The sequence below is a fragment of the Helianthus annuus genome, chromosome 13 (assembly GCF_002127325.2).
Source record: "Helianthus annuus cultivar XRQ/B chromosome 13, HanXRQr2.0-SUNRISE, whole genome shotgun sequence".
NCBI lineage: Eukaryota > Viridiplantae > Streptophyta > Magnoliopsida > Asterales > Asteraceae > Helianthus > Helianthus annuus.
Genome location: NC_035445.2, coordinates 107469225 through 107541313, shown reverse-complemented (window position 1 = coordinate 107541313; position 72089 = coordinate 107469225). Strand labels below are relative to the sequence as shown.

At 37.1% G+C, this 72089-nt stretch overlaps 2 protein-coding genes, 2 long non-coding RNA genes and 1 other non-coding gene across 35 annotated transcripts; 2 read left to right on the top strand and 3 right to left on the bottom strand.

The window, feature by feature from the left end:
- The first annotated feature begins 25605 nt into the window (after positions 1-25605).
- Positions 25606-25677, top strand: TRNAM-CAU. Its single transcript has one exon. It is a non-coding gene; the product is annotated as a tRNA-Met (tRNA).
- A 4989-nt stretch (positions 25678-30666) lies between these two features.
- Positions 30667-32012, bottom strand: LOC118485701. Its single transcript, XR_004877586.1, has 3 exons — positions 31724-32012; positions 31248-31492; positions 30667-31154 (listed from the first exon to the last, which is right to left on the bottom strand). It is a non-coding gene; the product is annotated as an uncharacterized LOC118485701 (long non-coding RNA).
- A 1207-nt stretch (positions 32013-33219) lies between these two features.
- Positions 33220-39965, bottom strand: LOC110898933. 29 transcript variants are annotated; one of them, XR_002569799.2, is made up of 16 exons: positions 39589-39943; positions 39424-39508; positions 39272-39355; positions 38840-39011; positions 38466-38663; positions 37912-38006; positions 37718-37804; positions 37424-37492; positions 37214-37359; positions 36171-36247; positions 35526-36072; positions 35351-35403; positions 35086-35140; positions 34825-34942; positions 33879-34079; positions 33220-33520 (listed from the first exon to the last, which is right to left on the bottom strand). It is a non-coding gene; the product is annotated as an uncharacterized LOC110898933 (long non-coding RNA). The 29 variants fall into 29 exon arrangements; XR_004877575.1 differs by having other exon boundaries at positions 37472-37492; positions 39589-39942; XR_002569801.2 differs by lacking the exon at positions 38840-39011 and having other exon boundaries at positions 39589-39965.
- A 3285-nt stretch (positions 39966-43250) lies between these two features.
- LOC110898931 (protein disulfide-isomerase 5-3) lies at positions 43251-51081 on the top strand. 3 transcript variants are annotated; one of them, XM_022145779.2, is made up of 15 exons: positions 43356-43574; positions 43668-43728; positions 44067-44157; positions 44275-44369; positions 44461-44518; positions 45297-45484; positions 45564-45621; positions 46281-46396; positions 46486-46551; positions 47633-47699; positions 47782-47910; positions 48402-48623; positions 49132-49281; positions 50101-50178; positions 50786-51081. In XM_022145779.2, exons 2-15 carry the CDS (start codon positions 43688-43690, stop codon positions 50861-50863), a joined length of 1437 nt encoding a protein of 478 aa, XP_022001471.1. In that variant the 5' UTR covers positions 43356-43574; positions 43668-43687; the 3' UTR covers positions 50864-51081. The 3 variants fall into 3 exon arrangements, with proteins under 3 accessions (XP_022001472.1, XP_022001471.1, XP_022001473.1); XM_022145780.2 differs by lacking the exons at positions 43356-43574; positions 43668-43728 and adding an exon at positions 43251-43344; XM_022145781.2 differs by lacking the exon at positions 47782-47910 and having other exon boundaries at positions 43356-43728.
- Positions 51082-51104: 23 nt separating this feature from the next.
- On the bottom strand, positions 51105-52503 carry LOC110898932 (early nodulin-like protein 1). The gene is made up of 2 exons (XM_022145782.2): positions 52278-52503; positions 51105-51752 (listed from the first exon to the last, which is right to left on the bottom strand). Exons 1-2 carry the CDS (start codon positions 52438-52440, stop codon positions 51271-51273), a joined length of 645 nt encoding a protein of 214 aa, XP_022001474.1. The 5' UTR covers positions 52441-52503; the 3' UTR covers positions 51105-51270.
- Positions 52504-72089: the final 19586 nt, after the last annotated feature.

Sequence of the window (72089 nt, the reverse complement as noted above, 5' to 3'; positions counted from 1 at the left end):
TACTCAGGAAACCACTTTTCAGCACTTAAAGGATAGACTTTGCAGTGCACCTATCCTCTCATTGCCAGAGGGCACGGACGATTTTGTGGTCTATTGTGACACATCGATACATGGGCTTGGTTGTGTATTGATGCAAGGGATAAAGTTATTGCTTACGCCTCGCGCCAACTCAAGGTTCACGAACGGAACTACACGACGCACGATTTAGAGCTGGGAGCCGTTGTTTTCGCGCTCAAGATATGGCGACACTACCTGTACGGTACCAAGTGCACTATCTACACCGATCACAGGAGTCTCGAGCATATCTTCAAGCAGAAGGAATTGAACATGCATCAACGTCGATGGGTTGAACTACTTAACGATTACGAATGCCCCATCAAGTACCATCCAGGCAAAGCCAACGTTGTGGCTGACGCTCTCAGTCGAAAAAACACTCTACCTAGACGCGTGCGAGCACTACAGCTTACTATTCAGTCTGGTCTTCCTGCACAGATACGAGATGCTCAGGTAGAAGCATTGAAACCAGAAAACGTAAGGGCTGAAGCCTTACGTGGCTCAAGGCAACGATTAGAACAGAAGGAAGACGGTGCCTATTATGTAATGGGGCGTATTTGGGTCCCACTATATGGCCGTTTACGAGAACTTATGATGGATGAAGCACATAAGTCTCGCTACTCGGTACATCCAGGTTCGGATAAAATGTGCCACGATCTCAGAACTACGTATTGGTGGCCTAGCATGAAAGCCCACATAGCAACTGTCACACCCCCAACATCCACATGCGGAGTACAACCGCTTGGAGGCGTGATTGACCAGGATCTTAACCACCAATCACATTGAACATCATAAGTATACTTAAATAAACTTTCATTTATTAACAATAGTGTACAATATTTCCCAGTTTACAGCGGAAGCATATTCAACTTATTAAGTGTATATAAAATCACATGTAAGCTCTTAGTCTTGTGTTGCGTTTCTTTGTGTCCCGACCCATGACCACTCCAGCTTCCCAGACAGCAAGTTCCTTTGACATGCACCTAAAGGCCTGCAAGGCATGTAACAATGAGTCAACAACAATGTTGAGCGAGTTCACAGAAAGTAAGTTCGTAATAGTAAGTTCGTTTGTAACGTGTGGCTCTACTGGGCCGATAGTATGTTCTGTTAGTGGGGGCTTCCCATGTTTGCATATACACTAGACTATTCGTAACCATAAGTGTTCTTCATAACCCGAGAACAGTAGTACGTACAAGCTTTACGTAGGTTTTACGTAAGTATCCTTCACAACCGAGGACAAGGGTATGGGGGGTTTACGTAGGTCTTACGTAAGTGTCCTTCCTGACTCCGGAAGACAGTAGCATGTGTGAATTTACGTAGGTTTTACGTAAGTGTCCTTCCTGACTCCGGAAGACAGTAATGTGTACTTGTTTACGTAGGTTTTACGTAAGTGTCCTGCTTAACCCGAGGACCATGGTAGATAGTCTAGTAACCGTGTAAGTACGAGAGATCGTTCAATTCCATCATTCAACCCGTTCCCAATCCCCGGGAATCCCATGCCTTGGTAAAGAGTGTGAACTCACCTTGGTTTGCTCGGTATGCTAAACTATGTGCTCACACGAAGTCAATCAAGTCCTATAGTTATGCATGTATACACAATCAGTTAAGCTCGCATTGATTCGCATGCAATATATGTCACGGAGTGTGTTTAAGCAATCATCGTCATGTAACACATAACAGTTATTTCACGTTCATCCAATCATGCATCATATGACAGAGTCAGTTAGAACTAATAGGGTTATCGCACATACTGAGCTTAGCATACATAACAAGGTTAACACAACTCAGATACATACTTTACATACCTGATCTGCATAACACAGTTAACATTTAACAGGGTTAATCACTTAGATAACAAAAACTCAGACCATATATTCATGCCTCAATATAAAGACTCGGACTAAGTAAGCTTCACAAAGTCGGACCCTTGAATCCTTATAAACAGAAGTCAGACCCTTGCATCTTATTCACGAACTCGGATAACATACAATCATCATAGAAGTCGGATAGCACACAATGATAAAGATCGGACCATGTTGTGCATTATAATTAATTCGGACCTTATACACATCGCATATTCGGACCATACTCCTTATAATAAAACTCGGACTAGGCTCCTTACAATGAAACTCGGACCCTTTATGATATATATAAAAATTCGGACATCATGTGTCCATCAAAGTTCGGACATTATGTGTTCAACAAAGCTCGGACAACTATTACAAGCCAAAAACTCGGACAACTATCTTCACCATAAAACTCGGACAAGGCATGTATATGTAAAAGTCGGACCTAAGCTACATTAGAAAAGTCGGACATCATGCTCATCCAAAACTCGGACTTCATGCATTTACACAAAAGTCGGATCCCTTGATGATCACTTACAAAAATTCGGACATCTTTATTAAACAAAAGTCCTTATTAAAATTCGGATCCCTTGATGATCACTTATTAAAACTCGGACATTGTGTCCTTATAATAAACTCGGACCTAGGGTCCTTATGCAAACAAAAGGTCGGACTTCATGTCCATCACCAGAAATTCGGACCCCCATATATCAAAAGGTCGGACCCCCTTTACTTCTTTCAAAAGTTCGGACCCCCTTAACACCCTTTAAAGTTCAGACATATCATCTCACAAAGTTCGGACAAGGCATCATGCCTTAAAACTCGGACAAGCACTATCATAGAATTCGGACTAACATCAATCAAATCATGTGAACATTCAATCAGTTACGTTTCTACGATCACAGTTACGTTTCTACGATCATTCCAAACCCTAATTTCATACTTGTCAATGCTGTAATCCAATTATCAATCAATAATTCTAACATATCTTGTATCTTAACGTCAGGCAAATGATTACACACTAATCAAAATCATTTCACAATAATCAGAATTCAATCAATATCACAGAACTATTATGTGAAGAACTAGGGTTTACATGAACCACATAATCAAGGATTAATAACAACAAACAATCATTAAGCAATTACCTTGGATTGATTCTAGATAAGGAGAGGAATCAAGAGTGATGATTGAGAGCTTGCCAATGATGAAGAAGATGATTGTAGAGAGGATTGGAGAATGTGGAAGTACGTATGTTGATTCTTGTGTGATGATTAGTGAAGGAGATTAGGGTTAAGAGTGATTAAAATTTCACTAACTACTCTACTCACCCCCTAAGTATCATCTTTTACATAAGGCACACCCATCACAATGTAATTTACAGTTTCACCACCAAGTTCATGCATTTGTCAAATCTTTCATAAGTAACACATAACCATGCACAATTACAATACACTTTATCGAACCAAAACATATACAGTTACAAAGCAAACCAATTGTGCAAGTAAACAACTAAACAAACAGTGAACGTGCAATAAATGCGAAAGTGGAATCTTGGAAACTCGAGTTGTCACAGCAACTTACGTTGGCAAGTGTTTGACTTGTGCGAGAGTCAAAACGGAATACCAGAAACCATCAGGCCTACTCCAGCAACCAAAGATACCACAATGGAAATGGGAAGAAATTTCCATGGATTTTGTTACCGGCCTGCCTAGATCTCAACGTGGGAACGATACCATTTGGGTGATCGTGGATCGACTCACAAAGTCTGCTCACTTCTTGGCTATAAAAGAAATGGATAAGTTCTCTACCTTAGCAGACGTCTACTTGAAAGAAGTTGTTTCGAGGCACGGGGTGCCAACCTCTATTATCTCTGATCGAGATGCACGATTTACTTCAGAACTGTGGCAAGCAATGCACAAATCTTTTGGCTCTCGATTAGACATGAGCACAACATATCACCCTCAGACGGATGGGCAATCTGAGCGCACAATTCAAACCCTAGAAGACATGCTTCGGGCATGTGTTATCGATTTCGGCAACAGCTGGGAAAAACATCTCCCTTTGGTGGAGTTTTCATATAATAACAGTTACCACACCAGCATTCAAGGCGCTCCATTCGAGGCATTGTACGGACGTAAATGCCGGTCACCTCTCTGTTGGGCAGAGATGGGGGATAGTCAAATCACAGGTCCAGAAATGGTAGTCGATGCTACTGAACGGATTGCACAGATACGGCAACGCATGGCGGCAGCTCGTGACCGTCAGAAAAGTTACGCTGATAAGCGCAGGAAACCACTCAAGTTCCAAGTTGGGGATCGAGTGCTACTCAAAGTCTCACCCTGGAAGGGTGTGGTTCGTTTTGGCAAACGGGGTAAACTTAATCCGCGGTATGTCGGACCGTTCGAAATCATAGAAAGAATAGGCAAGGTGGCCTACAAACTGAACCTACCAGCAGAACTCGGTGCAGTTCACAACGTTTTCCACGTGTCGAATCTGAAGAAGTGTCTGTCAGATGAGACCCTCATAGTTCCTTTGAAGGAGCTCACTATCGACGAACAGTTGCGATTCGTCGAGGAACCAGTTGAAATCACGGACCGGGATGTCAAGGTCCTCAAGAACACTAGAATACCTCTTGTTCGAGTTCGTTGGAACTCCCGTCGTGGCCCAGAGTTCACCTGGGAACGTGAAGATCAGATGAAACAAAAGTATCCCCAATTGTTCACAACTCGTAATTTAGAACTTTTCTTGTGCTTCGATGTAACATGTTTGAACATTACGTGACTAGTTGATGTGTATGATTGCATTGAATGTTCTGAATTTTATTATTTTACGTGTTATCAAATTTGGGCCGCACACTTTGTTCTTGACCGCACACCTTTCTCTCGGCCCAACCCCACTCGCAAACCATTCATCCGACTCGAGAACAAGGGCAGCCCGATGATTGGGTTCGGCCCACTCACCCATTACGCATACATGAAACCCTTAGGGAGGTTTAGTTTTCCCATATCTTGCAAAACAAGAATACATACAAACCCTACACATCTCTCTCTTTCTTCCTCTCTCGAAGCCGGCGACCCCACCCTCATCTCTTGAAGCTTTCGGATAAACTTTTGTTTTATTCTCTAATCCGGTTAGTGTTTATTGTTGTTTGTATTTCATGATGTGTGGTTATTATGATTAAATGGTAGTTGACATGGGGATTGTTACAAACATGTATAATGATTAGGGTTCTTGTTAGAAGAAATCACTGTTGAACACACATTGTATGAGGAACCGAGATGTGAAATGATTCGGATGGTTTGATGTACACATAAACTAGGGTGCATCTTAGTTTAGAATCTGCTAGATTAACGATCCGATTGTATGTTCCACATGATAATGGATTAATTGTTCTTGCTTAGATCATGATTTAGGATTTCATGTTAGTCTTTGAGTTCGTTAGTCGGATGATCACGGTTGTAGGTTCATATGATATTGATTAGTGTGTTCTTGAATTGATGATGATTACGGTGATATGAATATGATTGATTTCTGAATTGAATGTTGTTTGATCTGAATTGAAACTGCCAAATTTGTTTGCTAATGTTACGGAGATAATGAGCTGCAAATCAGGAAATCGGTTACATCTCCGGTCTCGACACGGGTTGCGAGTCGAGAACCCACAGTCTCGACTCGAGACCACACACCATCAGCACAAACAGCATAACTCGAGACCATGGTTGCGAGTCCTGTTGCGACTCGAGACCGACTAGTCTCGACTAGTACAAGCATAAGCCGAGACCTCATTAGTTGCGACTCGAGAACGTTGAGGCTATAACTCGAGATCACTGTCTCGACTCGAGATCTCTAGTCTCGACTCGAGACCATATACACGTGCACACGTTTGGACTTATACACTGTTACGAGCCCAACCATTTGGGCCGCATACTTGGACTTTGTTTGTTTACGTGATTCTACTGTTGAACTGCCATTATTACTCGTGTATGCCATGATCATGTAACTTGTTAGTATACGTGTAGAATATACGTGCACGACTTGAATACGAACCTGACTTGTATGGTAACCATGGTAGGACGTGGTTGACCACCAAATAACTTGATTGACTTTTCTGTGTATCTGCCGAGCAAACCAAGGTGAGTTCACACTCTTACCAAGGCATGGGGTTCCCAGGGTCGGGAATGGGTTTGGAAGATTTCTTGTACTTAAGTTATTATCAGGATTACGTACTATGGGCCTCGGGAGAGGAAGGATTATTGATAGATACTGCTAGACTAGTGATACAAATACTTCTCTTCGCACACACGCCAGGAATGGCTGCGATATTTGAACCAATCTTCGCACACATGCCTGGAATGGCTGCGAACCATACACTAAACTTCGCACACATGCCGGGAGGGCTGCGATACAAATATACCTAGTCTAGAATACTTGGGAAACTCCCACTAATCTTCGCACACATGCCTAGAGGGCTGCGATACAAATGCATATGATACATGGTTTACTAAACGAACGTACAATTTACTATTCTATCAAGCACACTGAATAACCAACTGTGAACTCGCTCAACTAGTTGTTGACTCTCTGTTACATCCCTTGCAGGATCTTAGGTACTCATGGAGCTTGCACGGGAGGCGCGGTCGTTGTGGGCACGGATTGTGGATATTATGATAAACACTTTTATGACATATCAACTTAATACTTATGTTGGGTTTTTACATTAATGCTTCCGCTACACACTTGTTTATGTTTGGTTTTGAAAACACCTTTCGTATTGAAGAATGACATTTACTATTTACATATACGTTCAATATAATTGGTGGCTTGATCCTGGTCATGTCACGCCTCCAAGCGGTGGTACTCCGCGTGTGGATTTTTGGGGGTGTGACAATTGATGTGTTAAAAAGCTGATTATAGCTGAATTATGTAGATTTCTGCATTTAAAGTGCATTTCGGGTGCTTTTTAGTGCGTATTTTAGCTTTCGGAAGGCCTATATGTTAACCCTTGTATGTACTCTTGGGTTTTAATGTATTCTTGTCATTGGGCCTACACCTAGGCTCCAATTTTATTGTCTAACTGCTTTTTGCAGAATTGTTGACACAATGTGTCTTACCGGTGAGTTTACTAGTATTTCTGACGCAACGCTGTTCATTAATGCATAAAGTAATTTTTATAGTATAAAACGTGCATGAATTCACTTGTTTAGTATGTAATTAGACAATGTTGACATTTAAGCACATAATTGTAGTCGTTAAATAATAATTAAAGTGTACGGAAATTACCGGTTTTGTGCCAGTTGTCACAAGGACACATGTCATCTCCATAATATTTCCCACACTTTTGAATTAATGTACATGATCTTCAATCATTCCTTACAAATCATTAATTACTTATACAAATTTCTAAACCCAACATTAAAATTTAATAATAATGTCTAACTATCTTTTGTGACACATTTAATAATAATAACAATAAAATTCCTAAGTCCATAACCAACTTTTAAAACATGCTAATTTTAACTTAAACAGGAAAATCCATATTTTAGAAAATTTATGAGCTATACTGAATAAAACAAAATTTTAAATTCCAAGATGCGATGGTAAATATATATATGAGTAAATTACCAAAATCGTCCCTGAGGTTTGGGTATGTTTGTCAGTTTCGTCCAAAACAACTTTTCTGTACCATATTGTCGTTTACTTTTTAGACTTTCTGCCATTTTATCCAAACGTCTAATTTGCTTTATTTTTGTGTTAGGCATTTATATGAAAATGGCCAAAAATCCCAAATCTTATGAACGATTTTGGCAAAAAAGTTAGACATTTGGATGAAAATTGCAAAGAATCCTAAAAGTGAAGGACAATATGGTACAAAAAAATTATTTTGGATAAAACTGGCAAACATGCTCAATTCTACTAAACCATTAAAATCAATCGTAACAATATATTTGTATTACAAATCACATTCTATAAATATACATTTTCAAAGATGATGTACAATCCATTTGTTTTATTGCTTCAAAAATCTAATGATTAAGGCCTCTATCATAGCAATTGATAAAAGGGTTTTTGAATCACCTGAATTGATGTCTGATCGAAGGAGATAGGACGAATCAAAGTTTCAAGCCCTAGAATCACGTTTGCATAAATTCGCGCATTGCTTGATGAATTGCAAATTATTGTGAGTTGGTAAAGTTGTTTTAGGATGTCTAGGATCGAGTTATGTCAAAATTATAGTTCAATACCCATGAAATTGGTCCCAACCGATTTGGGTTCTTTAAAGTCATCAATGGTGGTATTATTGGTTTTAAATGAACAATTTATGAATTAAAACCCAAGCGATTGAGACACTATGTTCGAGAGTTCACTAATGGAAGGAAAGGAAATAGAAAGAAAGTAAAAATATTTTGTGTTCGAGAGTTTCATTTAAGGAAGGAAAAGAAAGGAAAATAAAACATGTTGTGTTCCCGAGTTTCATTTAGGGAAGGAAAAGAAAGGAAATGAAAGGAAAACCATTCTAAATTCTTTAGTATTTCTTTCCTTCCGATTTGGAAGGAAATGGAAGAAAGACATCTTTTGCTTCTTTTCTCTTCCTTTCCTTTCTTCCTTTTACTTCTTTTCCCTCGTTAAGTGAACTCGGAAACAGAGCGTAGTTATGATTACTCCCCCTCCCTTTTGCGATCGTAATGAGACCAACAGAAAGCGGGATCGTCACGCGAATCGGGTTCTATGGTCAGGTCGGGTTGGGTTCTTTGATTCAGGTCGCGACTGGCTACAGAGAAGAGGAAGAAGAGCAGACGTCTTCTGGTTAGGGTTTAATACCGAAGGGTGAGGTTACAGGTTCCATACCCGACCTACCCCTTTTTTTATTTTAATTCCTTTTGAACAACCTTCCACCTTTAACAACTTCCAATATAAAACGAAGTTAGATCCTGATTACACCATAGAAACACCTATGGCTTAGTGGTTGATGCGTTGTTCATGATTCGAAGAGGGACCGGGTTCGATTCCTGTTTATTACAGTTGGCCCTTCCAGTTCTACAACTTATATAACTCCAACATCCTAACTTAGTGGAATTCCTTCAGATCATAATGGAGATTCATGAAATGAAGGAAACAAATAATAAAAGGAATGAAGAAAAAAGAAGTTAGTGGCTCTAATTACGGATGTAATCGAATCAAACGAACACGAATAAGGTCATGTTTATGTTCGTTCATTGTGGAAACTAATATGTTCACATACGCATACCAAACATAATTTTCTATTTGTGTTCGTTCGTTAAGGAAATTCAGTTGTTCACGACTCACTCGTCTTGAACACATAAAAAATAAAAACATTATTAACCTTAAACATTCGACATAAGTAGTTAAATACAACCATCAAATGAAAAATCAAAACACAAGAAGTTTATTAAAACCATCAAATGATAAATCAAGTTTAACTAACTTAGAAATAATTATCCAGAATTACTTAGACATTATTATCACAAAAAATGTCTTAAATGTCCAAATTTTAGCTAACTTAGAAAAAAATAGGGTTTTCAACTTTTCAATATGTTTAGATAAAAAGTTTATTATTTATTATTTTTTAATATAATTAAACGAACACGAACGGAGGTAAACGGACGAACATGAACGAATATAACCGAAGATATTACCGAACATATTACCAAACGCAGTCGAATGAACGAGACCTTGGTTCGTGTTCGTTCGCTAAGCTAACTGAACAAATTCGTGTTCGTTTGTTAAGCTAATCAAATGAACATAAACAAACTTCCCGCTGAACGGTTCACGAACTGTTTGCTAAACGTTCCATGATTTACAGACCTAGCTCCAGTCACATGCTCATAATGGAGAGTAATGAAAAATCACCAAAATTGATAATTGACGAAAATGTAAATCCAAAGGTGACGAAGAAGAAATGAAACAACTCATCAACTAAAATTCTCTACTCTTAAGAACTTGAGGATAATTTCTTTTCAAATGAGGAAGAATGACAAGGGATCGACAATTCGAACGAGCGACTCGTTTTTGGAGCACTGAAAATGCTAAAGAAGAGTTTAAAAAAATGCACAACTCACATAGATAATCATTATAAGACATTGTTTTATTATTTATTTTACTTACTTCTTATGTTAACCGAAATTAATATTTCAGTTATAATCTTTTATTTAAGTTATGTCTCTAATTATTATACCGGTTATTTTGACCTAGTTTAATGTGTAGACTAACTTATAAATAAAAGGCTTGTTTGTAATGAGTAGGAGAAGCTTTGATATTATGATAAACTTTCTTTCGTTGGGGGCATGGGCGGCCTTGAGCGTGGATGGGGAGGACCACTGGCTAGGACACGCTATTTAAAAAAAATCCTGATATGTATATGTAAAAAATATACATTAATAGGGTATACCCATACAAAACCAACATAGACCCATTTACAAAACTATTTTTATGGTTTAGATTAGTTATTATCATATTGGCGTTAGGTTTAGACCTTTAGTGAGCCAAATACCCAATTTCGTTAAAATCTAAGGGCACATTTGTTCAAGCTCGAATAGGGTACACGAATTCTCAGGATCGGCCCTGGTTGAGGCTTCTCTAAATGTTTGCTAGAACGTATCTAACATTCTTATCGCTTTCATTCCACGTCAGCATACACATAGTTAGCAAACACAAGATAATGAAACCTAATAATCTATATTACTTTATTAAGTAAACTAAGTTTTCTACCCTTATGGTAATTTTACATTGTGTACATATTTTGAAGCAACATGTACAAGGGAGCCAAGCTATTTTAGAGGGGGTAAACTTGTACATTGTCCAAAAATTTAAGACACTTTAGGGGCATTTTAGGGATTTCGGCACATTTGTAACCTAAGGGAAGGATCTATTAAAAAGTGGACTTTGCCTACGTAGCCTAAGAAGGATTGTGATGATGACATGTGGCACTTCTAATAAGTAGAAATGAAGGACATTTTGGTCTTTATAAATAAGAGTGAAAATGACATGTGACACCCCTTTTGTTTTTTAAAAATACAACAAAAAAATTCTAGTACAAAAAATATAGCACAAAAAATCTAGTACAAAAAATGTAATACAAAAAAATATAGCATAAAAAAATCTAGTACAAAAAAATATAGCACGAAAAAATTCAGCAAAAAAAATGTAGTACAAAAAAATCCAGCACAAAAAATGGAGAAAAAAATTTAAGACAAAAAAAATTTAGCACAAAAATATAGTACATAAATCCAGCACAAAAAAAAAATGTTATACAACATAGAAATACAACACATTTTAGTAGATTTTTAGTCTTCATATTTTATATAGCAATATTGTACTCAAATTAAAGATAAAAAGACGCTCGATTTTACGGTGAAATTTTTATGAAAAAATAATGCCGTATAAAAAAGTTATGAACGTTTAAAAAATGGGGGAGGGGTGGAATATGCATGTGCTTTGTATGTGGAGAGAGAAATTCCATAAATAAGATTTTCTCAAGATATCATTGCACTCCTCCTTTCTCCTACACTTTGATCTTAACCGTTGATTTGAAAAATGAATGGTTAAGATTTCTTCTCATCATACTTAGGCAAAATAACTTTTTATTTGATCTTACCTCTTGTAACCTATAATTAAGATGACATGTGAAGAGTCTTGTAAATTGATTAAACTAGCAGGGTGCCCGCGCGATGCGGCGGGAGCGACACTTTGCATTGTGGTACTCGTTTTTGGTCATTTTACTTATACGTACAATATTTATTATAACATCATTTTGGTGGACATACGCCGTAGGCGAAATCATTGGTTAGTCCATTATATTTTGGTATGTATCGTATCAGTTGTTTTGGTTATTATCCTCAATCGAAACCAAAACTAAAGTCATCGGTTGGTCTATTTTATTAACTAACTGGTTTTCGGTTATCAGTTTTATTATTTGGTTAGATTGACGGTTTTTTTGGATCCGTTTAATCGCCAAAACCAAAGTATGGCTAATACTTTTACACACTGGACCACTAATCCAAGTGGTTTTTTTGTTTTTTTATGACGTACAACGTAAATTTGAAGTACATATCTAAGGATAGCCCAAGTCATTAAGACATCGATGAGTTGACAGTGTGTAAAGATGTGTGCTCTACTCGTACTACGTCGATTATTTGATTGTTTTCTTTATTCTTTGTTTCACTTTTTCTTGTAAGAAACAAATTCAAAAATCATTTTAATTTCTTTGAAAGTTGAAACGAATGACTAATGTACCTTTCATTCAAATGCACAATATTTTTCATACCGTTTTTTTAAGAAGATCAATAACCGTCAAATGTAGCACATGTATATATATCCATTTAAACAACTACAAAATTACATATTCAAAAAAATATACAAATTGGTGACAAGTTGGTCATCAATAAATAATCAGAATTTCACTACATGCCACACAAACTTGTGGGGAAGGATTCTCACTCGGTATAAATTAAATCAAAGTTTAAATAAAAATTTGCCTCAACACAAACTCAAAATGACGTCAAATGCTAAAAGCTGAAATTACCAATCTGCATCTCCAAATATACATACATAATTACTGCACTTCAGACATTCGTTTAAAGTGCATCGGAAATCCATTCAGATGTGGCTTTTTCGATGTCTGGTTCAATCAGTTGAGAAACAGATATTGGAGTAACAGACACTTGTTGTAAAACAAAAGAATTTTTTTTAAACATCAAGCTTGTGCTTTACAATCATTAATGTTGAAAATACTGATAAAGAAAATGCAATATTCTACCAATATTATTCAAGAAACAACAAGATCGTTGTGAAACTGATATACTTACAAATCCGTTCTCAAGGACTAGGACTCTGAAATCGAGATTTTCATCTGTCTCTTCCTGGTTGCTGACAAGAATCTGCATCACAAATCACAATTACGTTGCATCGGGCTGGCTGGGGTGTGCTCGCTGCGCCGATGCGGCTGTGTTCGCTGGGTTGCGCTGGCTGTGGCGTTGCAGATGCGCTCGCTGCGCCGATGTTATATTGCCTTTTCTTGTCCTCAATTGCAAGTGCAGCCAAAGCTTTGTCCTGCAACCAAATACACCCAATCATTTTTTTTGATTTTTTATCAACCATGCGCAAAGTGAAATGTTGCAATTTTTAGAAACAAGTGAAGTACAAGTTGTGTTAAACTTACAGGTGGAATTTTTTTATTAACCATGCCACTGCGCTCGCCAGCTGCCATCGCTGCGCCGCTGCGGCTGCGCTCACACGATAGAAAAATACCACTATTAGAAGTCAAACCTAGTACCTTCAAAATTCAAAGTCAAAACAATTTATGTTGCATTTTCAACGCGGTTTCTATTGTCAAAGAACTTGTATGTTATTAATAGGGTTATTAATCTCTATCACTGAATCTAACAAGCCAGCGTCAAATTTTTAGATAAAAAAAATGCAGATTTGACCATCAAAGTCAAAACAAAAGTACATTTGACTATAGAAACAGTAATAAACATTACCTCAACTAATGCACTATATCGTGACGTGGCGCGCATGTCACCAACTTCTTCAATACTTCTACCACAAGTGCATACGCATTATCCGAAAAACTAAAAAAACAATCAGTGTTAGCACAACACAAATTTAAAAGAAAAAAGACTTTTCACTGAAAATAAAACGATACCATTCACGTGCGAACAGTGAGCAGAGAAGACGTAGTTCTGCTTGTGGCAAGTTTAGCAAAATAGTGTGAGAGTCGAATTCTGTAATACCACCAGAAGATGCGGGCTTAGAGGTGCTTTCGGCTTTGGGTGATTTGGAACCAGATGATTCTTCAGTTTCGGATACACCGTGGTCAACCGGAGCTTGCTTGCTTTCAGCGTTATCAATGACGACATCTAGCAAGTTGAGCAACTGTAGAAAAAGGGAAGAATCGCGTTCAGTGTTACAACATTGAACATTTAACGTATTTGGAAAAAATAAATATTTACTACCTGCTCAAGATGTGCAATACTCCTAAAATAAATATTTGCAACACACCGTGACACCAACGGAGGTACACCTAAAACAAAACAAAAATATGATTTAGCATCTAAAGGAAAATGGTGCACAGCCCTTTGACAATTGATATTATTGATAAGATCATTACCATCAAAGCATTGAGGACGAGAATACATAACATGACTCTTGCAGGCATAAAGTCTTATATGACGGCTCAGAAGTATTCAAACTATTCCCAGGCTTTCTTATATCAAGCATCAATAAATCCATCAAAATTTTCATTACAAATGAACGGGTTTCCGCATGAGCACATAAATTTAATAGCAGTCTCTGGAGTAGTGGTTTGTATGGTGGCTGCACAAATGCAAAATAACACACTGAATAAGAACATGCAAGCACATATGGTATTGAATACGATTAATAACACAACCTTCGTAATAAAGACTTTTAGTAGTTTTGCGGCCCCTTTTTTATAAACGTTTAACTTTACCCATTGTTTATGCAGTTAATACCGGTGATATATTGGTTATCGGTACCCATGTAAAATATCGGTGTGAGATTTCGTTACCGATATTATCGGCGATATTGACTGATATATCACCGAATGTGTATTTTTCCTAGAAATGTTACCCGCTGCAAAAAGTAATTCATATAACAAAATAATTAGCGGTAGACGATGTATGCGAGAGCTGGTGCAATTCCTAGAACCCCTCTTTCAACAAAACTCCCTGCCCAATTTCTGTCAAGTTGTGTCTCACTCGGCTGCTGCTGTTCGGATATCTGCGGTTGTGAAAGACGATTAGGGATTTTGTATAGAAATATAAAAACGGACCAGCAAGAACTAAAACCTGAAAAAATTACATCACAATGTCTCGAATGTTAAAATTTATTCATAAGAATATCGTATTCTTTATAAAAATAGTTATTTTGTATTCCGTATTTAAAACTAAAAACAAAATTAACAGATTTGTGAGGGAGATCAACCCAATCACCTCCAGTACCATAGTTTTCAGTGAGGATCTTGAGTTTTGCATCTTCTTTCCGTCAAAAGTAAAATTAACATTCAATATCACACATATATGAAATTAAGTAACCTGGTTCAGTAAAGGTGTACCTATTTTCAAAAGAAATGTAGGCATGAATGTAACCTATCATCAAAGTCGCGTAACATTAACTGACAAAAAAATGGCTGTATATCTCTTAAATGGCTGCAATTCACACCATACACACAATAAAGTTCGATTACGCTAATATATGGAACATGAGGTAATCAGCTGATCTTTAGATTTATTTAAATTTATATTACCTTTATCTGGTAAAAAGCATCCACTGATGGAACGATCTGAGAGAATTGCAGCTTCAACAAGTGCATTATCGGAAATACGTACTCCATGATGCAGTTCATATCTTTCATGAAGTCCATGAAGTATGGGAAATTGGAAACTGTATCCTCAACTGTCGGTTGGTCAACATAAAGTTATTGAAAACGGTGTTCCAGTGAACGATCTTTTTCGATATATTTACGATACTAATCTAATGTTGTTGCACCAATGCATCTCAACTCTCTACGACTAAGCATCAGCTTCAACAGATTGCCAGCATCCATTGCACCGTTGGTAGCCCCTACAAACAGATACGCACTTTAGATCATATTTAGTATATTTCGTATAACAAAAGATTATCTGGACTTTAATATACCAGCCCCAATGACAGTACGGATTTCATCAATGAAAAGAATATTCTGGCCGTCTGATTCTGTAACCTCCTTGAAGACTGCCTTGAGTCGATCTTCGAACTCTCCACGATATTTTGCGCCAACAATAACCACGTATGATAATACATATCATCCTTCCTTGTTTTCATATGTAGAAGCTGCCTGGTAACATAGTTTGCATTAGCAAGGGTAATTTAGTCATTTTTAGTCCTCTTTATGTCTCATGAAAATTGAAATATTGAAATATTTTATGTTATTACACCTTAACCAGATGGATAAGAACCGCTTATTCAGCATTTGTAAGAAGGGTACTCACATGGTTGACAACTCACCTTGGGGATCATGTCCACAAAACATAAGAAGAAACACGTCTGAAGGCTTAGGCTGGAAGTTGGATGATATATGAGCGTGTTTGCATAAGAACGTGAAGAACAAGCCTCTAATAGTCTCTTCTTCAACAAACTCCATTGTGTGCTCGGTTTTCCAACCACCCAAAACACTATATAACACCAAAATGGGATTTTAATATTTCAGGGATTAATTAAACTTAAATGGGGGAATTTTACCTCAAAATCAATGGAAAGATCAATGCTAATAAACCGGCAATACCAAGCAAACCCAACCTTCACTGAAATTAACCCATAAAACCATGTTAAGCAAGCTCGAATTAAGCGTTTCCCTACAAGTGCAAATAGAAAAATATTGGATTATAAGAAACATAGGTCTAGAATTTTTGTAAGCTTTATACTTACAGGGTTTGAATGCCATAATTGAAACTCAAATGAACATCTAAATACATAGAGTCCTACTAATTGCATCCTAGAAAGTACACTTTAAATTATAAAAAGGAAAAATTATATAATAATAGAGAGTGGTAACATCACAAAAACATATTAACCCATAAGTAATAACCTTTTTCAGTAAAAATGGTTGCTGGTTTAGGATAGTAGTTTTCAGCTCCGGTCTCTCCAGAAAGGTGACCTGGATCAAAATCAAATCAAACAATTTAAATAAAAAAATTAAAAAAATGCAGCATTGAAAGAATGTAATGCCTCTACTGAACCAATTGATGGTAGGGGAACTTTTTCTCCATGAACACAATAACTTAAAGAGACCATTTTTCATATTTCGACTTTGAGATATAAGTTGTAAAAAAAAAAAGATTAGATGGTAAAAAGTCAAAAACTATCACAAGTTAATTTGAAATATGTACAACAAACTACACATTTATAAAACCAAATTTAAATAGCCTTTTTAAAAATCTCATCATTGATCAATCAAAATATTAGTTTGGTTGAATCATTAATCATACCTCAAAAAATACATCAATACTGAACAACATCATCATGAATTCATAATACGCCTCTCCTGTTGCAAATAAGAAGCAAGTGAAGGTTGATGAAGCTCATTCTTCCTTTTTTTAAGCATAAGATTAAGTAGTTCTTCATACACAGCCACATCAGCACTACGCCTCTCCTTTGCACACTACAGATCTGTAAACAACACTTGCAGGCTGTGACAAATCAATGCAACAAACCCTAAATTCACAAAATCAAGCCCATAAAAAGAGTAAATTTCAAAGTTCGTCCTTTATGTATGTCTAATATATCAAATTATGTCCTTTATCTTTAATAAGCTCAGAAAACATACTTAATGTTTGAAAAACCATTCAGGTTATGTCCTTTACCCTAAACCTTGTTTGTTTTCCCAGTTAAGTTAGGTCATGTGAGAAGCACATGAGGGCATTAATGTCATTTACCTACCACCTACCAATTACACTCCATATCTTATAAAAACCCTAAACCCCAATTTCACCCACCATTGTTCCCCCAATTGCTCAACTCGTCCCTTAGGTTTCTTCACCGATTTTGAAGACGATTTCAACGACGAAGCAGAACCATGTCTCAATCGGAGACTTGGTACATACGAGAAGGACTTGATCATGATCAAGTGATGCAGCTATACGGTAATGAATCCCAGATTTCTTTCTATAAACTTTTAATTTTCTACATTACGTTACTGATCAAGTTCGAAATTGTTGAATAATGCAGACGGATTCCCTAATCTTTTCTCCTTTCGGATTCATCATGGTGGTAGGTTAACACATCCTCCTGGTCGCACTTATGTTGGAGGTAGGATTAACTACGTTGACCTAATTGATATCGATTTGTTCTCTGTCCATGAGGTATCCTTAATGATTAATGAGTTAGGTTATTCTGTGAATGATGTTATAATATACCATTATCTTAACCCTAAAAAAGATATGGATAATGGTATTGAGGAGTTAGGCACTGACAGTGATGTTTTAAGGTTGTCTGCACATGTTGAAGAGCATAAGCTGATCGAGTTGTATACCACGCATGGGTTAAGTAACATAAAGGATTATTTCAACCCACCACTAAAACCTCAGAACCCTCTTACTATAGAAGAGATAGATGATCCTGGACCTTATGCTCTTGTCCCAGCATCAATAGTCTTTAAAAGTGTAGGCAACCATTCTAGTGAGGGGGGACAATCAAGTGTGTTGGGGCAGTCAAGTAGTGTAGGTGGACAGTCAAGTGTGTTTGGGCAGTCAAATGTGTTGGGGGCAGTCAAGTAGTGTAGGTGGACAGTCAAGTGTGTTTGGGCAGTCAAGTAGTGTGCTGGAAGAAGATGATATTGGTGACTTTGATTTCGATGATTTCCTGGAGGATAATGTGCATGATCAGCAACATCAAGATAATGTGCATGATCAGCAACATCAAGATAATGTGCATGATCAGCAACATCAAGATAATGTGCATGATCAGCAACATCAAGATAATGCCCAGGATAGTGTGCAACATCAAGATAATGCCCAGGATAGTGTGCATGATCAGGAGGTTTCCCAGGATAGTGTGCATGATCAGGAGGTTGCCCAGGATAGTGTGCATGATCTGGAAGAAGAGGATCAAGAAGATCAAGGTAGTGAAGACAATGATAGTGATTTTATTATTGATGAGGATAATGCCATGGTAGATCCTGAGGTTGATATGACAGATTATAGGTTGAACATTGATTTAGAAATAGAAGACAATATTGCAGGCAATCATCAAGATATAGATTTGGGAGATGAAGTGTTAGATAATGATAAGTTTCCAAGTGGCTCAGATTCTGATGATGTTGAGACTAGCATTAGGAAACACCACCTAAGAAGCATTAGAAAGGAACATGAAAACTTGGCAAATTTTTACTTAGGCCAGGTATTTAGTACCAAACAAGAAGGCAAGAGGCTGATTAACAAGTATGCTGTTGAAAATAAGAGGTGTGTTAAGATTGTGAAGGATGATAATTCAAGGGTAAGGGCAGTTTGTCATGGAATGCTACCAGATTTTGAGGTTGATGATAATGGTGTCCATATTGATACTCAAAGAAGCAGAAGAGGGAAACAAAAGGTGGCAGATGTGCAAGGTAAAGGGAAACAAAAGGTGGCAGATGTGCAAGGTAAAGGAAAAGGGAAACAAAAGGTGGCAAATGTGCAACGTAAAGGAAAAGGTAAGATCAGGGGTTCTAAAGTAAACAAAAAAAAAAACAAGGAGGGGGCTGATGTGAACAACAAAGACAAGGAAGGGGCTGAAGTGGTAAATGTTGGTGGAAGGGGGAAGAAGACAAAACCTGAGGAATATTTATGTCCTTGGGTTTTGTTAATATCTAAAGTTAGTGGTACTGAATCTTGGATGGTCAAAACATACATAAGTGAACACAAATGCTGTCAATCTAGAAAAATTAGGGCTTGCACAGACACCTTCTTGTCTGAACAGATGATAGAACAAATTGAAGAAAATCCTAATATTCCAGTTACTGCTGTGCAAGAACAGTTCCAGAGAAGATATTCAATTGGTGTTTCTAAGCAGAAGGCATACAGGGCAAAGACAAAAGCAAAGAAACATGTTGAAGGAGACTACATCTCACAGTATGCTTTGCTAAGAGACTACATTCTTGAGCTGAAAGATAAGAATCCAGGTTCTACTGTTAGGTTAGAGGTTGAACCACCTTCTGATCATAGGGAAACAACTAGAAAGTTTAAAAGGATATATGTATGTTTGGGTGCCTTAAAACAGGGTTTTAAGGCCATTGGGAGGGATCTGTTGGGTCTGGATGGTGCATTCATGAAGGGACCATTCCCAGGTCAAATACTCAGTGCTGTGGGTATAGACCCTAACAATGGAATATACCCTGTATGCTATGCAATTGTAGAGGCTGAAAACATCAACTCCTGGACTTGGTTTCTAGAACTGTTAGGAGAAGATCTGGATCTGCACAGAAACTCAAACTTCACATTTGTATCTGATAGACAGAAGGTATGTTTAGTAATGTTGTGTCTTTTGGTCTTGAACATGTTTAAGGGTTAGTTTATGTCTTTTTAAAACTTTTAGTGGTTATGTACTTATGTATTAAGTTGAACATGGAATGGCTGTCTTTTGAACAGGTTTTTGGGTCAGTCTTTAACTTATGAAGTGTAATGGATTATGAAGTGTTTGGTATGATATCCTAGTTGGTTATGCACAATGTGGTTTATTTACAAAGCTTATTGCACATTGTCATGTGTTTCGGACATGTCAGAGATTTACAAAGCTTGTTGCACACTGTCAGGTGTTTCGGACATGTCAGAAATTTACAAAGCTTATTGCACAACTTCTAACAACAATATACCACAATTTTCATTACATGATGTCAAAATTACATTAGATACCAGCAGTTACAGACCAAAATTACACTAGAAATACACTATATAACAAATGAAACATATCCAACTGATAATCAACCACTTCTTCAGTTTCATAACCTCTTCTTCACTTTCTTTGACTCTGACCTCAAGCTTGTTCTTCTGTTCTTCAGCATGGTTCTTTCCCCTAAGTAGTCCAGGTATGATGTCAACACACCTTTGACACCTTGTATCAACCCAACCAATGAATCGACAATCCGAGCCCTAATTAACACAGACAGAACAAGTTTCAATTTCAGGTATAAATTAATTACAAAACCCTAATTATCGCATACCTGATCAGGACATGCATAGAAACGACGGCCAGGATTGCGATTAGTCCAAGATGTCACAATTACAGCTTCTTTCCCGCATTCACATAGCACCATTGTTGTTTTCTCTTGCACGATTGCGTGTATTTGAGGGTGACTTGCAGGGGGGACGAATTGGGGATTAGGGTTAGGTATGTGCAGATTGAAAGATGGAGAAGAAGATGGTGGGGTTTAGGGTTTTTATAACAGGGCAAATTAATTGGTAGGTGGTAGGTAAATGACATTAATGCCCTCATGTGCTTCTCACATGACCTGACTTAACTGGGAAAACAAACAAGGTTTAGGGTAAAGGACATAACCTGAATGGTTTTTCAAACATTAAGTATGTTTTCTGAGCTTATTAAAGATAAAGGACATAATTTGATATATTAGACATACATAAAGGACGAACTTTGAAATTTACTCCCATAAAAATCATTACAAAATTCGAAATCAAAACCATGAGTAAACCATAGGGAAAAATTATTAATCATAATCCAAATAAAAAAACACATTAATAAATAGAACTAAATCACAAATGCTTAACAAAATTAAACAGGAACTCACATAAGACCAAACTTCTGAACATCACGATACTAAATCCACGAACCTAGATTAAGATTAATCATGAACAACATTCCAAATTGCCTATCTGAGCACAAAAAATTAATCGTGAATTTTGATTCACCTTTTCCCGCCCCTTTGGCTTCCAATACCTTATCATGTCGCCGTTTAGAGTTCATCACCAAAACCCTAGAAACCGGCAGCAAGAAGGTTGGACCCTAGAAATTGGGTGACTCTCGCAACGCCATCACCATCCTTTGAGCCTTCGTCCCAAATCTCAGCCGTCATCGATGTCACCCTTGGTCGGCTCCTTTCTCTCCCATTCTCTCACTCCTCTACATTTCTTCACTCCCTCTCCATCTGTTTCTGATTTTCTCTCTAACTCGTATATGTGTGTATGGGGAATTCAAAATTTGAATTTCTTCTGAAGCATCTACTGTGCTTGTTTGTAGGTAGGGTAGTTAAAATGTTTTCAAAAGCAATGTGCTTTGAACGGTAGTATAATGAGCTTTACGTTTGTAGTGTAGGGAGGAAAACTCTAGTTTGTTAAAATTGAGGGATTAAAATATAATAACATGAGAGGATTAAAATGTAATTAGTGTTTAAAAGACTAAATTACCCTCATTTTAGGGGTGTATCTATAAATTAAGAGGTGAAAAGTTCTTATTTTTTGGGTATCTTAAAATGTCCCTCCCTCATGCATTATAATATAGTATAGATTTATGCATTGTTTTAATTAAATAAAAATTCAATCACAATTAATTAGGTGATGAATGTTTATAAGAAGTTTATCATTTATATGGTATTAATTTTGCTTTTTTAATAGTAGTTTTTGTATAAGAGTTTTAATTTTGGTTTTAATAAAAGTTTTGATGTTTTTGGTTTTTAATATTCTTTCAATGTCAAGAGAGTGTGTGAAGACAATCTCATGTTTTTACTTTTTTATTTTAGTACTATTTAATAAAAATTTTGGAATATTATTAAATCCTTTTAATGTCGACAAAGGTTATCACTTGGGTTGCTGGTCCAGTGCAAGGCAAAGCCTTTCAACACACTTAAGTGTGAAGTCTTGGATTCAAGTCTCACAAGAAGCAAGAAATTCGCCGTAAAAAAAGATCGACAAAGGGTGTACTATGGTTTTGAAGAGTAAAAAAAGAGACTAATATGTAGGCATTTATATATAATCTTTGTAACCTTTTATATTAAACCAAGTTTTATAAAACCATTTTACAAACATACCGAAGGGGTTGTTTCGCCAAATCATCAAACCTCATCTCATGAATTCACACCAAGTCACGGCTTCTTGCCTACCATCGTCGGTTTCAGTCTTTGCAATCAAAGAGCAATCCACACGGCCATTAAATGGGATGAATGCGACATTCAATCTCTGCTCTACCCTATCATACAATTTGATATGGTTTTTAGTTCCGCTGCAACGCGCGAGCATTCTACTAGTATCTTACTTAAGTCCGTGTCAAAGTGAGGTAATACTAGTTGTGGTAAAAGATTAAGGGAAGTGGGGTAATAATACTAGTTGTGGTAAAACATTAAGATAATAAAATTAATATATCATAAGCATCTTTTGTGTATTGATTTGTATTGACATTAATTGTAATGTACTAGCTATGCATTGTCATTGTCTTGCTTTTTTTAACATTGTTGTTATTTTTATTAATATTATCCATTCACTTTCTACTTAAAGAATATAAATTCATGTGGTTGTATGAAAAGCTTGTAGTTTTGTTACAAGCGAATAATATGCAGTTAAATTGGTGGTGAAATTTGTAAGAATTGTACGGTTGCGATGTATCATATAATATAGATAGTACGACAGATAGATAGATAGATAAATACGAGTAAATTGCTAAAATCGTCCCTGATGTTTGGGTATGTTTGTCATTTTCATCTAAAACAACTTTTTTAGTACCATATAGTTCTTCACTTTTGCGATTTTTTGTCATTTTCATCCAAACTTCTGACTTTTTTTTGCCAAAATCGTTCATGAGATTTGGGATTTTTTTGTCATTTTCATCCAAATATTTGATAGAAAAAAATAAAGCAAATTGGATGTTTGGATGAAAATGACAAAAAATCTAAAAAATGAAAGACTATATTGTAAAAAAATTGTTTTGGATGAAAATAACAAACATGCCCAAATCTTAGGGACGATTTTGGCAATTTACTTGATAAATATATATAGTATACTAGTTTTTTGGCGACTACAAAGCTAGAAGTCATAAAGTTAAATGTTTAATTATTTCTTAATACGTTAGATATCCTAAGGTGCAAACATAAACAAAATATGGATGGCCTATGATGCATTAGATGTTAGGCCAACTAAATTTAAGGAGGCAATATATTTGACCATATCAAAATATGTCCTAACGGCTCTCAATCAAAGTAAAACAAAAAAACATTCGGAATTTCTATTGGCTCACTTGAACCCGAGCAAAATTGGTTCTTCTTGGGAGCTAAAAGAAATTCCGTTGGTTAGCAAATCTAAGAACACACGTTGGTGTTGCTACGTCTTGTGATTCCCATCTAAACTTAAATCACAGACAAAAACGCAACACCATCGTGAGTTTCTAGATGGAACAAGGAAAACACGAATCGTGCCAATGACTCAAGGGTGGCGTAGTCGTCGCCGCCTGATTTTTAAAGAAAATGATGGGTTGTTTTTGGTGTTGTGTAACCCAAAGACGAGCCAAAAAGAAGAAAGGCACTTGTGATTTTATAGAAACAAAGGAAGAATCGTTCCCTGGGTTTTCTCTTGGAAATGGTAACTATTTAACCTTTTCGTTCGTTCGTTATAATTTGGTTATGAAAAATAATTGTATAACTGACACGAATCTGTTATGCAACGTGTAGATAGCTTTAGAAGACGGTATATAACGAAAGAGATAGCCAAGTACGGAAAAGATAACATTTGTTCACAATTTTTCACATATGAAGACTTGTCCAAAGCCACCAACAACTTCAACTACAACTCGTTGATTGGCGAAGGCGGGTTTGGGAGGGTCTACAAAGGCCACATTGCCAGCAAAAACATCGTACGCTCCAAACTCGTCCTCATGATCATATCTTAGACAAAAAAACACGTGTTTTAATTGGTCTTTTAATGTTGTTTTTCGGGTTGTTTACAGGACGTTGCTGTGAAAAAGCTAGATAGAAATGGTTACCAAGGCAACCAAGAGTTTCTGGTGGAGGCTTTGTTGTTGAGTCTTCTTAATCACGCAAACGTCGTTAACTTGGTCGGATATTGCTGCGATGGCGACCAACGGATTCTGGTTTACAAGTACATGCCCAATGGTTCTCTGGATGATCATCTATTTAGTATGTATTTAGTGATATTTGCATGGTTTTCACTTTGCGGGTCCCACTTCGACGCGTTATGAGTTATAACTAATGTTTGGATATTGTTTGTTGGTTAAGATTGGGGAGCTGAAGAGCAAAAGCCTCTAGAATGGGACAGAAGAATGAAGATTGCGATGGGAGCGGCCCGAGGGCTCGAATATTTGCACGATAAGGCAGATCCGCCTGTGATCTATCGCGACTTAAAAGCTTCCAACATTCTACTAGACGAGGACTGGAACCCGAGGCTTTCTGATTTTGGGTTAGCCAAGTTGGCGCCAACCGGTGACCAAACTCATATTACAACTAAGGTGATGGGGACTTATGGGTATTGTGCGCCTGAATACGCGTTGACCGGACGGCTGACTAGAAAATCCGACGTATATAGCTTTGGAGTGGTGTTCTTGGAAATTATCACGGGTAGGCGAGTCATAGAGGGTTCAAGACCAAGTGATGAACAAAATTTAATTGCGTGGGTGGAGCCGTTGTTAAAAGACCGAAGAAAGTATCATTTAATGGCGGACCCGTTGCTCGAAGGGAGATACCCGACAAAGGGGCTTTATCAAGCTTTATCGTTAGCGGCAATGTGTCTTCAAGAAGATGCCACCAAACGGCCCGTGATAAGCAACGTGATCAAGTCTCTTAAGTACTTAGCTTGTGAGGATAACGAAAACCGACCAATAGAAGATAATCGCGATGGTGGTTCCGAGAGAGATTGAAAAATACCAGGTGTAGGAAACAACCTTTAGAAACATGTACATTCCAAGTTCCATTTTTTTCATTACACTTAGATGACGAATTTTGTAAATTTGTTATGAAATTTTGTCTCGAGATGTTTACATTGTTCGTGACTCCACCCCACGCTCAAACATTTTCTACGCACTTAACATCGTCGTGTCATCATCGATGAACAATGACTGAAGCCATAAATTTCTAGTAATTGACTTGGTACACTAATGCAACTGTTTGGTACAAACCTTTAACCACACTTGGTCTAATATGACCGTATTGGATCGAATTATGCGTTAAGTGTCATCATATGTAGATATATAACATCAAATCAGAGTGGCGCAGCGGAAGCGTGGTGGGCCCATAACCCACAGGTCCCAGGATCGAAACCTGGCTCTGATATGGAGAAAGGCTTTCTGCTACCGTTTTTTATGTGGCATTCGCCAAAATGTAAATCGTATGGATTTATTTAATTAAGGGAGGTTTTAATTTAGGTTGATCTTATTTACTTACCCCTAAAATTTATTCATACACCCTTTTCCGTTCTATCTCTCTATATATACTAGGGAGAATGCCCGTGCGATGCACGACATGCATAATAGTTATTGTTTGTTCGTGATAAGATGTTTGACAGTGCTTGACAAACTAACCTGCGAGATGACTACTAACCCGAGCAGCGCGTTATTTAATTATATTAGTAAACAGAGTATTCCATGCGTAAGTATAACGATCCGACTTGAAACATCTATCGCCAGCTTGTCCTAAAAGTTTCTGTACAGGGGAAGAATATAATTTAACCTATGAACCGTTTACTCCGGGGGACCCGCTGGGTTCAGGTTGTTAAAAGTTTCTTTGTAGATGATGTTTCTTTGTACCAGAGCATTACGTCGGAGTCGTCAATTTACACCATTCTGCTCGTTCTCTGTTAGTGTTAGTTCATCAATCGTTTTATTCTACACTCTTCACTAACCTAAATTTGAAAAATAGTTACGACTTTTCGTGTTAAACTTCCCCTTTCAAATGTAGAAACTAATATAGTTGATGCTATAATTGTTCCATTTTCCAGTTCTTTTATATGGATAATCAAAGCTACTACAAAAGTTGTACTCTTTTCTATCCCAAAACACATGTGCATGTTATTCAAATGTCTGAATAGAGATCCACACATACAAAAAGAAGGCTCGAACAACAGCTTTTGTATATGTTTTAAGTTCTTGCAAGAAAGGCTTGTTTTACATGTCCGGACATGTGAAGGCCATCTTCGTGCATTGGCCTTGATCCTAACATGTGTCGCTAAAACATCAAAGCCGTTGTAAACAAACCAAACATCCAACAAACCGTGAGTACATCTATAAACAATAATAGTGAGTATATCTATATACAAATCAAACATCCAACAAACCGTTGGTGAACCTTTTGATAGAAAGTTCCTTTATTTTTATTTGTTAATACATATATAAAATAACTAATAGAGTAGGAGAACCGTTTAACTCGCTCTATCATAACACCTTCTTTAAGCTCTCCAACTCCTAAATAATCACACATTTAGATCGCTCATATTGCATTACTAATGTAGAATGTTTGTTTTTTCCAATTGAAGAAGTTTGCTAGACAAACTATTAATCCCTTTAATAGTTAATCCACATCTCGCAAGATTTTAGATTTATACACAAATCGTGTACCTTTCACGACACTGCTTACCAATACGACTGAGAAGAGACTGTGTTATGAGAGACCATTTTGAGGGCCCATCCATATGTTTTCACCAGCTCAAGGACTTTTTCATCCTCCTACAGCGAAAAATAATAATAATGATAATAATAATAATAATAATAATAATAATAATAATAATAATAATAATAATAATAAAAAAGAGACCATAAAAGATGTTTTGATCAAACGTGTCAAAGAGTAGGAGGGGATGTGGTGAAAACCTCATGAGTCTATGGACCTTTAATAAATTAAGAACCTTTTTCCAGCGATGCAGACATTGGACTTCAGATCTATCAGAAAAATACACAGCTGCAAACACCAACTTTTATAATTGATTTAAAAAAAACATTCATGTAAAGCCCATGAATTCCAATCCCATATAAAGCATAAGAAAACCAATAAGCTGGTGAGAGAAACAAAAAGAAATTACGTTGTATAAATATGTAGGGACCAAAGTCTCATATGGATCACTGAGAATAATCACTCCATGAACATTAATTATTGGAAATTTCAATAGCAGTAACTATATGAAACCAAACCATTGAAATCATATGAACATTGAAATTTAAAATCAAAATGACTCAATAAGACGGGCACTATTGCCTTTTTTGTTAGACTTGAACTCGTACCACTTTAATAAGAATAAAAACACGTGATACCACTAACCAAGACGCCATCGGCTTTTTTTAGTTATCTAATATACTTTAATGATTGGCATTTATTTACTTATTGATATACACGGCTCCTTATAACTTATCATTTCTCTCATTATATATGTGAGAATGACATGTGAGACAGAACCTTTTATTTATGTGCGGGTATAACTGAACCGAACTTAACTATGGATTGGGAGTGGCTGGGGGAGTTCTTGAAGGGAATAGTGAAGCCTGCGGCCGCCACCGCGGTGGTCAGGGCCGGCTCAACCATTTTGGTGGCCTAAGGCGAAGTAAAAGCTTGTGGCCTTTTTCGTCACGTCGTCTACAGGGTACGTTTAGCCAATCCCGAATAAAAAAATACTAAAAATGGAAAAAATTCATACCAACCATTCCTTGTGGCCTTGAAACCCCTCGGTTTTAAGGTTTTAACTAACTATACGATAATTTATCAAAACTACTGTCTGTAGAGTAATTAGGAAAACAAACCTTGATGAAAAACACCGGCTGTGTGCTGGGAATTGCGTGTGGTTTCCCAAATAGAGTTCAAAACAGGTTCGGTTTGAACCAGATCAGGAACATTGTTAGGCACAAAACGTATTTGATGTTGCCCATCTGCAAATACAAAAGCATAATAAGTTATAAAAGAACTGAGAATAAGTTATGATAAGAAATTGGCTCCTGAATAATTTGAATACCATAAAATGATGAAGATTGACTTCTTGAGTTAAAGTGGATAGTTTCTTTTTCTTTTTGTGGCTTTCGGCGACGGGCATTGTGGTCAGAAAGCCTCTGGTGACAGCTCCACTTCTTCCCATCAAATTCTGACAGCCCGTGAAATCTTTAACAGTCATTGGAAAGCACAATTGTGTTGTTTTAGAATTGGTTGGAACGGGCCGGGTCAGGTTGACCGACAAAGATTTGTACCCATCGTAACAAATATGAATACATTAATAAGCTACCTTTTACAAATAAACAATGTAGGACTGTAAACACTTTTAAATTATACTTCAGCTAACTTTTAATAACCAATTCGCTTTTATCTTAAATTATTTGATTTGATTTGACCCGTTACATATGAATACAAAAACATAGTTATTAGTGGGGGTTTTCAGTAAAATGTAGCCTCTGTTACCAGCATGAGTCAGCATACGGTTCGACCATAACACATGGATGCAATATAAAGGTTCTTTGACCATTTTTCATGCAGAATGAACATACAAACAAAATTCTTCATAAAAAAAGTAAAAAAAAAATCCCAGCAATTACGGGTTTTACTATTACGGTTCTACCTTCACGTGGGTACTCGGGAAGGCGGATGTTCTCAAGGTTTCTTGTGTCTCGTCCATTATTTTACGCCTCGGGATACTCAAAATGAACGCTTGCAACTAAAAAAAGAGGTAGATTAAATAGGAAACGGGTCAAAAGTTTCCCAACGTGCACCTTCAATTATTTAATTTAAAAATTAGATGATTATAGAAGTTAAATACTTTTTGTAATTGTATTTTACGCTAATCATCTACATAAAAGATTAAAATGTTGGGATAAGAAAGTGTTTCGGGTCAACCATTCCCGTCTCAATCCACACCATAAATTACCCGTTTGACCCATTACCCAACCTATTTATGTGAAAAGAAATTGATACTGATCATGGTTTGCATATCACTTCCCTGTTTTAATCAGAACAGCAAGAACCAGAACTTGAACATCTATCTTGAACAAACAAAGGTTCAGGTTTCCTCGATTGTGGAGCGGAGCCGACCGGAAGAACGATTTAAGTATTTTTTTTACGATCTAATGAAACAAAACAAACATACAGATGATGATGATGATGATGATGATGAAAAGATTCTAAAGTAAAATCAAACCTGTATGAAATCACAATAAAAGAACCTAAATTACATCAAAAAATTACAGGGATGAATGGTAGAACAGAGCAACAAATGTGGAACCTGATAGGCTTCAATTGCCCTAGGCTGGGTATAGTTGCTTGAGTGTTATCTTCGTGTATCTCCCGTCACCCCCATTCTCCAACAGCATCTAGTGCACTTGCCATCACAATTTGATATCGATTCCAAGCCCTATCAAAATCTGCATCATGATTGAGGTAGTTGTGTTGAAAAAGTTATTAGTTCGTATCTAAAGAAATCAAAATGAAACGAAGATAATCACTGATCGAAATTTTTATTTGGGTTTACTCACCTTCCGTGAGATGGTCTCAAAATCATATTAACAAAACTGAAATACTGGTTAGTGAATTCAAAACTTTAACTATAGGATAACCGAACAAATGAAGAGTAAAAGTACCTGGCGTCATTGAAGCAGTGGCTAGGGTTCGAAAGCTTGAATTAGAGGAATATGAAGATGGCAATTCATTTACCTGCATCACAGGGACATTGAATCAATTTAGGGCTATTAGAGTAGATGAATCAGATGAAATTAAATCTGTGATACGTTTTGACTTGATTGAAGACGAAGATAAAAGGCTTTCGAAAATTAATGCAGGAGGAGGGTTTGTCAATTTTACCCTCAAATTCAGTTACTCAAATGCCTAAATTAATGAATTTCTTTATAAATTTTATTCATTTTAATATTAATGCAGAAATACAATTTTGCCCTTTTTACTACCTACCTAATTAAATGTTGTACCATAAGCATTATAACTTACTTGAAAGACACAAATGTATTAACTAAATTTTTAAGTATATATAGAATATAGATATAGATAGATATAGATTATTAAGTAAATAAAATGCAATTAATAGGATTTTTCTAGGTTGGTGCATTTAAAACAACCATAAATTTTGGTTTTAAAATAGAACATATAACTAAACTTATATTTTTAAGTATATATAGATATAGATAGATATAGATTATTAAGTAAATTAAATGCAATTAATAGGATTTTTATAGGTTGGTGCATTTAAAACAACCATAAATTTTGGTTTTAAAATAGAACATATAACTAAACTTTAGAATATATATAGATATCTACTAGTCTAAGACCCTGCGAGTTTCGCGGGTGGCTTAACACACAAATATATAACTTAAAATTGTTGAAATAATCATTTGAAAGAAATAAACGTTCAAGTAAGGAAACCATCTCTCTACCCGCGGGTACGCAATGTATCAAACGACATGAGAATCATTTGTGTTATGTTCATAAATAACACGACGCGCTGTCAACCTCTATTGGCATTTTTTGACCGAACCGTTAATAAGTCACCAAGAATATGGAATTTCTTGAGTCTTTGACCATCTAAAGTGCAGTTTTAATCCAACTTGGGATCACATATGCAGAAAAACATATAAAAAATAATGATTACAATAATAATTGAAACAATAATAGTCGGCATAACGTCACCAGACTTGCCTTTCACTCTTAAATTGCATTTCATGATTTTTGGGCTGACGGCATGACATATTGTAAAAAATAGAAAGCCTTATTAGTTGCATGTGGTTGAAAATATTTCTTTAATGATGCATTCATTTCCGAAATTGCATGCTATAGCCCTGAGTTATAAAATCATTAATAAAACAACAATTAAGATAAGCCATCCTAAAGAAATCTAAATTCTAAAGTGAAGAATGTGAACATTTTACCACCTTTTCAATATGCTTTATACATGTTATGGAACATGAGCCCTTTCTACCTTTTCCACTGATTTTGTGAGATCCGGTACAACATCACCTACATCCAACAAATTTTGGTAGAAACTATCCACCCGATGTTCTTTCACCCCCAACAAAGGCTTGCATTGCCTGAAACAATAGGATCTTGCATGAAATCAAGAGCCTTCGTTCACACTTCACAGAGGGAAATCAGAAGCATCCGTGCATATTATTATTGTCTGAAATATTAAAGCATCATTAGTTAAATCGGGACATTGGTGACCCTGCCTCGTAAAAATCCTCACAAAATTTCAAAAACCAAAAAGCATGATGAAGTGGGGCAAATAAATGTCTGGATACTCCGTGTTCATAGATCAATCCATCATGACACAATATTTAAAGATTATATGATTAATTTAAAAAAAAGTGATTCAAAAAGTTTTTTTTTATTGTGTTTTAAACAATCTAACCTTGTCACCATTAGGAAACAGTTCTCTCAACGCAGTCATCTGGTCCAAGATCTGCTGACAGTCTTAAAGCCGTGGTTGAGTCCCGGGTTTAGCTTTTTTTTTCTTGGTGGATTTTAGCGGGTTCCACTTCCTTTCTAGCATGTGAACCTGTGTTTAAACGGGCATGCTATGACCATTAGCCATCCACATACCAAGTTCTAATTTATACATGAGCTCATTTCCCATGTAGAATTCATTATTTTACTTTGTTTAGCTGTTGACCATTGACCTCAAACTACACCATATGTTAGCTAACAGATAAAATTAAACAAATAATAATAATAATAATAATAATAATAATAATAATAATAATAATAATACATTTTCCTCTAAATTCAGTTTTTAGGAATAAAAACGATGGAGACTACTTCTACAAATCTAGAACTTAATGACTTGGTTATCGGGAAGTTGGACATATTTCAATCATACGACGCCTTTTATTTGCTTCAATCTTATCTATAAAGTCGCTAATATAATCGCAAACAAATGTAAGGCGCTCGATTAGCCACCCAGCCGTCACCACCCAGACCCGCATATTAATATATTGATGCTAATAATCATAAAAATTATAACCATTACATATAAAAATCACACAGGGCGCATTAGTGACCATGTGCTACACAAGTTATATGACCATGAATTAGAAAGACTACTCAACTTTATTTAATTAAAGTGATCTATGAACATAACAAACAATTAGAATTTCTTCAAAATTTGTAAAATGCAATATATTAGGTGAAAGGAAAGAAAGATTCAGTCGGACAACAATGACATCGATTATTTTTTTTTAAATAATTTTTTTCTTTGTAATGATGAAAGGGGTTAGGGGAAATGATGAAAGGGGTTAGGGGAATATGTAATTTTAACATGAAAACTCTCGTAAAATGAAAATCAGAAGTGGTAATTTTTTCCTATTTATGAATGAGTCGATCTGAGTTGTGTTTTAAAAAAAAATGGGTCAAGTAAAACAATTAGCTAAAAGGGGAACATGCTTTTTAATATTATACCAGACTTGTTTTTGAATGATATTTAACATTTTGTTAAAGAAATAATTAAAAGAGAGAAAACGTGTTTATGGGTCAACCCAACCGACCGGACCCATTACAACATGCACGAAATATGGTTTGTTTTCCTTTTTTTCATTGCTCTGATCATTTCTCACAAAAAGCAGTTCAAGAAAGTTTAAAAACCTTACCAGTTTGGGGTAAACACCAGTCTTTTTCTAGTATGGGTCAAAATGACCCGCCAACACCTTTTTTGTCCATATTTTATAATTATTATAGATAATGGGAATGCCCGCGCGTTGCGGCGGGTGTCCCGACTGATATCAGATTCATTTATGACGTCTATTACGAACCACAACCCATTCCGGATTTCAAACATTTTATTTCATTCAATTAAAAATAGACGAAGAACGTATAAGGTCACAAGCATGCAAAGAAAATCTACAAGCTCAATATAAAGAGTTAGATTTATTAAACCGTAACAAATTTTCATCAAAACATCGAAAGTAGGTTTATTTACAACGTTATTGTCATAAATGATATTAGGGAGCATAAATTTGTACATATCCATATACTTCGATCCAATCTCGTTCTCAAATAATATACTTCAATGATATACGTCCATTCTATCTCTACCATGAAACTCAGATAAAACTTGGTAAGATACAAATTTTGAACCCTCTCTTCCTTCGTCTAAAGCAAATGATGAAAACTTTTATCAAAAAGGACATTAAGCCTTGGCCAATCAGCTGAACTAACAACAAACAAAAATAGTAATTAACCACTATATATATACAAAATTAACTTGGAGGCATCCATAAGGCAACATATGTATATACCACAATATGCAACGGTAATGTACTTCTGTTAGAAAGGAACGGAGAAAAATGGTAATACTACCTTTTTCAAAAGAATGAATTGTTCTTAAAATCTGGTCGAACTCACTAAGTGGCCGACATGGTTCGCCCTAATGTAAGCATCTCAAGAACGCTCAACTGGACCAGTAATGTTACCGTCGACAGTTTTTTACTTAAGTCTGACATTATCCATTTTATGAAACCGTTATGTTACCGTAAACCAGTAATGTTACCGTAAAATCTGAACTCACTCACCTAAGTAGTCGTGGAGCTCGAACCCAACATCACATCTGACGAAGACGAATCGTCTCCCTTAATTGGCGTATGAGGCCCACGCACGATGCATTTGGCTTTTGCACCGTATTCCAATGTCGATATTGTCTTATGCATTTCCTTTGGATCCGGGCTTGCACATAATATCATAAGAATCTTTGACTTGTCATCTTCGAACGAATCCTGTTGACAAATAGCATTTAGTCACCCATCTAGCATACTAATACATAATATAGAGAGATGGCATGAATAACATGCTGGATTTTTTTAAAGCAAGCTTGGGTCGGGTTGAACCCCCCAATTTGAGGGACCAGTTATAAAAATTCTCATATTGTATGTGGAGGGTTCTTAAATCCTAATTATGGCATGAATAATATGCTGGGATTTTTTTAAAGCAAGTTTGTTTGTGAGTGCACAAATGAAAGCAAACTTTGCACACTAATCAGAAACAAATTTCACATCTTTTGTTATAAGTTGTCTTTAAGCAATTCCAGATGGCCTTTTTGTGAGCTGAGAATTTAAAAAGTATATGTACATGTAAATGGTTTGATGTAGGTTAAATAAGAAATTTCCCAACCTCTTAAATCAATTTATTTTATGACATATTAGTTTGCTATTGTATATTTGTATTACTGTTTAAAATGGTCAAAAAGTCAATAAAAAACACAAAAGTGTTTGCGGGTCAACCCAACCCAACCTGACCCAGTCCATTTTGGTACCCTAAAAAATAACGAATGGGTCAAACTGTAACCGGAGATTCTGGTAAGGGCGATTTAAACAGGCCAGAACAGGATGAGTTGAGCTTAAACAACCTTTTTTCCGTACTGTACATTGATAGGTTTACATCTTGCTTATTAAGTAAGTTTTCAGTGTGTGTTTTGTGAGGCCCCAACAAACGAACAACTGTTATAAAACTAAAAGGGCTTACTTGCATAAAAAAGGCTTCTCTCACTGCATCTGTAGCATAATTTTGAGAATTATGGCAACTCACTCATTGGCTCGCTCAAGTTAAGTACGCAATTTGGCTCTCCTCATCTGACTTGAAACTATAAACAGCACACTTTAGATAAAGAAGTTGATGAAAGCTAAAAAATATCACAATAAAATGATTCAGTATATTAAAATTAAATCAAAGAAGCATCAATAACTACTTGGAGAAATCTTCTAGATGTCAAATCCGAGAACTTACTCATATTTTCTATAAAGAAATCGCAACACAAATAGAGCTCCATAACTTGTTGGTCCTGTGTGAACACATAACGAGCTTGTTTTTAGGTTTGCACTCGAGCTCGTTTAAGCTCGGCTCGTTTCAAGTTTGTTTTCGAGCCGAGTTTGAGTAGCTCGGCGCATTTGCACCCATACTTAAAAAATAAGATAAATAAGTCCCAGAAAAGCCTAGAATATATTCAAATTCACAAATAATTATAAAAAATAGGGTGGATAAGGGTGTATACCTCTGGTAAAGGAAGGGTGTATACCATTAGAAGACTAAAGATCACATATTACCCTGATAAAGATCAAGTAGACATTGACCGTGTACATCATAATATCACAGGTTATACAACTTAAGCTGGAAAAGTAAAAGAAGTATTGACATATGATATATGAAAATATAAACAACAGCAATACCTTCCGATCGGGTGGGTGGTGCCTTTTTCCATAGCAGAAGCAACAGCAAGAGCTTCTTTCTCACACGTCGTAACGCAACAAGAAGCGGTAGCTTCATGTCCGTGTATGGGCTCAATCGCTTTGCACATAAACTCCCCTGTCCTCAATGTCCTAGTCTTATCAAATGCAACGGTGTGACAGGAAAGAGTAAAAGATGTTGCCAGTAGGATCATCAAGAATGAAAGTAAAAGATGATTGGTCGGATGCCGTAAACCTTCTGCTTACCCAGTTTATCACCGAGCCACCCGAAGAACAATTGGTCAGATAGGGTTCCAACAAGAGCGACACCATTTACAGCCGCAGACACGTTCGGATGTAAGCTTTCCGACTTCGGAGAGCCTGGCTGGTGTTAGTCAATTGTTAAAACAAAATGAATATTGTGAAGCCAAGAAATTGGCAGATGTACGTAAATCTGCTGGTGATGGTATCGCGTTTTCACCAGTCCTAGCAACACTAAACGACACTCTGGTCAGGTGCCATGCTCCAATCTGCATCTTAATCCGAGTGACTGAGAAAACAAGCACATATCTATCAATTCAAATCAAACCAAACAAATACCAAACCAACTATATGTAACGTTAATTAGCAAGAAACATACATCACAACCTCACCCATCGAAGCCTAGCCAGTGACTGAAGATCTAGCGATTTCAACATTCTGATTTCAGTTTCAAGACCTAGAACCTGCGATTTAAAAGGAACTTGTTTCAATTTTAAACATATAAAACGATGAACCGATATATGCAATTCAAGGTGTTGATGAGGAACAAACTTGTTGAAATCTAAAAAGATGAAAATAAGTAACCAGCATCCTTGCTACAATAGACAGAATCAATCAAAAATCCTCAACAAATAGAGAGGAACAAACCCCTTAAACCAGGCACACGCCAGAGAAAGTAGAAGAGGCGGAGACCAAAAAAATCTTTGGACCGATGTCGTCGCAGGGAAAGAGAGTGGCGCGAATCAGATCGGAAGAGGTGGAGGAAAAGCTCCGATCAACGGCTGAGAAAAGCGCGACGGCAGGGGTTGTGGCGTGGGTGCGGAGGAGGCGTTTGGCGATATGCAGAGCCATCGGAATCAGAAAAAGTGGCCGGATAGATGATGGATGGTTTCACGGCCGATGAAGGTAGGATTTCTGTCTTATGGTTTTCTTTCATAATGGCCGATGAGGAACCAGAACATGAATCATTAGAAACGGAAGCATTCAATATGTAGGCTGAAATCCCCTTATTACCCCTATGGTGTCTTAAAATTTTGGGTGAAACCCCTCTAAAATGGCTTACACATCTTTGTACATGGTGCTTTATAACTTGTAAACATGGTAAAATTACAATATTGTACATCACTTCTCCTTTTTATAATAGTATATAGATAATTAATATGTTGGTAAAATTACGAAAATGATATAATAACAATAAATGATTCCACTGGTCGCATGCATTATAATAGACTTTTTTTTGGCAATATTTAACCTGTTGAAACCCCAGTTTCCCTTTAAGCTAGAGATTTCACTTGACCCGTTTTAACCACAGTTGCCAATTTAGCTAAAATTTTCATCTAACCCGTTTGAGATAAAACACAACTCAAATCAACTCATTTATAGGTAACTGAGTCAAACACCTCATCAAACAAAATAACATAAACCTTTACCTTCCCACATCTCCATATCTTCAGCCAACTTTTTGTAAACGGGGGTAGCAGACCAAACAAAATAACCACCAGGTCTTAAAAGACAGTTAAGCTCCAACAAAAGTTTTCCACTTGAAAACATACGTATTACATCTTTAAACGATTTTCTGTTCATAATTAAATCATTTTTTTAATTTTAATTCACCAAAACAAACTATTTGAAAATATAACCTTCAACGTGGCGACTCTGCAACGTGCACAATGAATGGCATCAAATACCTTAGGGTAGTCTTTGGGACTCTACCAAGAAAAATAATTAACATGAAACTGTATTTTTGCAAGTAACTTTCTTATGATAATTCAAACTAAATAAACTCTATCATAAAGAACAGGAGAATAGCAAAGCCCAAATTATTCATTTGTTTTGCTGAAAATAATTTGGGGGAATTTATGCATTAACAATACACTTTTGGACCATTTGGTGACCCCCTCGTACCGAATATTAAAAATGAACAAACCATGTACCTGTTTTCGTTCTGTGTACTGGAGCGTACTATGATCCCAGCCGCTCTGCCTCATAGTTTCATATTTTTGACCCGTTTGGGATATACCCTGCATTTATGTGAAGTTTGAGCATGTTAATGGTTGTTTTTGTTCAAATAAACTTATATTTTATAACTATACTTATTTAATTTACAAACATAATCTGGTTTGCTTACCTACTTTTTGTTTCAACTATCCCCATTCCCATTTAGCTTCTGATAGACTCAGGTAGAGAAGATACAACAGAAGAAGTTGCTGATAAACTACAATCCTGGCATTTAAGATGAAATATTATTAGTTTTTTGATAATTGATAGTCAAACACTTGGTTTTAAAAAGCGTAAGGCGCAAGGCATTACTACCAAAACTGACTGGGATCGGCTTGGGGTCAATACATAATAACAACATCAGATATGCATCGCCAATATCAAACCAGTCAGTTAACAATACAGGTCAATGAACAATCAACCTTACAAAAACATTTCTGAATCATATCAAATGATTTGTCACCTATTTAGATTAAAATCTTCAATCACGACAGTAAGCATAACAACTGAATAAACTCAAAATTTACCTATGAAGATAAGGGGGCATAATTTAATCCTTTAAGGTGTTATCATTATTGGTATGACACACACATTCAAATCGAAAGCCAATGACATTTAATTGCTGAAGACAAGCAAGTTATATTATAAGGATTTGAAACGTATTAAGGAAAAGGTTAAACAAACCTCTTTTCACACCCGTCTAAAAGAGGCTCAAGTGGAAGCAAAGAATGAACAGATAGAATCAGGCCCTTAATGAAGTCTTCTGGAAAACTTATTGTGAATACATTCGATTCCCAGGATGACACCAATTGTAGCAGCATCTTTCTTAGTAAGCATACCTATAAGCTTACCGTAATGTCCACCCACATCAATTAAACAAACCTGAGAAATATAAACATAAAGATAAGGTTAAAAATAAATTCATGCTCAGTCTGGGCCTGAATTATATTCATACAAGTCCAGTTGGCTGATAGAAGCAAGATACATATAATAATTCATTTTAGAGTAAAAAACAAACTTCTTTACGGAGATAAAACCCTGAATTAAAGAACATATACCACATTTGTCATCTTTAATTCATAACAGGCCCGTTCAAGGTGGAACTGAAGAGGTTGACTTGCCTAGGCTTCGAACAAACCACATGATTCATCTTCGTTAAGTTATGTTTTGCAACAAAATCATCAATTGTTCCCATAGAATCGTAAGAATTAAATCTGTTAACTTCAAAAGCTACAATAAAACCCTAGATCTTAGACAAGGAACAAATTTGAACTATTTTAAATCATTCTATCGAATTACTCTACAAGATATGAAATCCATAGTGGCTAGATCGAACATCAAAACCGGTTGGTTACCCTCCAACACCTGATCCACCATAAATCCCCTTTTCTTACTATGAATCGAACCAAAACTCTTCAATAAAAAACAATTAAATTCAAAATTTAAAACATGGGTTGACACAAAAATCAACTAAACAATCGATTAATTACCTTATACCAGATCTAAAAGTTTGACCGTATTAGGGTTTGTGAGCCGCAGATCTAAAAGCTCAGTTGCACCTCTTCTCCGTTGATCTGTGGTGAACACATGTTAAATCATCAAATTTTCAAAGGAAATAACCACAATCAACAACAAATCTTACCTTATACCAGACCGGAATGTTTGAACGCATTAGGGTTTGGGGGCCGTAGATCTAAAAGTGTCAGTTGCACCTCTTCTCCGTCGATCTGTGGTGAACACATGTTCATAGGAAATAACAACAGTCAAATCTTCAAAGGAAATAACCACAATCAACAGCAAATCTTACCTTACGGTTGTCGAGTGGTCGGAATGCCAACTTAACCAGACAACCACCATCAATTGCAGCCGAAGAAAGCAAAATCTCAAACAAATCTGGTGAAGATAGCCTTCGTGTTTCTGAATCGCCGCAAGAGAGAGAGAGAGAGACGGAGGCGGATAAAAATGAGGAGATTTGTGAAACGCTAATTTGTGTCCGTGTTTTTTTCGTAAAAGATCTTCAAGTAATTGATTATTTATTCAACTTTCCATATAAAACCATGAGCGTTTCATAATCGATTAAAGGGAATTGAAAGGCGCGTATATGAATTGAAGAACAAAGGAGGAGAATTGAGAGAATTCTAAATTGCCGCTCAAATAAGAATTATCAGCCTCAATAGCATTGCCACATCAGCAGTGACGTGGCAAAGTTATTTTGCTTTAGTATAATAGATAGATATGTATATACAGTAGAAACTCTATAAAATAATACACTTGGGACCACCAAAATTTATTAATTAAAAGAGTTATTAATTAATCGATAAATTAATAATTATTAATTTATATATTAATTAATATTTTATTAATTTATAGTAGAATACTTAGTTTACAAACACCTTTCAAGCTTCCACTTAATTATTGTATACAATACATGTATATCAAATGAACGGCCCAATTTGAAAGAAACCTTCAATCTTCCACCTTATTATGCTTCTTGTGTTCAATGTATCACTTTATGGACATTAAAAATATTTTCTATATAAATACAAGATCAAAATAGGTTAACACAAACAAATCATACACACAACATGGCTTCCCATCTTGAAATGAAAGACATCTTTAATATGGATGAAACATGTTTGTTTTTTTATTATTTTATTTTATATTTTGTACTTTAGTGATGTAATTATTTACATGTTTTGATCTTAAACAGGTTTGTTTTTTAGACTTCAACCGGATCATTCCCTTGCAACAAAAAACGAGATTCAAGGGGAAATTGATTTCAACAAAAAACAAAAGACAATTGAGTCATTTTTCAAGAAACCTTCATAAATCATTCATGTAATATGCTATATATAAGGAATTATTAATTTATATTTTATATGGGGTCTAAAGAAATTATCAAAAATGTATTATCTTATAATTTTAGCGAATTATTAATTTAGCACCATATCCCCGAGTCGGGACCTACAAAAAATATTATCTTAGAGAGTTTATTAAATAATCGAGTATTAATTTATCGAGTTTCTACTGTAAAGAGAAACCAAAATTTATTCATACACCCTTTTCCACTCTATCTCTCTCTATATGTATCTATGTATATGAAGAGAAAGAGGGAAAGTGTTTACCAATAAAACACCCTTAATTTATAAAGCTACTCGTCAACACTTTATGTTATTCATACACCCTTTTATGCTCTATCTCTCTCTCTCTCTATATATCTATGTATATGAAGAGAAAGAGGGAAAGTGTGTACCATTATTAACACCCTTAATTTATAAAGTTACTCGTCAACACTTTATGATACACTTCAACTCATTAATTGCAACTTGTTTACGACCCACCAAATGGTTTATGACCGGTTAATCCATTTACAGCTTGATTACAACCTAGTCATAATTTTTCAACCCGTTTTACTCATTTAGATATAAAAGTCGGGTCGCGTTTGTATTACAAGAGTTTAATTGCGACAAAATTAGGGTTCATGTCCTTCACCAATTAAATATAAAAGTCATGTATGGCTTCATGAATTACATTTGCTAACCATATAACTAATTACATGTCTGATATAGTCGGGTATTCGGTTTAAACAAAATATAATTATCAAATATTGGTTATGTTTTGGATATTATTAAGCCTTTAGGTTAGGTTTTACATATTAAACCTCTACACTCTCTAATAAATAAGGATATTATGTGTTACGTTTGATGATCCCCATGTTCCCGAATGATGAAACTTGCCCAGTCTGCCGTAAAGCATGCCTGGATAAATACGGGAAACATGCGTTACATTGTAGAGAGTTGTCAGGGTTTAAGTATCGCCATGACTTTGTTCGAGACGCATTAATGGATATTCTCAGACGAGCAGGGATCTCGGCAAAGAAAGATGCGCCGGTTAATTTTCTTACTGACCCGTCGGAGGGGAGATCCATCCTACGCCCGACTGACGTGCTAGTTTTTGGTTGGGAGGGCGGGAAACATGCTTGTGTCGATCTCACAGGTGTATCCCCCTAGCCGGGTTCCGGGAAAATGGGTTTGTGGCAGGGCAAGCGGTACTGAAAGCAGAGTCGAAGAAGGTGGAAAAGCACGCGAAAGCTTGTGAGGATAATCAGCATGCCTTTGTCCCCCTAGCGTTTGACACGTTCGGCTCCTTGGCGCCAGAGGCAGTTCGGTTCTTGTCTAGAGTTCAGCGTGTGGTCCACAACAACTTTTCGACCCCTCAGGGGCGAGACTTTGTTTTTAGTAGATTAGGGTTTTCTATTCAGAAAGGGATGGCGGCGCAGTTTGTTGCTCGTCTATCTGCAATCCTTATGTAATTTGCCCTGATGATTGGAATGAAAATGCCTTTACTAAAAAAAATTGATGTCACACGTATAATCCCTTAAAAATTAAGAAAACAACTGTTCAAATTCTTCAATTCGAGTTCTCCTCCATCTTATCAATTATATCCGACAAGCAACTTTTACAAACTATTTGGTAGCATTGATCGATTTTATTATTGTTATTGTTGTTATTATTATTATTTACACAAAATTTTTGAACCTAATTTAGATGATAAACGTAGTCTAATCTTTTACTTGGAATTTGTAAACTATATATAGGCTATTTGCCATCTAATCCGAACCGACATTATTTGAACCGTCATCGACATTCGTTTTTATGGTTTTCGATCGATGTAAAACACATGATATTCTTAGGAACATCTCTTTCAGTTACTATACCAAGTGTCGAGTATCATACTTGTAGTATAACAAACCGAACATATATAGAAGAAGTGCTCGCCGCAACGCATGAGGAGTCCCCTAATTCATATGAACCCTATGAATAACAAACAAGTGAATAAAGAAGTGTTAAATCGTTGCAAAAGTAGAAGTGATACAAGTTCAAATCCTTATTTAAACGTAAAAAAAAACCTAGAAATTTTAGAATCAAACAATTAACAACTGCAATCGCCCTTCGTAGATACGGGTATTGGGTAAACCCATTAATTTTAAAAAATTACTCGTTGGGTATATCCGACCAAAAATTCATTGGGTATCTATCACGTAACTACTAATCAATTACATTTTGCTTTATCACTCTAAAAATACGTCAAATAACTACAATGTACATAAATAAAATACCAAATGCATATAAAAACATACTCAAATGCATAGATGACAAGAATCATATATGCCAAATACATATTTAGAAAAAGTTAAAGAAATTATATCAGGTATACAATCACGTAAACAAGAACACTTTATATGGTAATCGGGTTGGGTAAACAAGTATATTATCAAATACTAAACCCATCCCAAACCCGAGAAACAAATAAAACCTGGTCCATACCCAATTATCCGACGGGCAGTGGCAAAGCTTGAAATTTCCAACCAGGGGGCGGAAGTCACCGAACCTAAAAATTTCTATAAAACCGGGGGTCGAAAACATATATACCAAAAAATTTTTATACGATAACTAAATACTCTCCACTACTAAATGAAAAGTTCAGGAGGTTGGCAAAGCTTCTCTCATGATCCGATCCTACACTCATTCTAAATACGTTGGGTTTCTGGTTTACCAATCAGGTTCGGATTGTGTTGCCTTCGGTTTATTCGTCTGGTTCAGATGAGTTGTGGGATATGGAGACAACGACGAAAAGACGTAGTTCGCAACAAAACTCAATAAAGTTTATAAATTTTAAGCTTACAAACATCCATAAAGCTCGGATCGAATCCATATATATAAAAAAAATTAGGGCTCAATTTTATTCAATGAGCACCCCTGATTTTCAGGCACAATGCAGTGAAATTCGGATGTTAGTAGGAATTGTTCTCTCTTCCATTAACAAAATGTTAAACCAATTGAACCCCAAATCATTAATGGTCCACATCTTGATTCAATCATTTAGGTTTTACGCCCAGATTAATCATGGTTTCTACAGCCAAGATAAAAGCTATAGATTTTTTCAGGTAGTTATTCATTAACATTCTCGGATTTGATGAAATTAAACCCATTCTCAAATTAATCATATATTCATGATTTGTTATACGTTGCCCACCAAGTGTTTGATGAAATGTCACAAGGAAATTAAACAGATTATGTGTGTATTTTCTTCAACTTTGTTGGGTGTTGGATTGTTTGTGTTGATCTGTTGGGAGAAGGTGCCTTTTGTGGAAATTATAATCGAACAAAATCGAGCATTTGCGTTTGATTTCACCCATGGATCCATCTAGAATTTTTCATCCTTTGTGGGTATTTTAAAGAATTAATCTTGGAGATTTTGTTACAATTTTGACGTTTTATGCAGGAAAACTCCAAGAGATTTGACAGAGGCATCACTATCAGGTGCCGGGATTTCAATAATAGCTGCTGTTTTCATTATTTTTCTGTTTGGAATGGTAAGAAGATTCCGTTTCGTTCACCTTCTATACATTTCATGCATAGATTCTATCTGGTTTCTTATTGAAGCATACATTAAGGTTTTCGTTCTTCTGCTCTTACGGTTTATGTTGCAGGAGCTACATAGTTATCTGACTATTAGCACCTCAACCGCTATCATAATTGACAAAAGTAATATCGAGGACAGCGTACGCATAGATCTCAACATCAGGTACCCTTTACGACAATCTTTACATAAGATAATACTATCATCGGAAGTTTAGTTTTGTCGCTAACATTTCAACTCAACATGTTTTATGCAGTTTCCCGGTTTTATCGTGTGAGTTTGCATCCGTTGATGTGAGCGATGTCTTAGGAACAGTGAGTTCAAATATTCTTAACTTAATTTCTCAACTGCTATTTGTTCCAAGTTACATGTCATTTTGTATACTCGGAAAGCCATTTCAATATTGCAGTTAGGCCTATAAACGAACCGAACGTTCCTGTTCGGCGGGAAGTTCGTTTATTTAATAAACTAATGGACATGAACAAAATTATTTGTTCATTAATTAAACGAATGAACACGAATGCACATGTTGTTCATTTATTTATGTTCGTGAACGTCCCTTTATGTTCATATTTATTTTAATAATAAATTCATATGGAGTTATATTTATATAAATATAAGCATAAACGAGGTTTCCTAACTACTTATATAAATATAACTAATTGGTAATTTGGTTTTCCAGTAATAAAAATTCCAATAGAACTTATCATAATTAATCAATAATTTTTATAAAAAAGCTACTTTAGGTCCATTTATGTTCAATTGTGTTCTTTTATGTTTGTTAAATTATGTTCGGTTAAGTTTGTTTATGTTCGTTTAGGTTCGTGAACTGTTCATTTAAGTTTTAAACGAAAACGAGCATGCCTATTTTCTTAATGAACAAATACGTACAAAAATATTTGTTCGATCATATGCTCGTGTTCGTGTTTGGTTAAGTTAAATGAGCCAACACGAACATGCCTGTGTTCGTGTTCATTCGGTTCGTTTACAGGCCTAATTGCATTACATGTGAAACAATAATTAACCATGGTATTACTCATGTTCTTTTGATCTTAGCTACAAGTCCTTAAATCGTTTTTCTTATATCTGCAGAACAGGCTAAACGTAACAAAAACCATTCGCAAGTATTCAATCAATCGGGATTTGAAATCTAATGGCTTCGAATTCGAATTTGACATTTTGCCATCACATGTGCTTAAGCATGATGAAATCGTTGACGAGACATACGGTGAAGGATCTATCACACTAAATTCACATAGTTTTAACAAACTCCTTCATGAGTAAGTGAAGTAATAACTCTTAAACTCAACACCGAATGATCGTTTAATGTTTAACACATCATATTTTCGTCAATTGCAGGCATCCAGTTGTGGCCGTAAATTTCTTTGCTCCCTGGTGTCACTGGAGTAGGCTTCTGGTAATGATTACTTTCTTCTCTTTTCCTTATTGATTGTTATCGGAATTTTTTTTTCCATAATTTGACATATTCCATTCTATACTTGTTACTTGTTTATAAACAAAAGAGTAAAATGTCATTTTCGTCCCTGAGGTTTGGCCAGTTTTGCGACTTTCGTCCAAAGGTTTGTTTTTCCTCATCTGGATCCAAAAGGTTTGAATTATGCCATTTTCAAGCGGCTCGTAACTCCATCCATTATAAAAACACCGAATTGCCCTATAAATTAACAAAAAAGACGGAAATACCCCTGACTTAACGGAGAAAAATGGATGGAGTTAATGAGCCAGATGAAAATGGCAAGATTTCAAACCTTTTGGATCCAGATGAGGAAAACAAACCTTTGGTTGAAATTCGCAAAACTGGCCAAACCTCAGGGACGAAAATGGCATTTTACTAAACAAAAATATTTTCGTCTTTGCTCGTTGGTCTCATGCTTCAAATGGCATGCTTTAGTCATGTTAGATGTTTTAAGTTTCTCACGTCTTTTTCACGCATGCATTTACGTTTCCTCTCACGTCCGTCAAAAACCGCTGAAACCATAGTTACTAATAACTGCAGTTTTGCTACCATGCACGTCACTTTATAAACTGGTTTATATTCTACTTATTTTTATATCTTAGAAACCCGCGTGGGATAAAGCAGCTAAAGTTATGAGACAAAGATATAATCCGGAGCATGATGGTCGTATAATTGTTGGAAGTATTGACTGCACTCAAGAACCGGACTTGTGTCAAAAGTAATTATATGCTTTTCATTCCTACTAGTTTATAGTTCCTTTCGGTTCATCTTCTACCGGTCATGATTTACTTTTTTTTTTGGTTTCAGGCATCACATACAGGGTTATCCGTCAATTCGCATCTTCCGTAAGGGCAGCGATTTTGGTGCTGTTGGGTAAGTTATCCTTTTTGCTACACATGCCAACTTGTTTGTTATCTTGGGTTGATGTTTTTAAAAGATTTCCCATTCGTCTTGTTTCTACTAGCTAGTTTAATCATAAGTTATTTTAGTTCGAGTTTTTTACCTATGATTTGTTTAGACCATCTCCGAAGCATGAGCCCGTAGGGCGCCTTGGGAAAGGTAGGGGTGCAAACGAGCCGAGCCCGAGCTCAACCAGGTTCGTTGGTAGTTTTTCAAGCTCGAGCTCGGCTCGTTTACTAGACAGCTTTAAATAAGGGGTAAATATTATTAACTATTAATAAAAACTAATATTACACTGAGGCTCGACGAGTCTGACGAGCTTCACATGCTAGGCTCGAGCTCGGGTCGATAAATAAACGAGCTTTGTTGTAAGCTCAAGCTCGGGCTCGATAAGGCTTAGCTCGGCTCGTTTCGGGTTTTGTCTCGAACCAATCTCGGGGAAGCTCGCGAGGTGATCGACTCGTTTGCACCCAAGATATGCATAAGAGGAAGACGCCCTTTTAGGAAATTCCCGTGAACAAGGGTGTGAACGGATGCTATGTGAGTATGTGCCTATGTGTGGGGCCCTTTAATTCCTTTTTCTTTTATTGTTTCATATTTAGATGGAGTGCATTAATGACTTGAATGCCATATGCATTACTGTAGATCATGTTTATTTTTAATTTTAAATCATTTTAAATATGGTAATTGGGTAAAATAACAAAAAATGTGTATTTCTCTAGTTTTAAAAACATTACATTCTATAATATTTTACACATTTTTTATTTTTTTTATACGATATGTCAATTTATATATTACTGACAAAGTATAATAACTAGATTTTATTTTTAGAAATAATTTAATTTGGTATAAGAAACAATTTGATTACGAAAAATAAATGTAAAAAGAAGTGATAATATGGAAATGTAAGGATTTGCAAGGATGTTTGTAGGGTTGGAGAGAAAACGAGTATTTTTGAAGAATGAGTGAAAATCTGATGTGACAGCTCATTAGGCGCGTTTGCGCGTGTTTTTTGAGGTTTCGCTTATGTCGCCTAAACTTTTTGTCGAATCAGGGATAATCTTGGTATGAAGGTTCATGAATCATATTACGGAGATCGAGATACCGATAGCTTGGTTATGGTAAGAAAACTACAATTTCTCTGGAACCGTGTTTCACTATTTGATTCTTTATTTGATATTTCGAATTCGAAATTCCTTTCAGAAATTGGATAGTTTGGTATCGTCTATTGGATTGGATTCCGTAACACATGATTTCATTGATTATGCGACGGTTAGAACTGCACCGCATCAAGAAGGTTGTAGGATTGAAGGATTTTTATGGGTCAAGAAGGTAACTGACTCATGAACATAAAATCATGGGTGTACGTGTACCCACATGGAATTAGGGGTGTGGATTTCTGGCACAACACAAAATTCGCGGGTTAGGATTTAGTCTAAACGGGCCTATGTCAGTTTCGGGTCGAACCCGCGAACACGTTTAGCTAAATGGGTCGTGTTCGCATCAACCCACAAATACCATGTGGGGTTGAACGGGTTGTGTTTGTGTCAACCTGGGAATACACATGTCGTGTTCGGGTTCATGTGTGTGACACATTTTTCGGGAACACGACAGGTTTAGCAGTCGTACATGGAAGCGCATGTACTAATATATGCACACAAATGGCTACAGAAAATGTTTTCTTTGTTAAAAGGATAAAAGGTTCAAAACTGTTGTTATTATATAAATCTTGGATATATCCGCCACCCCGTGAAACTAAGGATAACGATAAGCTTACGCATTGTTTTACTAATATGAACTAAATCTCGTGACGCTCTACGCAGGTTCCAGGAAATCTGGTCATTACAGCAAGTTCAAAATCACACTCGTTTGACGCTTCACGGATGAACATGTCACATGTGATTTCTACTTTATCTTTTGGTCCGTCAATTACTCCAACGATGATGAGTGATATAAAGCGATTAGGACCTTACCTTGGTGTAGGCCACAACAGGTTGAATGGCCAAGCATACATAACCAAGCGAGAAGATCGCGCAAATGTTACAGTAAGATCTTCAATACCTGTTACCAGGGTTTGTCTACCAAGGGTTAAATTCCTAAGAAGCCATAAGAATTAGACATGTGACAATCATTAAAATTAAAGGGGGGGGGGGTATAAGAGTAAATTAGACTATTATTATTCAATAATGATAAAAATACCATGTTCCTGCAAAAGAAAACATCATATACCATTTTTATATGCAAAATATAACACCATGTACTATTTGTTAACTATAAATAAAACACCACGTGCTACTAATAAAACACTACATAATGAACCATTTGTTACATACAAAATAAAGCACCGTATACATGCTACGAATAAAGTACCGTTGGATAAACACCAAAAACACATTTATACCCCTATATTATTAAAATCAATCACTAAAAGTAAACACAATTTACAAAAATGCCACTAAGCCGGAAAAACACCCTTTGTAGACTTACTCTATACGAATCTTTTCGTTTACATATCTTTATGCATCACATACTCATGTATACAAGTTGTTATAGATCGAGCATTATCTTCAAGTTGTGAAGACGGAGGTGTTAGGGTTATCTCATAAGTTGATTGAAAACTATGAGTATACCGCACATACTAGTTTGATACATGCCAATACCATTCCCGCTGCAAAGTTCCATCTAGAGTTTTCTCCTATGCAGGTTTATAAATCAAAGCCCGTTTTACGTTCCGTTACACAATGGTTATAAACTTATGAGTAAATTACTATTTGAGTCCCAGTGTTTTAGTGGTTTTAACCTATGCAGTTAAAGCGATCCAAAATCGAATAGCGGTCAAGGTCTGCTATATGATATATAGGTTATAGCGGTGGTATAACGGTGATATAGCGGTAATTTTTATACCATGCATAATTTATGTATTTTTATATATATATATATATATAAATATATCATTGAAAATATTAATAGTAATATCAAAATTCATAGTAATATCGTTCCATTATCAAAAACCTATTGCAAATTAAATACTAATAGTAACTTTGAAGTATTTAATTTAAGAATTAACACAATCAAACACCGTTACTGCTATAATCGCTATAGGCCACCGCTATAGCACCGCTATAGCGGTATTTAGCGCCGCTAATAGCGGAACCGCTATAGGCCACCGCTATTTGGACCGCTACACACCCTGAGGTCCGCTAACCGCTATAGCACCGCTATTGACTGCTTAGGTTTTAACTACTTGAATCCAAAATCAAAAAGTTTAACGCCCTGAGTCCCTAATCACTCATTTTATAACGTTTTGAGTCCAATTTTTAACACTTGTACTTTTGATTTTGGACTCAAGTGGTTAAAACCACTAAAACACAGGGACTCAAAACGAGTGGTTAGGGAATCGGAGCGTTAAACCTTTTGATTCTGGACTCAAGCGGTTAAAACCACTAAATCACAGGGACTCAAAAAATAATTTACTCTAAACTTATAGTTGGTTTCTAATTCCTGTATCTATTTTGTCATCAGGTTTTAATAACTGAAAACTTGAAGCCGTTTTCTCATTTCATCACCAACCTTTGTGCCATTATTGGTGGTGTATTCACGGTATGTCTTCACTCGAAACCATAACTGTTTTACATAAAGTAACACCTCGCGTACGACTTACGGCTGAGCAGAAAACCGATTAACCGATCCTAAAACGAAATAACCGACAAAATCGACCCAAACTAATGACCAACTGTTCGGCTGTTTGTTCGGAAACCGAGAATTACGGTTGGTTTCGGTTATGTCTCGTTCCTAAACAGAACCGCACCAAGACCGAAACGGAACCACACCAAACTTGTTTATAATGTTTATTATTGGATTTATGGCCCAAACTCATTATTTGGGCCAAAAGGCCCAAAAGTTTTGGGCCCAAAGTCATTTATTTGGGCCAATTTTTGTTCTCGGGCCCACACATTTCATGCCCATTTGTAAAACCGAAAATCGACCCATAACTGAACCGAACCCATACGTAATATGGAAAACCTAAACTGAATGGTTTTCTAAAACCGAATTGTTGGTTTTGGTTTAGATTTAACTGAAAATCTACCCAAACTGACCTGTGCACACCCTTAGTGTACGTAAAGCTCTCGCCTCGAGTCTCGCGTTTTTTTTTTTATATTTATTTTACTCATTGACTTGCTTCTTTTCCTTGTGTACGCGCTTTCAGGTTGCTGGAATATTGGATTCGATTCTTTACAACACGTGTAAACTTGCGAAAAAAATCGAACTGGGGAAAAATTTTTAGATCAGATCCTGGTGTATACCAGTTGGTTGATTTAATTTTCCACACATTTTTGCCACAGAAATCTAGTATATCAGGTCAAGTGCTTTAGTAGTTATTCCTTAGCAATGACCTACATTATGCAAAAAAAAAATGGTAACACCGAGCGGTTAGAATGACAGTTACGACAGTTAATTTTTTCTTCCTTTATCCGTTTTATATGTTGAACGCTCTTCACACGATCGTTGTTTTTGAACTCTTTTTCTTGGACTGCAAATATACTTGCTTATTTTCTTGAATTGCTTCACTTACAAATATTGTTCACATACATATACATATATACACACAAACGCGCACAAGCGGCTTAACACAATTACCACGAATTTATTTAACAAAGTGTATGGATAATAAACACAACAAACTCAAAAATCTTAAAGAAGAAAGAAACCACCCAAAGCTCCAAAAAAGCAAAAGAGATCCATGACCGTTGAAGATGCACCACTTGGAGTAGGAGATGGTGGAGGGTTTTCGTCCGAATGAGCTGGAGTTGGGGCCGGATTGAGGTCGGGTTCTGGTGCACTTGGGGCGGGTGGAGGTGAGGCAAACTGTTCACTGGTGGGAGCTGGCGGTAGAGTTGGCGGAGATGCAGGTAGAGGTGGAGATGCAGACGGAGATGGAGATGGAGTGTCGGAAGTGTGGTTGCTTCGGTCTGCCAATACGATAATCACCACTTTCTCATGGTTTTTGCAGTGATCTACAACCCCACTGATGAAATAATGAGGCCCGGATTGGTTTAGCGTGATCATAGTGTGGCCGTCACTGTATTTTGCAATCGGTGAGGCTGTGCTGCAGTTCTTGTAGTCGGCTTCGGTTACTTGGAGCACTGAGTCCTCATTAGCCTGGTAGTTAAATACTATATACAAACAAAAAAACCTATCAAGTATATGTTACACTACTACCAGATGGGCATTTGTGACCGTAAAAAAAGTTGTAAATTTAGTGACAGAAGTCATATCGGTCGCACAATTATAAGTTGTAAATTTAGCGACAGAAATCACAACGCTTGCACAAGTATTGACATCCAGCAATATTTTGCACCCGCTAGAATTCGGTTACAAACAAGTCGCAAAATTTGTGAATGTTTCATTTCGGTTGCAGAAAAATGGAAAACAAATTATAAATCAAGTCTTAATACAAAAGTTATCACTGTTCAAATACGGTCACAAAAATATTAGTTTTAAGTTGAGTTTTAAATGTCGGTGGAGAGTTGGTTGAAAATTTTGCGACGGTTTCAATCCGGTCATAAAATAGTCGTAAAAAATGTGAGTGTTTCAATTCTGTGGCAAAACTGTCACAAACAATGTAAAATAAGAAAAAAAAGTTTGATTTAAATTTGTCACAAAACTTTTGATGCAAATAACATGATAATAAAACTTACAAACGGTGTCTCCCGTTTGAAACCGGCCTTTTTGCGCCCATTGATCATAGGAGGATGATGCTGCAAGGCTCCAGTCACCGGAACCACCAACCTTGAACTGGTATGCATAGCCGGTTTGAATCGTCGTCAGGAAAAGACTAAAAAGCCCTAGAAGGGTCAGCATTGCAAAAGCAAGAAAGAAAAGGGCAAAATGGGAAGGATAAATGAATGTTTAACATGAAAGGCATAGTATAGGGGTATTTGTAGGAGTAGAGTGAATCTCTTCTTTTCTTGTAATGTAGTTTCTTGAGTTGCATTGCAAAGCATAAGGAGTGCTTTTGTGTTTGAGGTTTTATGCTTTTCTTTACCACTGCCAAAAACACAGATGCTAAAGGCTTAATAATCACTTTCACACATACAGATGCTAAAGGCTTAATACTATATAGGCCACCGGTTAACCGACCTCGTTAGCTTTTTTCGAGTAAATTACAAAAATCGTCCTTTATATGTATGTTACTTATTGCAAATTGTATACTTTGTCTTCAATTATTAGAGAAAACGTACTCGATGTTTGCAAACTCTTGCAAGTTATGTCCTTTAGCCCTAACTCAGTTAATTTTTGGGGTTAAATCTGATCAAATGAACCCCACATGACGGTATTTTTATGGTTAAATCTGACCAAATAGAGCCCACATGACATTAAAATGACCAAAATACCCTCATGTAGGGTCCATTTGGTCAGATTTAACCACAAAAATTAACTGAGTTATGGCTAAAGGACATAACTTGCAAAGGTTTGCAAACATCGAGTATGTTTTCTGTAATTATTGAAGATAAAGGACACAGTTTGCAATAAGTGACATACATAAAGGGCAATTTTTGTAATTTACTCTTTTTTTATTTTATTTTATATGTAGCGTATATAATGCATAACAAATTTCTGATTGACCCCTGAGATTTTAAGTGTCGATCCTGTAGATTTTGAACTTACTTAGGCTTGAGGGTGTGGTTGGAGCCCTCTAGGGGCTTTATCAAGCCATGTCAGCGCCACCTAGGATCCAACTCAACCATGGAGTCCCCTTTAATTTGTATGGTGTGGATGGAGCCCCATATTAAAGAAAAATTAAAAAAAAAAAGATTTCATTGGTGCAAAACAAGTGGGCCCCACCTATAGCGCCCCTTCTCATCGTTACCACCATGGAGCCCCCCTATAGCCCCCCCCCCCTACCCCTTTGAGTTGGCGGGGGTGGCGCCCCACACCCTCCAGCCTTAGAAAAGCTCAAATCTACACGTGTTTCTTTTGAAAAAACAAAGTGAAAAAAACAAAAAATCTGAGTATCAATCCAATTTAGTACCTTATTCTTTCAAAATGGTTGTTGAACATCTTATGTTCTTTTTGTGGTCATATGACTACATTTTAGCTTTTAGTTTTACCGGTTAAAAAGACAAAGTATCATTAGTACCATGATCCGACCTAACTCGACCTGGGACGTCAAGTTAAGCGACATTCGATCATCGAAAAAACTAACTGACCCGATGAAAATAATCCTGGGTCTGCCATGCCATTGGATACACATATATTAAAAATTTATGTGGGCATGTTTTTTCCCAGACCTAGTAAGTGATATGTTGAAAATGACGAGAATCGAATAACACATTTGTACGTAATATTTAAAAGATAATTGGAAGTAGCGTGAGAGGGAAACATAAGCGGTTATATAACTATCTTTGTTATTACATTTTAAACATTAAGTACATGTGTATTATGTGGTACTTATGATTTTCAACAAATTTTTGGTTCTAAATATGTATTTGTGTGAAAAAGATGTTAATATCTTAAGTTTTCATATGACAAATCTATTTTCATTCATAATGGAAATTCCGAGAATTGAATAACATATATTTACGTACTGTATAAAAGATACTTGGAAGTAGCGTGAGGAAAACATAAGCGGTTACATAACCGTATTTGGTATTACATTTAAAACGTTAAGTACAAGTGTAGTATGCGATCCTCATGATTCTCAACAAATTATTGGTTCTAAATGTGTATGTGTTTGAAAAAGATGTTTATATCTTAATTTTTCATATGACAAATCTATTTTCATTCGTAATGGAAATTACATAAAAAAGAAGGTATACGCGCAACAAGCTGTGTTTCCATCTATTTTTAAATAGCAAAAAGGGAAATTACAGCTGCGTCATGAAAATAAATATATTAATAGAAATTTCATTAATATATTTATTTTCATGGGTTGCGACTATCTTAGCTTTACTATTAGTGGGATTTACTGAGCATTATGATGATATTTATTTTCATGGGTAGTTCATATAAGATGCAATTATAATACTTCGATTATTACTAAATATTAATCGGATCACTTTAGTTGTCACACACCTTTATTTGTGTTTTAGAATTAGAACTAGAATTACCGCTTCAAATGTGTAACCATTGTCATTGAATTAAAGTGAAACTAAGAAAGCTAAAGCTTCAAAGTACAAAGTTAGCATCTTTATTTGTGTTTTAGAACTACCGCTTTAAATATTTAATATTATTGTCAATGAATTAAAGTGACACTATGAAAGATAAAGCTTCAAAGTTAGCATCTTCTATTTAGTCAAATGTTAATTTATTATTTAGTGATTACTTATAATAAGGGTCCATAGTTACATGACTAAGTAAAAAACTTTACATGCTATATTTATTATACACTTAAAGATATTATATGTTAAATAAGAAGTTAAACTTATTTATAAATGTTAAGTTGTTACCTTTGTATTAAGATTCAAAAGACAAGTAATAATTATCATTATAAATAAATAATAAGTATGAATAATTGTAATTTAATAATTTAAATGTGTTTTAAATCAAATGGTGGACTGAGAAAGAATGTAGAGGGTGGAGAATACGAAGTAAGAAGTGGCGTAATCTAGGAGTTGCAGATGTAGGAAATAGATTGGAAACATCACCCTAATCAATCAAAAAAGATCAGGTGGCACTATTCTTTTCGTTCCCCCTTTTAATATACAGATAATGTACGTTTTAAAGATTATTAAGAAAAATGATATATTTAAAAAAAAACATCAATTTCAATTAAGCTCTCTACAGATCCTAAACATATCTTTCTTGGCCAAAGATCAAATAGGAAATATGATCTATGTAGGAAGTGAAAGAAGCTAAAGTGATCAAAGCTTTACACATGTATTTTTAAAAGTGGGCGTTTAAGGGTGTTATTGTCATAATGCATTCATTTAGTCTTTAACCAAAAGAGATTCAATTACCATAATTGTAACTAGTCTGATATCTCATCATCATGCAATTCAACTGCATTTTTGCGATTCTAAAAACCTAATTTTATCCTAAATTGATATTTCGTTCAAGAAATTGAATCTTTTAATCATTAATTTTTTTTTTATTTTTAACGGCGATTCCAAATTCTGAAGACTCTACAAGTAGGTTTAATCTGAAATCTATATTTTTCTCTTAATCATATGAGGTTGTTCGAATTGCAATTCGTTTTTTAATAACAATAATAATAACAGAGTAAATACATGAATGGTGAGTATAACATCTTAATTATATTACAAATTCAATTCAAAGTTATAATAAATTATAAGTTTGGTTCAAACATTTTCAAATTTCATTTTAACATTAAATCACCTCACAAACATAAATCTTTCCATAAACATCTTCACGGATCAACACGAGTCACGTTTCATATTTCCTCGTACGCCCAAGACACATGAGATGATTTAACATAATCACCATTCACAACACAGACCATACATCTCACAATATTATACAAAGCTACAAACCAAATAACAATATTATATGAAGAAGCATGTCCCGAGCGGGTCGGTACTTCTACGGTGATGGATATGAACCTGGCCACATTTCGTGTTCTCCGCCCGAATCTTAGACCTGCAAACAAGAAGAAGAGCGAAAAACGGGGATGTAGAGACGGCCGGTAGGGGAAGAATCCCCTGTTTCCAGCTACAAAAGTGTTTGCCCCATATTCGATTCCCTTATAAGGAGGTGGAGACCTCCTTATATAGGAGATATGGGAAACCCTAACCTCAATAGGCCAGGCCCAGTTAGGGGTTGTCTCCACAAGCCCACAGCCTAGTGTAGTATATAAACTACAATGCGTTGGGCTTCGCGAGTTAGTACGCAATAATAATAATAATATTAATATGCAAGGCGATAAATAACGTGTATCCATTTGGGCCGGGTCAAGTACTGTGACACCCGTGTCACCGCGACCATCAAACAAATACCAAGCCGACGAAATATTGTATTTCATACTTGGGATCTTGTATAAATATGTGTATCTTTTGCACATATCAATTCTTGTTCAATTTCAAACTCTACATCGCTTTTTGGAGAATTATACGCAAACTGGTGCGTAAACGTACTCAGTTTAAATGCGACAAATACTCCAGAACATCAACATAAACTCAACATACCTCAAATAACCTTTACATAACTTAGAAATAAGTTTTGAAGGCTTTGTTATGGCAAAAACAAGTTAATTCGCTTACAGGGACTAAACTTGACAAACTGCGAAAGTATGCCAATTTGAACTGTAACGAACATTCTGGAACATGTCCATAAATTAAACATACCATAAATATCCTTTACATAGCTTAGAAATAGGCTTTGAGGGGTTTGGTATGCTAAAACAAACTTTCGGATCATTCAGGGGCTAAAAGTGTCAAAAAGTGCACAAGTTTGCACTTTCGCGCATAACTTACGTTCTGAATACATCCGGACATCCAAAAATTTATGTAAGCATTATAATATTATGCCTTAGTGTTTGGCATGAGAAAAATCCATTCGTCGCGCAATTTGGATCATTTTTCGCGCTTATGCGCATTCCGTCGTAATTAACCGAACATCGCGATCGTACGGCCAAACAAACCAACATCCGACACATTTTTGAGCATGTTTCATGTCCACAATGTTTAGGCATCATTTTAGGGCCTTGAAGTTGGCTTTACGGGCCTTAGAAGTGTCGGAAATGGCTTAAACATGCAACATGGACCAAAACTGCCAATTCTGAAACATTGTGCAGATCAGACATAGCCAGGCGGCCCGCCTGAGTTTTGTCTGATCCTGATGCGGGCCGCATGGCCCCTTCAGTAACAGAAAGTTTGTCTTTCTTGCAAACTTGGCATTTCAAACACACCAAAGGGCAATGCCCTTTCACAATCTCAAGAGCTAAGGGTCAAGATAAGGCACCACAACTTTGTGACAAGTGTACGCATAAGATCGTGGCACGATATTCAAGAAACAATCCTAACGGCTTTACTTTTCCTATAAATACCCCCCCTTTTGGTGAAAACCCACAAAAATCTGATCAAAAGCTCTAAGTTGGAACCTTTGTTTCATACCTGAGCCATTTTGATCTAGATTAGCATTCGGGGACCCTTCGTAAGTGTTCTTTCGTTCTTTTATTCGCTTTTCGAGTCCGAAAGTCAATGTTTTGTTGACTTTCTGCATTGACCAGCCTATGGTCAACACGAAGTTCATTGGAACTTCATAACGTGAGCGTGATCACGATGGTTATAGTCCATGGCGACTATAGCTACTGATTACCACGTTATCTAGGCTCAGTGACGAGTCGTAGTTTCGGCCAAAATGCGCATTCTTGCGTATTTTGTAACCAAACTACCCGTGAGCATGAAAGCCGTTTGTTTTGATGCCAAACCTGTTTTCTAAACTTAGTTAAGCATGTTCTAACATGCTTAGCTCGTCACTTTTAGTATGGTGCTTATATGGGGTCGTAAGGTAAGCGATCTAAACCTTCGCTTATACTTTCGAACACGACCCATTTGGTCGATCAATAGGATCCGACCAAACACATTAGGTGACCATAACTATAACCTTCCGAGGTTATACCTTGTGGTCACGATGTTAGGCGTTCCAAACGCGTTCTACGCGAACGACGCGTTAAGATAGCATAAGCTACCTAAACGGGTCGAAATGGGTCGCAAGCACTTAGGTTAGGTTTCATTTTAGTATGTGGGCTTTGTTAAACCATATTTCACGAGTCTCCATACTCGTTTGGTTTACGAACCCGCATACTATCCGATCCTCCGATTTAGGTCCGGTATATTAACATAGCTACCTATTAGGTGCCGTTTGATATTCCGTGATCTCTAGCATTACTTGGTTATTATACAAGAACTTCAAAGCAATCTCAGGTGAGTACATTGAACCCCATCTTTTACTGTTTACCAAACTGTTTTGGGGTGAAACACATGTGCCTACTTGTTACTTTCATGCTTTCCGGTTTTCACATCATATACTTGCTATGTTCGATAGTACATATATAGTACATGATTTCATTGTGTTTATGCTATGTATGTCCATCGTGTGCATACTTAGCACATCACTTTACATTACATTACATTTCATGCTATGTATGCCCATTGTGTGCGTACTTAGTACATGGTTTTACATTACATTACATGCTATGTATGCCCATTGTGTGCGTACTTAGTACATTGCCTTACATTACATGCTATGTATGCCCATTGTGTGCGTACTTAGTACATTGCTTTACATTACATGCTATGTATGCCCATCGTGTGCGTACTTAGTACATTGCTTTACATTACATGCTATGTATGCCCATTGTGTGCGTACTTAGTACATTGTTTTACATTGCATATCCGTTGCATATGCTCATCCAGCATATGAACACATTATACTACATTTTGAACCGTTGTAACTATTTGACTATGTGAACCGTCTTAACCCTTCGATTATATGAACCGTTTGTAACCATTGAACCGTGTAAACCAGTTGTATCCGTTGACATGATTTACATTTGACAATAGACATTTGACTATACATAAACATTTCCACAATTGTTAAACACTTCATCTTGATGGTTTGGTTTGGGTAAGTGATTAAGTAACGAGGCGTGTGTAATATGATACAAGTATGGTGGAAACGCCGCTGGTACTTCCTATACATAAGTGTTTGTATGGTATTACATATCGTAGCGTTATTTGAATCATTTCAATTTGAGACATATGACATTTTATACAAATAACACACTTTTCACGAGACATTGTTTTACAAACGACTTATCTTATACAAACACATTTTACATGGTTATCCGTTTAACCATACAGTGTTCTCTTATTTATACATATCATCTGATCTTATCGTTTTTCAAATAATTTACAAGACAAAGCAAATTACAATGTTCATGACTAAACATTTTCTCAAACATAAGTCATGAATTCCGTTTTCACAAAACCAATGTATCTCACAGGCATTTTTATGCTGACGTACCTATTTTCACATGTGTTTTCAGGAGATGATGCATAGGACTTATCAAGACATACTTAGGCGGACCTGTGCCTTAGTGACTTAAAACGAGACAAGAACTAGTTAAATTATGTTATGTACTCTTTGGTTCTTGTATAAAATAATGTAAACTTTCATGTTTGATTAATAAAACGAAACTTCAATTGCCATGGATTTGAAACAATTGATTCTATTACAAGACTCCCCGATGTTTCTGCCACGTTTTGTATGTTCTACGTGGTCGGGGTGTGACAGAAAAGTTGGTATCAGAGCCAATGGTTATAGGGAATTAGGTTATTAGTAATGCTTTGACCTAGTCTATAACCTTCCTAGGACCCTAACGAGAGTTTACTTGCGTTTAGTCATAAAACAATACCGTCACCTATCCTTAGGCGACGACCACAACAAGAACATAAATTTCAAAACCGCTTTGAAAACTAATCATCTGTACTAGGATGATTGATTACTAGGTTTTGAACCCTCTGTTATAAGGTTTTGAACCCCTTTGGGTTTTCAAAACCTCGTCAAGGTTTTGGGTCCTAAATAGTGTGAACACGTGCAAACTGGAAGAGTGAATGCCTGTACTCTGGGTTTTCTGTCTAAGGCTAGAGTGTTCGTACAAATCCACATAATCGGACCAGTCACTCTTACCTGGGAACTCTTGGGGTGAGTGTCCACTTATAGGCGAGCATGTCTTCGCGATACACTATGAGGATCTATTTGCTTTGATTCAGCCTTGGTGTTTTTTGTTTGCTTCGTGGTTCAAACAAATGACCATCAACCATGACTATGGTCGGTAATTGTAACATTCTATTCTTACCCAATGCCATTTCATTTGCTTTCTTTCTTCTTTCTCTTTTAGAATGCCTCCTCGACGCGAAAACCAGATAGCGACTGCAGAACTGGCAGAGATCATTGCGCAGAAAATGGCTGCTCTATTCCCAAACCTCTTTGCTCAATGGAACCAAGCCAACAACAACCATAATGCCCCCTGCAACTTCAAGACGTTCAACTCGGCTAAGCCATCAAAGTTTTCTGGGTCTCAAGGAGCGACTGCACTTCTACAATGGTTCAAGAGTTTAGAGAACATCTTCAGACATGTTCAATGTCCAAACGAGCGAAAGGTAGAATTCGCATCTAGCGTCTTTGAGAAACGAGCTTTGACATGGTGGAATGGTGTGATGAGAGATAGGGGTGCCGATGTGGCACTGGCTCAAACATGGCAAGAGCTTCGAGCTCTGATGATGAAGGAATTCTGTCCTCGTCACGAGATCAGGGCCTTGGAAACGGAGTTCGACGATCTTAAGCAAGCTAGCGGTGAGCATCGAGCCTACACGGATCGTTATGAGGAGTTAAGTTTGTTATGCCCGGATATGGTTACACCTTTGGATAAGGCAATCGAAAAGTACATTGATGGCCTCCCTGACTCAATACAAGATATTGTGACTGGTAGCAACCCTACTACAGTTAGACAGGCCATTGAGCTATCTGCAACCCTGACTGAATCGAAGATCAGGAAAGGTAAACTTTTCCGAAAAGGTGACAAGAAACCGGTCGGGGAATCGAACCCAATCGTGGAATCAAAGACCATGGATGAACAGACTGAATCCCCTAAGAAGTCAAAGAAGCGGAAGGCTTTTCAGAACTTCGCCGTGGTCGCTCACAATGGTCAAGCCGTCCCCAACCAACCAGCTCAACCCCCTGCTAGAAAACCATACAATGGAACTGCACCCTTGTGCAACTATTGTAGCCTCCATCATCACGCCAATGTACAGTGCCGCAAATGCCAAACTTGTGGACTTATAGGCCACACAACAAGAGTCTGCCCAGCTGCAGCTGCGCCAAACCAAGCTGGCAACAATCCTACTCAAGGTCATTTTCTACCAGGCTCTTGTTTCAACTGTGGCGAGATGGGTCATTTCCGAAGAAATTGCCCAAAGCTTGCTAATGCAAATCCAGCACAGGGATGAGCATCTGACTGACTAGAAGACAACATCGTTTAGAAATAATCACGTCTTATGTATTATTTTCTTTTGTTGTCAAGATCCAAGAAACAGTTGTTATCGTTGTTTATAAATAAATCTTTTATTTACATTGCAATGTATTTCTGTGGTTGCATGTATAAACGACATATCCCTTACAATACCGACAATCAAAGAACCGTATTCCTTGAAGAACAAACTACCCCCAAAATTCTCCCATTCTATGATCTCTTGCGTCTTCCACGAAATTCCTAAGTGCCCGTTTCTTCCAAGGAAAACGAAATACACGGCGCAAGTTACAACACGTGACGAATACCCAAAGTACCACTATAAATCCTTAATAGGGTACCTAAGGATTTTCCGTAAGTCCTTAATTGTTGTATACCTAAATTCGAATGTGATAATTCCTTGTAATCAAAAATCGAATTTTGGGAGATCTTTCTATCTTCTCAGATAGATTCCAGTGAACATTGAGACCCTTCGACTGGTTTCCATATCCGTATTCAATCAATAACAAGTTAATAACAAATTATAATCAAGTTAAACAATTATGTGACTTTGTGATTATGTTTCCCTTATGTGTTATTGTGTGATCCAAATTATGTTATCCAAATCTTCGTAGAATCTTACATATCCTTGTACAAGAGATTCATAGTAGGATACCCAAAGGTATTACTTAAAATCCTCAATGGACTTCTATGCTATAGTTAAGTCCCTCGGATTATAAAGTACTACTTCATAATTAGACCCCTTGAGTGGTCTAGTTAAACAGATTGATCTAAAAATCTGGCTAGGGATATCATGTGATGATATAGCTGAAAGGACTCCTTGGTGGCCTAACTAAGAAGATCCCCTGTAGATCTAATTAAAGGGAACCGATGGAAGTTTAGTCACCCTCATCACAAGATTGATATCCTTCCCCAAAACATTACAAAACAAACTGTGCGGACTGTGCAAGGGATTACGTAATTATGGATGCATACATAATTATGGAATTTAGTGCACAGAAATCACAGCAAGTTCTGTCATGTGTCTAGAGTTAACCCCATTCATTTCCAACTCTGATGAAGCAACCGTTGAAAATGACTCCGTTAGTTCATTTTCGTTTCTAAAGATTTATCCGTTGAGGAAATGAATATCCGTTGTGTAATCCTTCATTTCCAACTCTGATGAAGCAACCGTTGAAAATGACTCCGTTAGCTCATTTTCGTTTCTGACGATTTATCCGTTGGGGAAATGAATATCCGTTGTGTAATCCTTCATTTCCAACTCTGATGAAGCAACCGTTGAAAATGACTCCGTTATTTCATTTTCGTTTCTGAAGATTTATCCGTTGAGGAAATGAATATCCGTTGTGTAATCCTTCATTTCCAACTTTGATGAAGCAACCGTTGAAAATGACTCAGTTAGCTCATTTTCGTTTCTGACGATTTATCCGTTGGGGAAATGAATATCCGTTGTGTAATCCTTCATTTCCAACTCTGATGAAGCAACCGTTGAAAATGACTCCGTTAGTTCATTTTCGTTTCTGAAGATTTACCCGTTGAGGAAATGAATATCCGTTGTGTAATCCTTCATTTCCAACTCGGATGAAGCAACCGTTGAAAATGACTCCGTTAGCTCATTTTCGTTTCTGACGATTTATCCGTTGGGGAAACGAATATCCGTTGTGTAATCCTTCATTTCCAACTCTGATGAAGCAACCGTTGAAAATGACTCCGTTAGTTCATTTTCGTTTCTGACGATTTATCCGTTGGGGAAATGAATATCCGTTGTATAATCCTTCATTTCCAACTCTGATGAAGCAACCGTTGAAAATAACTCCGTTAGTTCATTTTCATTTCTGAGGATTTGTCCGTGGAGGAAATGAACATTCGTTTGCTTATTCCGTCATTCCCATTTCTGAAGAATACTCGTTGAGGAAAATGACTCCGTCTGTTCATTTTCGTTTCTGAAGAATGACCGTTAAGGAAATGACAGGATATTACTTTGCATATCGCTGATGGTTATTTGGCAGAGTCACAAATAGACTCCTACGAATAAATTTCGGGACGAAATTTCCTAAAGTAGGGGAGACTGTGACACCTGTGTCACCGCGACCATCAAACAAATACCAAGCCGATGAAATATTGTATTTCATACTTGGGATCTTGTATAAATATGTGTATCTTTTGCACATATCAATTCTTGTTCAATTTCAAACTCTACATCGCTTTCTGGAGAATTATACGCAAACTGGTGCGTAAACGTACTCAGTTTAAATGCGACAAATACTCCGGAACATCAACATAAACTCAACATACCTCAAATAACCTTTACATAACTTAGAAATAAGTTTTGAAGGCTTTGGTATGGCAAAAACAAGTTAATTCGCTTATAGGGACTAAACTTGACAAACTGTGAAAGTATGCCAATTTGAACTATAACGAACATTCCGGAACATGTCCATAAGTTAAACATACCATAAATATCCTTTACATAGCTTAGAAATAGGTTTTGAGGGGTTTGGTATGCTAAAACAAACTTTTGGATCATTCAGGGGCTAAAAGTGTCAAAAAGTGCACAAGTTTGCACTTTCGCGCATAACTTACGTTCTGAATACATCCGGACATCCAAAAATTTATGTAAGCATTATAATATTATGCCTTAGTGTTTGGCATGAGAAAAATCCATTCGTCGCGCAATTTGGATCATTTTTCGCGCTTATGCGCATTCCGTCGTAATTAACCGAACATCACGATCGTACGGCCAAACGAACCAACATCCGACACATTTTTGAGCATGTTTCATGTCCACAATGTTTAGGCATCATTTTAGGGCCTTGAAGTTGGCTTTACGGGCCTTAGAAGTGTCGGAAATGGCTTAAACATGCAACAGGGACCAAAACTGCCAATTCTGAAACTTTGTGCAGATCAGACATAGCCAGGCGGCCCGCCTGAGTTTTGTCTGATCCTGATGCGGGCCGCATGGCCCCTTCAGTAACAGAAAGTTTGTCTTTCTTGCAAACTTGGCCTTTCAAACACACCAAAGGGCAATGCCCTTTCACAATCTCAGGAGCTAAGGGCCAAGATAAGGCACCACAACTTTGTGACAAGTGCACGCATAAGATCGTGGCACGATATTCAAGAAACGATCCTAACGGCTTTACTTTTCCTATAAATACCCCCCTTTTGGTGAAAACCCACAAAAATCTGATCAAAAGCTCTAAGTTGGAACCTTTGTTTCATACCTGAGCCATTTTGATCTAGATTAGCATTCGGGGACCCTTCGTAAGTGTTCTTTCGTTCTTTTATTCGCTTTTCGAGTCCGAAAGTCAATGTTTTGTTGACTTTCTGCATTGACCAGCCTATGGTCAACACGAAGTTCATTGGAACTTCATAACGTGAGCATGTTCACGATGGTTATAGTCCATGGCGACTATAGCTACTGATTACCACATTATCTAGGCTCAGTGACGAGTCGTAGTTTCGGCCAAAATGCGCATTCTTGCGTATTTTGTAACCAAACTACCCGTGAGCATGAAAGCCGTTTGTTTTGATGCCAAACCTGTTTTCTAAACTTAGTTAAGCATGTTCTAACATGCTTAGCTCGTCACTTTTAGTATGGTGCTTATATGGGGTCGTAAGGTAAGCGATCTAAACCTTCGCTTATACTTTCGAACACGACCCATTTGGTCGATCAATAGGATCCGACCAAACACATTAGGTGACCATAACTATAACCTTCCGAGGTTATACCTTGTGGTCACGATGTTAGGCGTTCCAAACGCGTTCTACGCGAACGACGCGTTAAGATAGCATAAGCTACCTAAACGGGTCGAAATGGGTCGCAAGCACTTAGGTTAGGTTTCATTTTAGTATGTAGGCTTTGTTAAACCATATTTCACGAGTCTCCATACTCGTTTGTTTTACGAACCCGCATACTATCCGATCCTCCGATTTAGGTCCGGTATATTAACATAGCTACCTATTAGGTGCCGTTTGATATTCCGTGATCTCTAGCATTACTTGGTTATTATACAAGAACTTCAAAGCAATCTCAGGTGAGTACATTAAACCCCATCTTTTACTGTTTACCAAACTGTTTTGGGGTGAAACACATGTGCCTACTTGTTACTTTCATGCTTTCCGGTTTTCACATCATATACTTGCTATGTTCGATAGTACATATATAGTACATGATTTCATTGTGTTTATGCTATGTATGTCCATCGTGTGTATACTTAGCACATCACTTTACATTACATTACATTTCATGCTATGTATGCCCATTGTGTGCGTACTTAGTACATGGTTTTACATTACATTACATGCTATGTATGCCCATTGTGTGCGTACTTAGTACATTGCCTTACATTACATGCTATGTATGCCCATTGTGTGCGTACTTAGTACATTGCTTTACATTACATGCTATGTATGCCCATCGTGTGCGTACTTAGTACATTGCTTTACATTACATGCTATGTATGCCCATTGTGTGCGTACTTAGTACATTGTTTTACATTGCATATCCGTTGCATATGCTCATCCAGCATATGAACACATTATACTACATTTTGAACCGTTGTAACTATTTGACTATGTGAACCATCTTAACCCTTCGATTATATGAACCGTTTGTAACCATTGAACCGTGTAAACCAGTTGTATCCGTTGACATGATTTACATTTGACAATAGACATTTGACTATACATAAACATTTCCACAATTGTTAAACACTTCATCTTGATGGTTTGGTTTGGGTAAGTGATTAAGTAACGAGGCGTGTGTAATATGATACAAGCATGGTGGAAACGCCGCTGGTACTTCCTATACATAAGTGTTTGTATGGTATTACATATCGTAGCGTTATTTGAATCATTTCAATTTGAGACATATGACATTTTATACAAATAACACACTTTTCACGAGACATTGTTTTACAAACGACTTATCTTATACAAACACATTTTACATGGTTATCCGTTTAACCATACAGTGTTCTCTTATTTATACATATCATCTGATCTTATCGTTTTTCAAATAATTTACAAGACAAAGCAAATTACAAGGTTCATGACTAAACATTTTCTCAAACATAAGTCATGAATTCCGTTTTCACAAAACCAATGTATCTCACAGGCATTTTTATGCTGACGTACCTATTTTCACATGTGTTTTCAGGAGATGATGCATAGGACTTATCAAGACATACTTAGGCGGACCTGTGCCTTAGTGACTTAAAACGAGACAAGAACTAGTTAAATTATGTTATGTACTCTTTGGTTCTTGTATAAAACAATGTAAACTTTCATGTTTGATTAATAAAACGAAACTTCAATTGCCATGGATTTGAAACAATTGATTCTGTTACAACACTCCCCGACGTTTCCGCCACGTTTTGTATGTTCTACGTGGTCAGGGTGTGACAAGTACCTTACCTCGTCATGTCCCCCAGTCTAGTGTTGCTCCGGCGTGCAAGTGTGGGAGGAGCACTTAGACTTATTAGGAGCTCGGGAGTGAAGATCACTAATTTTAGGCTTACATGTCGTCCGGGTGCGAGAAAGTCGCCGACCACGTTTGTTGTGGTTGTCGTTGGCTGTGAGTAGAGATAATGGAGCAATGAAGAGTACACGATTGTTCATCATGGAAATTGGTTGGGCAAACCTGGCGCATACTGATTGGTTGTAGGCAATCGCCGTTTTGCATTACCACGAGCTTGTTAAGGTTGCGTGTATGCGGTTAGGTCCCAGCATGAGCCTTGGAAGAGGCTAAGTTTTGGTAGTTAAGTGCCTCGCCTTTGGATGATTTTTCAGGTGTGGCCCTGCTTTAGTAGTGCGCCCATAGTCATGGGGACCACTGTAAAATATTCACCCTTTGATGTGACTTTTGTCGGTTAACATATGGTGCGCTAACGGCGTTCAACCCATTGAAAGAGTCGATGTTGATGTGACGACGATCCCTACCACGCGTCCGTGTTACCGGGATCTCCGTTGTCGTAATGTGCATCCATTGGTGGTCATAGACGCATATGCGAGTGTTATGCCACCTTAGGCGAATGTGAAACCGCTGGTGGTGGTACCAGTCGTTGTTATTGATGATCCGGTTATAGCAATTATCATTGCAGTCGGAAAGAATGATATACAATGCACCCCTGCAGAAATGCTTGCTATGCTCAGTGACCTCGGAAGGGTACTTAGAGCGTTATTTATGTTCCCCACAATGTTTTTATAATTGTGGGACAAGTACTTGGTTTTTCATCAGTGGTTGTACATCTATTACCAAGATGCCCACTGGAGTAGTAGTGGTTGAATACATCTATTACCAAGATGCCCACTCTTAGCACTGTATAATTTGATCATCTGACTTAGTTATTATGAAAAATATTTCGTGTCAGAGTTGTTTTTTACCATGATATGCAGTTCAAATGCGGTGGTAATATTTTGTACCGTAATATGCAGTTTAAATGCGGTGGTATGCTATGTTTACAAATGTTTACATGAACACTTGTAGATATCAGAAAGTGCTTTATAACCCGCGTGGCGTTAATGAACACTTGAACAACAAAGTGCTTTCTACGCGCTTGGCGTGAGTGAACACTCTTTGAGATAATAAAATGCTTTATACGCGTTAGGCGTGAATGAGCACTTTATGTAAGCTACTACGTGCTTTTCCTGGATGTGCACTGGCGTGTGGAATGTAGTAGGTGGCATGTCTGTTTACCTCGCCGACTGTGGCGTGAGGGTTTTCTTTTATCCATGTCGCAGACTGGTGTGGAGAATACATATCCGAATAAGTATTTTTTCTGTTGCATAGCGTGTGGAATACTTATTCAACTAATCAAGTATACTAGTTTTGTTGTGTGTTTGTCTTGACTACAAATTGCATATGCGTGTCAAGTGGTATAGTCGTAGGCCAAATGATGTGAGAAGTATAAATATTGTCTGGCGTATTGAAACATCCACATTATATAAGAACCGATGCGGGTTAATGTGCAGTGGATATCACCTTAATGGGCAGCCTGAGAAAAACTGATCACTTTTAAGGCGTAATGGCGCTGTACCCTGCTAGTCCCCCAGTTCAGTGCTGCTAAAGTATGTTAGTAGCTTTGAACTTGATAGGTAATAAAAAGAAACAACAAGTAAATATATAACTTTATGGCGTATTCCATCAAGCTATCAAGTTATGTGAGAGCACCGTATTTAAGGATGAGATTAAGGACCTGTCACCCGTGAGCCTTGTGCTTAGATGCCTAGCTAGGCCCGCCTATTTGAATAAGGATTATTCGATGTATAGTTTAGCATGTGTAAATACTTTAACCATGTCCGCTCATAGCTGTGTTGTCCCAAGCGGATTACCCGGTTCAATGATGTTAAGCATGTTAGGACTTAAGTGATGATATAGGCGCATACGACATGCCAGATAGCCAATCGAGCGTTGCCCAATGCATGTGTGGGCAATGAAATCTTCTGATGATCACATTTGGGATTTCGTATTTTGCGGTAGCATTGTCATGTCAGGTTATATACGGATCATCATATAGATATATGTATATAGTCAAGTGAACCAAGGGCGTGCAATGTGATGCGAAGCGCGTGTGAACAAACAAAAGTGTATCGCGCAACTAAATAAAGCAACTAAAATAGGATTGTACCTGGAATTGTGTTTCGAAATATATATAGCTCAGCTTAGTGAACTGCAGCTTAGGTCTATCCTTACCAAAGTATAGCTTGGTGAAGGAGTAAACGGCGACAAGAAACATCTTACAAGTAAGAAGGATTGACAAGAAGTCGTCCAACCGAAATCTCGTTGTTGAAAAAGGGTTATCAGGTGTGCGTGAAGGTCCATACTCCGTAAATTGTGAAAGCAATTTTGACCTTCAACGATTACCTTTCACCATGCCAGTTTCTTTTTATTGCTGCTAAATAAATGTAACGTTAAGCTTGAATAATGATACTAAGCAATGATACTAGTATTCGTCGTAAATATCGCAAGGTTAGTAGTCGTTAAAACGATGAACTGCTAACCGTGTCGTTAAGTTAGTTTCATGTGCTAGACTTTAGCCAACTTGCTTTTGTTGAAAGAAGTATGTAACACCGTCTTTCTAAATGATTCACGTGCTCTGGCGGATATTGTCCATATGTTTAATCAAATTGAATATATGCCCACGATGTTGAAGGTGATGTGGATGCTGGGGCGGTTACACAACACCCCAAGTCCTGGTTAAATGAATATATGCTATGTTTAAAAGTAGTGCAACAACGGTTGTACGATCTCGTTCCATGAGGCATCGGCAAATGTAAAATGTGGTGTAATATAGATAGGAAAACCTTGGACCATTATAAGTGACCTGGTTGAATTCAAAGCTCTAGTAACACAAATTAAAGTGATACGCCGGTGTATGTGTGACATACACAGGTGGGTGAGTGGCAACGTAGGCGCTACAGCGGTGGCGTGCCTAAATGCGCCACAACCCCATTTATAATAATAGGCAAGAAGGTTGGAAGGTATATCTTTATGTATGACAATTGAGAATTTCCATCGGGATACTCTCGTATTCTGTTGTAAGATAAGTTTATAAGCGTGACTAAGGGTATGACCTAGGACGGTGCTCATAGGAGATGGCGCGAGCAAGGAAAGTATCCGCCGGAGGCGGTAGGGGAGAACGAAAAAATCCGCCGGAGTGGCGGGTAGAATGAAAGCCTCTGCCAAAGGCGTGGGTGGACAAAGATGTCCGTTGGAAATGTTCCGTGGTGAACAAAAGCTTCCGCCGGTGGTGGCGGGTTGAATAAAATCTTCCGCCGATAGTGGCAGGTAGAATAAAAGCTCCCGCCGATAGTGGCGTGTTGGGACGACCTCGTAGCCCAATCGGTAAGGCATCTAAGAGTGTGCTGATTAACAGCGAATCTCGCTTGAGAGTGCCATATAGTAAGGCGTATCGAGTTTCCACCAATGCTTGAGAGGGGATTATCAGGCCAAAAATGGTAAAAGAAGTGCGTGCCAGGAATGGTGCAGCAAAGAAAGTCATCGCCTGAGTTGGCGTAATCATGAAAAATGTTCGATGTTGATTGTGGTGGTGTGGATAAAAGATTCCGCCTGAGTTTGGCACGTTGAGGAAAATTGTCTGCTGGGGGTGGCGCGACCAAAAAGTTGTCTGCCAGGGGTGGCGAGACGAATAAAGGTGTCTGCCGGATGTGGTGCGACGAATAAACGTGTCCGCCGACATGGGACGCGTTAGATACCACATAAGAGGACATAGTCCTCTTAAAGTTTATGCATATTTGTTATACTAAAAACATGGCGTACTTTCTTCTTAGTACTGATATTTATACCATATTGCGTATGTATTTGAAAACGACAAGGCCAAAGTAGGTTGTACCATGGGCAATAATGTGTTGTACATGTGCCTTGCTATATACTCATTCATAACTACACTTAAAAATGTTTTGATATGAAGTAGAGTATTAAGAGGATGCTATCACTCCTCGGATTAAAACCTGGTCAAAATAGGAATACACGATGGGCACGCGAAAGACAACTGGCGCAAAGTCAAGTGGCGTAAAGGCCGGTGGCGCGACATGATGGCAAACACCGTCTATTGAGAAAGGCACTACCTTGTAATGAGATGGCGGACATCTAACAAACGTCTTCATCGTGTGTACGACTTTTATCGAACGCCGGTGGCGTGAACTGCTCGACACGGGTGTCGGCGGCTTGAACCGCTCGGCGCGGATGCCGGCGGTGTGAACCAGGTTGCGTCAAGGCCGGCAGGCTCTAATAGTGCTTCATGATGATAGTCTGCTATAGATGGCGGAACGGTATGTTAGTCTGCCGGAGATGAGTGGGCGTGATCGTAGCCCGCCGTAGATGGAGGAATAGGATGGTAGGTAGCGGGAGTATGATAGTAAACCGTTGGAGATGGGCGGGGAGTGACATGGTCACCCGCGCCAGAGGTATGACCAAGATAACCGTCCGTTAGAGATTGTCTGACCAAAACTATTGTCCACCGCTGGATACGGCGTGGCCAAGAAGGTTGTTCATCTGAGATGTCAGAAAGAAAGGTCATGCTTGGGAATTTTCCGTACACGACCGAGAAAATCCGGCATACTTTGGTTCCCGCGGAAGCGTAATGCACGTTCTCCGTTTGAATAAGGTAAACGTTGGACCAAATTATGGCTTCGTATATGGTATCCCATGCTTTAAAACGCGGCAGCAGAGAGTGTCCGGCAAGCGATGTGTTCTTGCGCGCGCGACAGAGTGTTTCCGGCAAGCGGCGTGTACTCGGGCGGTGGCGGAGCGTACTTGCACGTCGGCGGAGCGTGTCCGGGCGGCGCAGCGGGTCCGGGCGACAGGGTTTACATGCCTTGTCGGAGTGACTAACCTACGAGCACCAGACTACCTAACTACACGCTTATGAGCTATGGTTTGCCACCGATTGAGAAAAAGCACCCGCTATATGTGCCGGGGTAATATAAGGCGTCCGCTGCGAGCGGCGCCGGCGAAAAGAGTGTTCTTGCGAGGAGGTCTGACCGCTAAAATCTGTAT

What these genes read in the sequence shown, in the direction of transcription:
- LOC110898931 (XM_022145779.2), top strand. Translation starts at nt 43,688, where the DNA reads ATGGTTTCTACAGCCAAGATAAAAGCTATAGATTTTTTCAG. An exon ending in AAAGCTATAGATTTTTTCAG is followed by an intron (nt 43,729 to 44,066) that starts GTAGTTATTCAT and finishes CGTTTTATGCAG; the next exon opens with GAAAACTCCAAGAGATTTGA. An exon ending in TAGAGTTTTCTCCTATGCAG is followed by an intron (nt 49,282 to 50,100) that starts GTTTATAAATCA and finishes TTTTGTCATCAG; the next exon opens with GTTTTAATAACTGAAAACTT.
- LOC110898932 (XM_022145782.2), bottom strand. Translation starts at nt 52,440, where the DNA reads ATGCTGACCCTTCTAGGGCTTTTTAGTCTTTTCCTGACGACGATTCAA. An exon ending in TCAAACGGGAGACACCGTTT is followed by an intron (nt 51,753 to 52,277) that starts GTAAGTTTTATT and finishes GTTTGTATATAG; the next exon opens with TATTTAACTACCAGGCTAAT.